General features: G+C 39.0%; 1 protein-coding gene across 1 annotated transcript; it reads left to right on the top strand.

Moving 5' to 3' along the window:
• Positions 1-1,736: 1,736 nt before the first annotated feature.
• Positions 1,737-34,188, top strand: LOC128652087 (uncharacterized). Its single transcript, XM_053705034.1, has 4 exons — positions 1,737-1,836; positions 6,070-6,511; positions 18,910-19,140; positions 33,505-34,188. Exons 1-4 carry the CDS (start codon positions 1,828-1,830, stop codon positions 34,110-34,112), a joined length of 1,290 nt encoding a protein of 429 aa, XP_053561009.1. The 5' UTR covers positions 1,737-1,827; the 3' UTR covers positions 34,113-34,188.
• Positions 34,189-72,089: the final 37,901 nt, after the last annotated feature.

Below are 72,089 nucleotides of genomic sequence, written 5' to 3' on the forward strand. Positions count from 1 at the left end.
AGTTTGTGTTGGTCTTTTACACACTGGAATAAGTTAATGGGCTTGATGTTGTAGCGAGGGATAACATTTGGGGGTTTATTGTTTTCAGAGGTCTTAAGGAAAGGGGTTAAACATGAGAATATTGAGCAGTTTGATTAGTGTTTTTAGTGCAGTAGGGGGACAGGGTGCTATAGTGTTAATAAAGCAACTACATTTCCGATGATGCTCAGCCAACATTTTATCTAGCTGAGCATCATGGGAAATGTAGTTCCAAAACCTCTGGAGAGCAAAGTTTGGACACCCCTGGTCTAAGGGATAAGATGATCCCACAAAATATAGTAATAACACTGATTCCTTCAAACCATAAGCACCAGTGCTTATTGTGGTAGGACTGAGTTTATTTTTAACAGCTAATTATTACCACTAGATGCAAAGAGATGTCTTGCTGTCACATAAAAAACTGCAATTAATACTACTAAAAAAAAAAAAAAAAAAAGGAAAAAAAAAAAATATTCTGGCTATATGTTTGCAGGTTTACTAAGTTTATCTCTAATGTTTCTGTTTATACATTACTAAACCGTATTCCAATCTCATCAAACGCAGCATATGTAATTGTATTACATTTTAGGTACTTTTTTTTTTTTAATGTTACAATATATTTAAAGGCAAAATTAAAGTTTTGTGTTTTAGACTGAGCAAGCAATTAAAAAAAAAAAAACAGTTTAATATTTTTTTTAAATCAAATTTTCTTTGCTCTTTTGAAGAGTAAGCCTAGATGCATCCGTAGGAGCTCATGAGTGTGCAAACGTTAACATTCTAAGACAACGGTGTTTGCAACAACGTTGAAAGCACTATTATACATGGTTGCAAATGGTGCATGATCCTGAGCCTACCTGGTTTTACTTTCCAACAAAGGATATAAATAATAATAATAAAGTAAATTTAATTGCCAGTTAATAGAGGCTCACCCCTTATAACTGTAAACACGTTTCTCTGGACAACTATCATACCTTTCTTTATTATACCAAAAAGCAGGATTTGGTGATTCACAAGTTCCGATCATTGTCATACACTTTTTTGGTTCACATACTAATAGTAATAAATACACTAGCAACACTTGCAAAATGTGTCTGCTATTGTACACCAGACCAGTTTATAAACAAATCCTGTGCATAGATAGGACCATGTGAATATACTGGTTCCTTCCAGGCCTATTGTGTATGTAGATCCACACAACACAATGTTTCATAAAAGTCAGTCTGTCATTTTTGTAGTAATTCGTGTACCTGTAATACCTATAAAAGTATAGTTTGTTATTTGAACTATTTCTGCATGCCAATTCAAACCATACGTTTTTTTTAGCAGTACTGTAAAAGTTATATGGATGATATAATACCAAAACCAGTGGGGGAAAAAATAGCTATCTTGCCCGTAATATTCGGTAACAAAAACAAAAAAAAGTCCCGTATTCACAATAGAAACCTTCTGGCATATAAGGAGTTAGTAGTTACGTCACCTCGCTTGGGCTCTTTGGGATTCAGGCTCAGAACCAACAGATTTTCTTGGCCTGTTTGACGCCATTCAGGAATCTGTCCTATACCTGGCTGAATAACAATCTATACTCAGTAAAATCAACTACCTCGGAACCAAACAAACTTTCAAGTAAAACAAAGATCCCGCCGAATGAGAACAAGATCCGTCCCACAGGGAGGTGGCCATGTTCTGATTGGCGCTGTCTCCCTCCATTGAATGGGAAAGGACGCCATGTTTTGATTGGCGCTGTGTAGTTTGTCATGGAGTTACACAGTTCGGCTACATTGTATATTGGTTATCGACAGCTGCTTTGAAATGCACAAAGTGAGTAATTCTATCCTGCGTTGGTTGGCGTTCGATAATTCGCTATGAGATTGTATGTTATTACGCCATATTGTGGATGGAGACAAATTCCTTGATGGAACGGCGATGCCGAAATGATGTGTGGGAGATTTATCTGATGTCTAGTAGTGTGGCACTCTTGTTTTGCGTGAATTTATAGCAGCTGTATTGTTTCTTTCATTGATACAGTCATTGTATTTGATTAATTAGTGCAACTGCAAAAATCGAGATCCCATCAGTCCTGAATTAGAATATGCGCCTTTACAGATGTGTGCGGTTGCAGATTTGTTTACATTTATGTTTGGGACAAGTATATGGTGCCCATTAATAATCTTAAAAATAAAAGTATTTGTGTATTAATAGCAGGACCCGTGTACATTAGAAAATAATGAAATTATAAAATTATTACAGCCATAAAATTTGATAAACAATAAGCAAATGCAAATATTTTTGTTGCGTGCAAAATTATTAATCTAAACTTTGTAAATGTTAGTGAGACACAGGAAAGCTTTAGGGAGAACTAGTTGCATTGTTCATAATGCAGACTGACAAGGTGATATTATCAGTTGGGCTCTAAAACTTCACTTTGCCTATGTAAGTATTGTAATGAGACATATAATAGATATTTATTTTAGTACTAACTGGACCTCAAGTATTTGGTGTTGAAATAATTTGGGTGATTAATTGGCCAGTAGATGTTTAGAATTTGAATTCCTTCAAGGTCAAATTAGTTTTTATGCTTATGGGCTTGACAAATACTGGGCACCATTGCAACTATAATAAATTCTGACCTGTCACTCAGTAAATTGCAGCCCGACTTCACATTTGAATCCACTTGACTGCACAAGCACCCCCTCTCCTGAAATAAGCACACCAGCTGCCATCTGTGCAGAATTTGGGACTAGCACTTTCTTCCACTGAGTACCATTCTACCCCACATCCAATTCTGTAATCAGACTGCCATTTGGGACCAGTACTACTCTCCTTGCTGTACTTCATTTCATTGTTTGTTATTTTAACCATTGCTCTTACACCATAACTCCTGACATCAGCCTGGCTGTCATTTTGTGTGTCAATGGGACCAGCATCCTCCACCCCTTAGCTGCTGTCGTCAAACCCCTCCTCACCACTACAGCTCTAATGTTTATGAATCAGATTTTCATTATGAATTGTAAATGATTTTATCTTTAATTTAATTTGATTTTATCTTGATTGTTTTTGAGATGAATGTTGCTAGAGCAGTTCATTTTGATCATTGCACTCTCTTTGTTCAGCTATTTCTATACAGTAAATAAAGGGGAAAATGCATCCAGAACCTGCTGCAACCATTGATTGTCTGATCTGCAAGTGTCATTTTGAGGGTGAAACAAGGAGTTCAACCAGTGTCCTGCTTTATTTTAACAGAAGCTGCTGAGGAAATGCACAAAGAATGGATTGTCAAAAAATAAACCTCTTTAGCGATACAGAGCAGATCATTTCTGACTTTCCTTTTAAATACAGGACACACAATACATCCTACTGATTAAGAAATATAGTAAATTAAAATTTAACTTAAAGGGACATTCCCGTCAAAATTTAAATGCACATAGTTAAATTACATATTTGCATAGAAACATATTTGAAATATATATGTATAGGCAAAAATGCTTCTAGTAAAAGTTATCCCTGTTTTAGTGTAAACATTTTTCTCTGCACATGCATGTGAAGCATACCTAGATATTCTCAGTTAGCCAGCATTAAAAATACTGCAGCTGCTGAGAGCACCAGTGGGGCTTATATCATGTCAGCTATTATCAAATTGAGTCATTGCCAGATGGTACAAGCACCTTAGGCTCTATGAGTAAGTGCTGTGTTTAAAATGCTGGTGCACGGGCCATACTTAAATACACTTTTGAAATAGCTATAGCTTTTATTAAAAGCATTTTTGCTAATATATGTATATTACAAAAATGCTTCTATTCAAAACTGAAATGTATCCATGTGGATTCCAATTTTGACGGTAATGTCCCTTTAATCTGTCTACACTTTCTCAAAGGACCACTAAATAAAGCAGAATTGCATAATTAACAAGTGCATAATACAAATACAAGGCAATAACACCTACTTTCAAATTCAAATAAGTAGTTGATTTTTTTCCTGGCAATTTTTTTTCTCCCATTTTCTGGCCCCTTCTATCATGTGACAGACATCAACCAATCAAAGACTATTATACATATACCCTGTGAGCATGCGCACATGCTCAGTAGGAACTTGTTCGGCAGGAAATTGTTATATAAAAGACTGTGCAAAATTTGATAATGGAAGTAATTTGAGAAGTACATGCTCTTTCTGAATCATAACAGTTCATTTTGACTTTAGTGTTCATTTAAAGGGACAGTATACACTCATTTTCATATAACTGCATGTAATAGACACTCCTAGAAAGAATAAGATGCACAGATACTAATATAAAAATCCAGTATAAACTGTTTAAAAACTTACTTATAAGCTCTCAATTTAGCTTTGTTGAAAAGGTAGCTGGAAAGCCCACTGCAAGTGGGAAATAAGACACTCCCCCCCTCCCCCTTCTTTTGCATATGAAAATACCCTTTACACAAACAGGAGCAAGCTGGAGAAGGTAGCTGACAGTATTCACATACAACTTTGGGGCTTGGTTAGGAGTCTGAAAATCAGAGCAATGTTATTAAAAAATAAGCAAAACTACACATTTTAAAAAAAAACAAACTTTATGGGCTAAATAAATAGATCATCTACAAAACATTTATGCAAAGAAAAAATTAGTGTATAATATCCCTTTAAGTATCTAAACATAGCTGTGGTCAATAACTTCCATATCCAAGTGTCAATCTTTGCAGTCATTTACTGCAATATAGCTAGGGTTGCCAGGTCTTCGTTTTTTTTCCAGACAGTCCAGTATTTTAACTGGCTTTCAAATAAAATGAATGGAAAAAATTTGACACTTAAAGGGACACTGAACCCAATTTTTTTCTTTCATGATTCAGATAGAGCATGCAATTTTAAGCAACTTTCTAATTTACTCCTATTATCAATTTTCTTCATTCTCTTGCTATCTCTTTTTGTAAAGCAAGAATGTAAGTTTAAAAGCCGGCCCATTTTTGGTTCACAACTTGGGTTGTACTTGCTGATTGGTGGCTAAATGCACACACCAATAAACAAGTGCTGTCCAGGCCAGGGTGCTAAACCAAAAATTGTCTGGCTCTTTAGCTTAGATGCCTTCTTTTTCAAATAAAGATATCAAGAGAATGAAGAAAAATTGATAGTAGGAGTAAATTAGAATGTTGATTAAAATTGCATGCTCTATCTGAATCATGAAAGAAAAAATTGGGTTTAGTATCCATTTAAAGGGACATGAAGCCCCAAAAAATGTCATCATTCAAGTAGAGCATGCAATTTTACACAGCTTTCCAATTTACCTCTATTATCTAGTTTGCTTCCTTCTTTTTGTATCCTTTTGTTAAAAATCATATCTAGGTTCAGGAGCAGCAATGCACTACTGGGAGCTAGCAGTTAATTGGTGGCTGCTCTTATATGACTTGTGATTGGCTCATCTGTCTGTTCAACTAGCTCCTAATAGTGCATTCCTACTCCCTCAACCAAGGATACAGAGATAAGAGAATTAAGCAAATTTGCTAAGTATGAATTAAGTAAATTGGAAAGTTATTTAAAATTGTATGCCATATCTGAATCATAAAATAAAATAGTTTTGGGTTTTATATCTTTTTTTATTGATTAGGTCTGATCACAGGTTACATGTAAGTATATGAATGACAAGGGTTGCAAGGCCATGGTCTGATTTGAAGTTTGTTGTGGGAATACAGCTAACAGGGTCTGCAGGGCCATATGTATATATACAATACATATATCAATAATGAGCATGTAAGGGAAAGAGGCTGCTTGTAATGGGGCCTGATGTAGGCATGGTTGGAGATGCAAGACCCGTCTACCTTGTTTCCTGATTACTGGCTAGACATTTGTGCATAACAGATAATGATTCTAAATATCACAAACATTTTGAATAGAGGTGGCTATGTGAAATAACCTTCCAGCTAATTTGTTAATAGAAAATACAGTCAGTATTTGATGTGTATATTCAAGGCAATCTTGTTGCTTAATTAGGCATCAGCTGGTTTAGTTAGGAGGATTGGACATACTAGAGCGTTTGGTTAAATGTTTACTTTTTATTATAATTATTAGGCTGACCACGGAGAAGGCCCTTCCTGTGAACCTGAAGAGCAAAAATCAGGGGGGGAGAGGCAGTGTGATCCACCCTTTTCACCAGAAGAAAATGATGTTCTCATTGACAAGATCAGGCCCGTCTATGATAAGCTTTTTGGAAAACTGGCAACCAGGACATCTTACTCAGAAAAAAATAACATCTGGAGGAGAATAGCAAAGGCAGTAAATGCAGTGTCAGACCACCCTCGCTCTATTCCGAAATGCAAAAAGCGCTTTAATGATATAAAACGCAAAGTTAAAGAAAAACTGGTGAAAATTGACAATCATAACAGACGCACTGGGGGTCACCCACCACTGCGTTTGCCATTCTGCCAGTATGAACGTATCACACGAGATCTCATCCATCCAGCCATGATAACTGGCATACATTGTGTGATTGATACATTACAGAATGTTGCAGGTAAGAATTATTTCTTCGTTTTACTTATTCAGAAAGAATATCAAAGATGTGTGCCCAGAGCAAAGCAGCAGATACCCCAGCCTGTGTAGAAATCTATAGTCTGAATTAAATCATTATTGGGAATCTTATTATGTAAGAGCATATTGTATTCAATACATATTCCATGTTACTAAGATTGTGAGAGATAACTTTAATATTTAAGTCCGTATAGTCTACCTTACTTAAAATTGACTCATCTGCATCTGAATTTTCTATTCATTTTTTGATGTGCCTCAGCCTGGATAGTGGAAATCTGAAAATAATTGACTTGTTCTTAAAAAGTTGGCTTAGTTTTGTCCTGTTCAACATTAAATTATCTTCTGTGCGAATAATCCGTTTTAAGGTTTATGCTTCTATTTCATGCTTGTTTGGAAAAACAATTGTCCTATGGATTATGATGACACTTCAAAATCAAATGGCTATAAACATTTAAAGGTGACTTGCCTGCTGTATATGTCCTTGCTTGTGCTTCTTTTTAGGCATTGAGTCTCAGGCTCTGCTGGAAACAGCTACAAACACTAGGCTAGATTACAAGTGGCGTGCAAACTGTTGCGCACAAGCTATTAGGAGTTTATCAAGGTTCTTTGCACAGGTTAAATGTAGCACGTGTATTACATGTTGAAAGAAAACACATTCACTTGAGCAGAATTGAATTTAATGCCTGTGAGGTTTCAGGAAGGCAATGGGGCTTTAACATAGAGCTACATGCATATACATGCATATACATGTCTAAATATGTGTATGTATGTATATATATGTGTGTGTACATACATATTTATGTATTTATATGTGTATATATGTATTTACAGATATATATATACAAATATAAACATAAATACATATGTATACATATTTAAATAGACATATAATATAAATATATATATACACATATATGCATTGGAGCCCTTTGCAGTCGGGTAGCTGATAACATGTATAGTCATATTTATGTAATAATTATTTTTAATAAAGTGTTTAACTATGTAAATATTATATATATATATATATATATATATATATATATATATATATATATATGTAGCAGTGTGGAAGTGGCACTCACCATCCGTAACAACCACCTGGTACACTGCTGAAAAAATGAATATTCACAGTTGTAGTAAACCCACACCTGGCCTAGGTGAATAGGGACTACCAATAAAGCAGGTAACACAGGATTCAAATGAAAAAGCCTTTATCAGCAAAAGCAGCAAACAAACAGGGCCTTAACCCATAACGTTTCGGTTCGCACAGGAACCTTTGTCAAATGGAGGCCATGACAGACAGGAAGTGATGCCTCCTCCACATGGTACCATCCCAGTTTCTCTCCTGTGTTACTCTAAGCCGCCACATGCAAGAGTCTGTGTAAAGTTAGGATTAGTTTTTGTAGATAGAAGCTCCTTTGCAGTAGTAATTGAGGTCTCAATAGGCACAGAAGCCAACTTCTTGGCCTTACCCCCCCCCCCCTAGGCATAATAAAAGTTTACTTCTGAGCACTAGGGTCAGCGATGCCAGCAAGGTACAAGCCCAGAGTTGGAAAGTAGCTCAGTGACACAGATAAGATACAGTTCCAAATCAGGGACACAAAGCCAAACATGCCAACAGGGTACAGGAACTGGATACAAATGCAATTCAGAGGTGTAGGCAAGGTACAGGCCAGATTCAAGATTACTATGGTAAACAGTATGGGGGATTAGCAAGCAACAGTCAGAAATGCGCAAAGGATCAATCTAAAGGAGCAACAATAATCCAAAGAACTGGTGAAGGTGAAGTCCAGAAATAAAGTTGAAGTCCAAAAGTCAGGAGGTTACAGATAAAACAGCAAAGAGCTCTCACAGGAGATACATCAGAGCACAGATAACTGGGTGTGGCTGCCTTATATAGCAATCTAATGATGATCAGATGCACCTGGTAAAAATAAATTTGTGCAGACAATTAGGTGCTCTACTAAAGAGACTCCAAAATGAGCTGTTCCTTATCCAGGTTCTGAATAGCTCAGTAAGTAGCACACTGAACCAAAGGCCAGTAGACACAGGTTCATGTCCAACCCATAAACTCTGAACAGCAATCACACCAGGCAAACATAGAAAAAAATAACCCTACTTAATGCACATCCTCTGGATGACCACTGGATAAGTTAATTGCTAGTCCATGAAAAGCATGTTTTAGTTTTTATATAAATAGCCAAATCTTCTTTATGGACTGTAGTACCATCTGAAGCAAAAGGCAAACTCAGAAGGCTTGAAGTAGATGGCAAGAGTTACAGGGGGGTAATTATGCCACGATCCATGGGTAGGATACTGTAGTCTTTATATACTACCTGAGATTATACTACAGGTGCAAGAGTGGTTCTTCCAGAAACTGTAGCACAATACTTACAAAACTGTGCAGAACAGGAGAAGTCAGTGACTGGTGTTTTATTAGAAACCACATGAGTGGATCTGGAGATTTCACTGGGCAATAGGTTATAAAATGTCCAGAATACCCACAATAAAAAGTCCCTGAATTCTTCTCCTTTTCATTTCAGAGGGAGAGAGTAAAGGTCTAGGTAAATTACAACTCCTGGTGGCACAGCCTTTTACAGCATTGATCTTGCAGCACAGTTCCGGAGCAGAAACAGATCTTTGAACTCTGATGGAAGCTTGAGAAAAGGGTTCACTTCTTTGGAGCTAAATCACTGGATACCACAGGCGTCTGGGGACTTGACAACAAAGGTTGAAGTAAAAAATAAATCTGAAAGATGCTGTATTGCCTGGGAAAGTTGCTGGACTCGTTGCATCAATACTGGAAAATCCTGCACTTGTACTTAAAAGCAAGATCTGCTTTGCCTTTACATCCATGTGTCAAATCAGAGTGGACATAGCATTGATTACCACTGTGAGTTCCTTACGTTGGCTCTGACATTCTATAAGGTTAGGATTAGTTTTTGTAGATAGGAGCTCCTTTGCAGCAGTAATTGAAATCTTAAGAGGCACAGAAACCTCCTTCTCGGCCTTAACCCACTTAGGCATAATAAAAGTTTACTTACTTTATGGCACTAGGGTAAGCATTGCCAGCAAGGTACAAGCCCAGAGTTGGAAAGCAGTTCAGTGAGGCAGATAAGATACAGTTCCAAATCAGGGACACCAAAGCCAAAGGTGCTAGCAGGGTACATATACTGAATAAAAATACAGTTCAGAGGTGCAGGCAAAGTACAGGCCTAAGTCAAAATTACTGTGGTAAACAGTGCAGGTGAAGTACAAACCAGCTCAGGAACACTATGGTAAAAGCCAGGAGACAAGCAAGCCACAAAGTCAGAAACGTGCAGAAGATCAAACTTAAAGAGATTTTAAACAGTCTGTTTCATTGTTGTAATAAAAAAGCACTAAGCAGTTGCTTGTACTTAATAGAAATATGTGCAATATGTATTATTCAACTATTTAAATGGATTTTACCTTCTTTTTTTTCTAACATCACATTTTTGCTTTTTGTCACAGCCCTAAAAGGAGGAGGGGGCCTTTGCAGGAAGGTTTACCTTAGCCTTATGTCATAAAACTTCTAGGCTAGGGAATAGACTAGATAACAGGGAGTCAGATTTGCGCATGCCCTGAACTGACAGAAGAAAACTTAAATTATGAAAATTCTCTGCTTTTATAACAATGGGGGCAGGGCTACACTGATAATTTTTAAGTGCTAATTTTGCAAGAAAACACTTAAGTTATTTGCTGGGATTTCTTTTTTACACAATATGTTTCTTTTTATATTCACTTTGATTTAGCATATTTGTTTTTACCAAATTAGCACTGTTTAATATCCCTTAAAGAGCAGCAATAATCAACAGAACTGGTAAAGGTGAAGTCCAGAAACAAAGCTGAAGTCCAAAAGCCAGGAGGTTACATATAAAATGGCTCTTGTACTCTTGCAGGAAACACATCCGATGTCAGAGCACAGATAACTGGGTATTGCTGCCTTATATAGCATCCTAATGATAATGAGATGCACCTGGTAAAAACAAGTATGTGCAGACAATAATCAGGTGCTTTACTAGCGGATTCCCAAATGAGCTGTTCCACAGTCAAGCTCTAAAAAGCTCATTAAGTAGCGCACTGAGCCAAAGACCAGGAGACACAGGTTCAAGTACAACCCAGAAACTCTGCACTGCAACCACACCAGGCAAATATTTACAAGAAGACAAAAAAACTTGCGTGGTTATTACAGTCTGGCAGCATCATGATATAAATAGATGTTTGAGAAAGCAAATCCTTGAAATATGCGCGTTGAAAGATACTATTTTGCTATTCTAGGTTTCATATTCTGACAAACATTTGGTGTATTTGACACAATGGGGCATATTTATCAAGCTCCGTATGGAGCTTGATGCCCCGTGTTTCAACAGTTATGAAGCAGCGGTCACAAAGACCGCTGCTCCATAACCTGTCCGCCTGCTCTGAGCAGGCAGACAGACATCGCCGGAAATCAACCCGATCGAGTACAACCCGATCGTGACACCCCCCTGCTGGCGTCCTATTGGCCGCTAGTCTGCAGGGGGCGGCGTTGCAATGCTGAATACGGCGAGCGTATTGCTCGCCGTATTCAGCGAGGTCTGTCGGACCTGATCCGCACTGTCGGATCAGGTCCGACAGACCTTGATAAATATGGGCCATTATCTCTTTTGGTACTGTTAAAGGGATACATCTGAACTGGTTTTAAGGAAGAATCAACATTTTCAATTGGGCTATCTCTGATCTCTTTCAATCATTTATTATAGTTTACTATCAATACTTTATATGGGTCTGCACTTATCAGAACACCTAGGTGATTAAGGGACTCCGTTGACCATGAGAACTGGTATTATAATATTTACTAGGATAAAATGGCATAAGATGCCGTTTCTTTAAATCACCTTAAGCAAGACAGCATAATGGATTCCACAGCTGAGCAGTAACTGCTATTTAACCCTCCCACTATTTTTTTAACTATGCTTAGCTCTTTGGAAAAGGTGGTGGTTATAGCGCTTATCCACTGAAACTCATTTCAGTTATTTAATTTAACCTATTGTCGCTTATCCTCTGTGCTCTAGCACCTTTATTCTGTCTACTTATTCAAAGATTTATTCAGAAATTGCATTGTTCTTTCATCAGATATAATTGTAGCAAGTAGCATTCAACGAACACAGCCGCCTCTTCCGCTTTCAGACGCCTATCATTGCAACCTCAACAGGTTACTCTGTGTCAGCTGGATTGAGCAGCGCAGCTGAGTTCAAGTCGTTAACTACTCCACTGCTACCAAGACTATCATCTCAAGTCTTCAACGGAATTGGTCTTCAATTGATGATGCCACTGAAAATTTGAAGCCTATCGAGAAAAGTTTTACAAAAATTCTTGGGATTCTCACATTTCTACAAGAAGTTTACTAAAAACTTCTAATCAACCGTAAAGTCACTCACTATACTCACTGCTATAAACACCAAATTCCATTGGATAAAAGATGCACAAGCTTTTGACACACTTAATACCAAATTCACCACAGCTCCCATTCTGAGATTCCCTAATGCCATACTCCAAAATATACTAGAGGTAGACCTATGGTATAGGAGCCAAACTTTCACAAAAAGAGTCACCTACGTCCCGATTCATCCCGTGGCTTTTTATTCCAGGGTTTTAACTACTTCAGAACAGAATTATTCAGGGGTGGTAAAGAAATTTCATCAAAGCAGCTTTCAAACATTGGAGACCTCTTCTCAAAGGAACTTCATCACCCATACTCATCTATTCTGATCATAAAATCTTACATTTTTAAGGAAAAATAAAACATTTTTATCTCAACAAATTAGTTGGAGTTTGTTCTTTGATAGGTTTAACTTCATAATAACTTATCGCCCAGGTTCCAAGAATGCAAAAGCTGACTCTCTATCCCGCAAAGAAGAAGTCAACAGCAACCATTGAAATACCTATCATTTCTCCTCACAAAATTCTTGTTCTCTCTATCCAGTTTGAAGACGAAATAAGAAAAGCACTCTCTACAGATAAAGAAAAAACATTATAGCAATTATGTAGAGAAAATAATGGCTTATTCAACATAGATGGAAAACGTTATATACCACCAAAACTATGCACTACTGTTCTACAACAAATACATGCCATCCCTTTAGCAGGTCACCCTGGGGTTTCAAAGACATTGGAACTACTTAATAGAAAATACTGGTGGCCATGAAAATACAAAACTGGTGGCCATGAAAATACAAAACTGTCTATCAATAAGTTGCCACTTGCAATACTTATGTAAAACCGATAAACCAAAAACCTTTACGTCTCCTCAGATCACTTCCCACACCCTAAAGAACTTGGCAATCAATATCCATGGACTTCATTGCGGATTAACCCAGATCCCAAAATCAAAATACCATCTTAGTAATTGTGTTTTTTTTTAACCAAGATGACTTATTTCATACCACTCAAAGATTTACCTACTGCTTGTAAAACAGATTTAGCCATCATTGCAAATATTGTGAAACTACATGGCATACCATCCAGCATCATTACAGATAGGGAACCCAATTTACCTCTCATTTCTGGAAGGAATTAAAGGGATACTAAACACAATTTTTTTTCTTTGAATGTTTCGGATAGAGCATGCAATTTTAATCAACTTTCTAATTTACTCCTATTATCAACATTTGGCCACCAATCAGCAAGCGCTACCCAGGTGCTGAACCTAAAATGGGCTAGCTCCTAAGCTTTCATTCCTGCTTTTTCAAATAAAAATACCAAGAGAACAAAGAAAAATTGATAATATGAGTAAATTAGAAAGTTGCTTAAAATTGCATGCTCTATCCGAATTGTGAAATACATTTGACCTTTTCCCATAACCAGGATTATAAATCCTAATGCAGTTTGTCTAAAATTACCCGTTTAATACAAGGTCCAGCCAACATTCCATGTTTCTTTGCTTAAGCCCTATATGTCCAACACCTTTCCTGATAGAAGTCCTACTCCACCTCCACCTATCCAAATTGATGGGCATGAAGGATTTGAAATCGATGACATTTTAGATTCAAGATTTCGGAGAGGAAAAAGCCCATTTCAGCTATCTAATTCAACCTATTGCTTATCCTCTGTGTTCCAGCACCTTTATTCTATCTACTTATTCAAAGACTTATTCAGAGATTGCACTGTTCTTTCATCAGATACAATTGTAGCAAGCAGCATTCAACAAACGCAGCCGTCTTTCACGCTCTCAGACGCCTATCATTGAAAACCTCAACAGGTTACTCTGTGTCAACTGGATTGAGCCGCACAGCTGAGTTCAAGTTGTTATCAACTCCGCCACTACTAAGACTATCACCCTAAGTCCTCAACTAAATCAATCTTCAATTGATGATAGGGATGGCATACTGTGAGACGCTACTTACCTTGGCGCTACTGCTGAAAGTTCAGCCAAGACAAAGCACAGACAGACACAGGTAGAAGGGGTTAATACCTTGTCGGGCTCCGGTCCACTACAACTTGGAGAGCTCTCTAGTAATCATCGGACCTGTGTAATTCCTCTACCTTCTACACGCTGCATGTTTGAAGCTAGAACTCCTTTTTTACAGGGCAAATCTTTTTTTTTACTAGCTATTATAATCACAGCTCTTGCTCAAGATAAGCTTCCATAATTTCCTCCCTATTAAAGAGGACATACAATAAGAGACTCAAGGGAATATTTGTTCCTAAAACTATTTTGCAACCAAGGAGTCTTAATTTATTTCATTGTAAGTAAAAATCTAATAGTTCTAAAATGTATTACTAAATTCATGAACTGAAGATTCCTAATATAAACCTGAGAAGTTATCAGGGTTATTTGAGTTTTCTACCTGAGAAGCCATAAGGAACCTTATAATAATTTTGCTGCATTGTAGCTACAACAAGACATTTATTTTTAGTTACTTTGACTTGTGATTATACAATTCAAAAATAAACGTATTCACTACATAGTTACAAGTCTTACAACTGAGCAATTAAGTTCAATTAGTTTAGAGTCAGCTGTCATGTAATGAAAAGAAAAGGAACTAATCCTTGCATCCATGCATTTGTGGTTCATCTGAATAAATACTCCAGAGAGCCTGACAGGTACCTGGACTTTAAATCTTCCAGTATCACAGTTAAAAGGTTAATCGACAGCTCATGATTAGTAAGAAATGAGGTGATAATCAGCAAAGAGTGCTATTTTTTCCATGGTCCAATTCCCTCTATATTGGTCGAAGTTTGCAGTACTTGAGCAAAAGGATCCATTATCATAGCAAATATAAGTGGGGATAGCGACAGCCTTGCCTAGTCCCATTGGTTATACAAATTTCTGGGAAACAAAAGCCCACTTCTTTGACCCTGGCAAGAGGTCCTGAATATAAGGCCCGGCTTGATGTAATAAAAGGACTCTTGCATGTGCCACCTTTGCCTTTAATTTTTTTTGCTAGGAGTGTGTCTGCTTTATTGCTCTTAAAGTACATTAATTGTTTAAATCTCAAGACTTCGTCTTTGACTTTCTCAATTTTTCTCTCCTTTATTTGCAACCTCAAGTTAGCTATCTCAGTGCTAGGATCGGTATAGGGTTATTTTTTTTTAGACTTTCCTTCTGTTTAAGTTCACACACCAGTTGCCCTAAGGACCCACCTCTCTCTTTCCTACTCCTCTGTATGAGAGCAACCTATAAATATCTCACACTCACAAAACAAATGTCCAGAGGCTATCAGGCAGAAATGGAACACTGTGACCAAAGGTTACTTAGTATAAAGCAAGTCATAGTTGATGTGGAATAGTATAATATTTGAGTGTCTCATTGAATTAAGAGCCTTGGGAGTGCATATTGGGTACAGCTGGTATTATCAACCCAGAACCCAGGTATCTACTTCCACGGCCTCAAAGCAGTATGAGCACGGGCCACCAACTACCACCGCCCTTTTTGTTAAAAGCGTGGATTAAAGCAGCCGACAAATAATCCTGTCCGAAAATCCTCAGGCCACCAACTGCTATTGCTCTGTATGTTATAAGCGGGAGTCAAGGTGGTTCCAAGCTTCAGATGTACTCCACGTGGCAAAGGTTTAGGCCCCATCATACTGGCAGTAAACCTCAGCCTTTCAGCACTGAACCAGGTAAAAGATGACAGTTTCCCACCTTCACTCCCGGCCACAACACTTTTGTGACAGTCTTTAGGGGCTAGGTGCAAACCGCTCATAGCAATCTCCAGGTTGCAGACAATCCTCACCATTCACTTTGCCCCTCTACTGATACATCTCTCAGGGATACCAGCCTCTTTTCTGACAGCTACCAGTCCGGTGTGGACCTGTGTGCAATATCACAGCACCGTCACTCTACTTCTTCTCGCCACACTTCTCCATGGACAGAAAATAAGCTAGGGTTTAGAAGTTTATCAGTGGCCGATCGCTAAATGCAGTATTGTAAGTAGTTTTCTGGCTATTACTTCTGGAGATACAGACAACCACATCCAATCACTGCACTTGGAAGCAACACCCCTTTGTAGTTCATATTTGTAATACTTTTTTTAACACTAAGATACTGTATATTAAGAGACACTTGAAAACTAGAGATCTGAGATCCAAGCAAGAGGCTTTGGTAGAGGCAAATCTGCAGACTTCTCAATGTTGGGGTGGGATTATGCCTGCCCAGAACTCTCCAGTGGGAGCCATATGTGTTGTTTTTATACATTTTGACAGTCTGTAATTTACATAGGCCTTGTTTTTATTGAGGTGATAAAGTTTAAAAGTTTAAAGAAACTTGTGATTAAATTGTGATTTTTTTCTGTTACCAGCAGTTTACAAACATTACCACCTTAAAGGAACAGTCAAGTACAAAAAAAAACTTTCATCATTTAAATAGGGCATGCAATTTTAAACAACTTTCTAATTTACTTTTATTACCAATTTTGCTTTGTTCTCTTGGTATTCTTAGTTGAAAGCTAAATCTAAGAGGTTCATATGCTAATTTCTTAGACCTTGAAGGCTGCCTCTAATCTGAAAGCATTTTGACAGTTTTTCACCACTAGAGGGTGTTAGTTCATGTGTTTCATATAGATAACTTTGAGCTCAGGCACGTGAAGCTCCTAGGAGCAAGCACTGATTGGCTAAAAATGCAAGTCTGTCAAAAGAACTGAAATAAGGGGGCAGTTTGCAGAGGCATAGATACAAGGTAATTACAGAGGTAAAAAGTATATTATTATAACTGTGTTGGTTATGCAAAATTGGGGAATGGGTAATAAAGGGATTATCTACCTTTTTAAACAACAAAAATTCTGGTGTTTACTGTCCCTTTAATGAAAACTAGGCCATAGTTGGGTTCTGGATGTGGTCAATGTAATGAGGCATGTTCTGTCAACAGAGTCCTTGTTTCTATTGATGTGGTAAAATGTGGAAACTGGTGATAAAATCATCTCCACTAAAGTCTATGGAGTTTTTTTTTTTGTTATCACCCGTTTAAAAACTTTACCACCTCAATGGAAACTAGGCCAGAGTTTAAGCAAGTTTAGTGGATCCATTGCAAGACAAAGAAATGTGTCTGGTCCTTAATGTTCAAGCCCAGTTACAATAGTCCTTTAAAGTGCACCAGTTTTTTTTTATTGAAATTCTTCTCAAATATTGGAACTAGAGGGATTCTACAGTGTGCAGAAACATACCTTTGGGGTACTACAACAGTTAGTCTGCCTGACCATGGTATTTTCCCAGCATATGACCTGAAACAAGAGTTTCTATGGGAGACTGAAGATACATCTTTCATAATCTGACTCATTGCTGGTAGACTCCATTGATTGAAATAATGGCTTTCAATCCAATGTCCATGTAGAGAAGTTTATTAGTCTACTGCACTTTTTTCCTGGAAAGGAAACGGATGCCTTTAGTATAAAATGGGACTTTCTTATAGCTTTTTTGGTTTCCCATTTTCAGACTCATACTTTAAGGGATAGAAAAGTCAAAAATAAACTGTGCATGGGTGCATTTCAATTTGAAATATAAGCCTTTTTTGCAATACTTCCATTGGCAAAAAGGCTTTTAGTAAACGTTAGTGTTTTTCTGCAGCATGAGCACATATCTTGTGAGGGCTCGTGCACCATGCACCTGTTTCCGCGTGAGCCCGGAAACAGGAGTTAAGAAGCAGCGGTCTTAAGACTGCTGCTCCTTAACTTGCCCGCTGCCTTTGAGGCTGCGGACATCAATCCGCCCGATCTCATATGATTGGGTTGATTGACCCCCCTGCTATCGCCCAACCGGGGTATGATAAATCTACCCCATAATATGTGTGATACAAGCCACTGCTGACTCTCTGAGAAGGTGTGGTGTTTAAACTCCTGGTTCACGAGCTCTCACAATATGTGTGTATGCCACTGAAAAACAGTAATAACTTTTACTTGAAACATTTTTGCTAATGGAAGTACATTGCAAAAATGCTTTTATTTCAAATTAAAGTGCACATGCACAAATTTGATTTTTGACCTTTCCCTTTTGAGCTGTATGGAAAATTCAACTAGACAAAGGAGATGTTGTGGCAGGGAAATGGTTATTGTTATACTGGTTGTGAAGAAACTGTGAACTCTGCATCTGAACCTATTGCTCTATTGACCCAAACTTGATTTTAGAAGTTTTATTAGTGTGCACACATTCATTAAAAAAAGTTGTATATTTTATATATATTACATTTCTGTTTAAAATATTTGAATACATAATGAAATCCTAATGTGTGAGCACCTACCTTATTTTTTCTTGTCACTTAGTAAGATAGTTCTGCACTGCTTTAAGAGGATAAGTTTTTGGAGGGTATTAAGTATAGGTCTGTCTGTTTTCTATATGCACAAAACATCTCAAACTCATTGGCTCATTTTATGAATCTTCAGATGCAGTATCAGAGCCCCAACAGTGCTACTTAAAGGGACAGTGTACACCAATTTATATAACTACATGTAATAGACACTACTATAAAGAAGCATATGCACAGATTCTAATCTAAAAATCCAGTATAAAACCTTTTAAATACATACTTATTACAATTTATTATTATTATTATCATTATCTTTATTTCTAATGCGCCAACAGATTTCACAGTTTTATACAGAGAAAGTAGACTGGGACAAAAGGATTATAGGGCTTAGCTCCCTAGAGAGCTAACAATCTGCGTGGTCCTAAGGGACAGAAGCTTGGATTGAATCTAATCTTCTGGGGCCACTAGCAGGGTGAATTCAAATGTATAGTTGATACAGTATAGTAGCACTTCCAGCTAATTTCAAAGAGGGATTCCATTAATTGAAGACGTTATAGTTGTTTGAATTATTGAAAACTGTTTATGTTAGAATATATAACTGTTGTCATGCATCTGCAAAATAACATCCTATCTTTTCACTAGGACCATCCAATGCTCCTACAAGGATATCCTTTCCATTACAGCCGAGTACTAACAAAGTGAAAGAGGAACCCCCTTTGTCACCGGAAGAAGACTCTTCTCAGGATGCCTATTTGCTGCCAGAGCCTAAAGAAGACTCTCCCTTTGAAGAGGTTTCTGCTGATGTGAGGGTGATCAGGCTCAATCCAGAGGATTCAGGTCTACAGTTTGATACTACTGCTGATCTTGTGCTAAGTGAGCAGAAGGCATTCATAAGAACAGAACATTACACCCCAGGCACTACAGAGCATTCACATCAATACTATGCAGCAAACTTATGCAGTAATACATCAAAATATTATCCTTGACCGGATAGCAAACTCACTTGGAAGCTTAGCGCACCCACACACACAAAAATCTTCCCTGCATTAGTGCAGTCAGCCCGTCTTTTTTTATAGCCTGATGATAAGAGATTCTCCTGCTTGGAGAGAAATTATAGTGCAGACTTCACAGGGGCTGAACTCGATGAATGCTTTAAGAAAAAGGGCAGAACCTCGAAATTCCAGAGAAATGTCTCCCACAAAGCTGAGATGATCTAAAATGATCCACCCTCACTACAATATCTCTCACAAGATTCTAGAGAGGCAATTTTTTCTATACTTCTCTAAGGGATGTTCTTTTGATGATTTTTGAATGTGAAAGATTGACAAGCTCACTGCAATATAGTATTGCATGACATGAGAGCTTTGTTACACTTACACTTATATTTTATATAACTTATATGTTAAATACACTTGCATTTTGTATTACTTTACACTTCAGATTGGGTCCTTTCAGAATTATTACTTTCTCTTTTGTATTTTAATGCATTTATATTTAGATGCAGCAGTGATTTTACAAATTCTAATTATGTTTTGAAAGTTTCTGTGTTACTTTAACAAATAAGGATCATACTTTGTATGTTTCTGTGTATCTTTTCCAAATGACATTGTGCTTTGTATTTGCTTTCTTGTCAAATTAAAACTAACACTTTCAGAAAGTGAAAGGGACAAAGGAGTTCCCCCGGTTTGACCAGGGAATTTCCCAGGGTATGTCTGAAGCTCTCTCACAATTCTCATGAAATGTTATTAAATTTTTTACAAACTTTGGTTTTCTCACTGACATTATTTACATACCACTTGTGCAATGATGACACAAATGGTTGTAAAAGCTTCTCTGGGATCCCCTTTGTTTAGAAATAGCAGACATGCATTGCTTTGCCATTGTCTTTTGGTAATTAGAAGGCTGCTAATTGCAGCTGTGCACATCTGAAATTTCTGGCAGTGAATGGGGTTAATCTAGTAGTTTGTAAGGTTAATTTTAGCTTTACTGTAGAGATTACTTACTGTAGAGATTACCCTCCCACCAGACACTTCTCACCACCTGACTCCTACCTGATCTCTCCCAAACAGCTCTCTTCCCTTTTTTAACCCCCACTGATTTCCATCATCAGGTACTGGCAGACTGTCTGCCAATATGAAGATTTAAGGCAATTTTATTACTATTTTCTGCAGTGTAGGATCCCCCTTACCCTCCAACGTCCCTCATATCTCCCAAACAGCTCTTTAATCCTCCCCCTCTAACTAGTGTGCACCATCTTAGTTACTGGCAGCTCTCTGCCAGTACCTATAAAACACTATCGCCTACATTACAAGTTTTGCGTCAACAGGGGTGTGGTAATAACGAGAAGTTAATGCTCAATGCTCACTTGCAGACAACACTGGTATTACGGGCTCTTACAAACCCGGCGTTAGCCGCAAAAAACTGAGCGAAGAGCAAAATTTAGCTCCACATCTCACCTCAATACCAGCGCTGCTTACGTTAGCGGTGAGCTGCTAAAACGTGCTCGTGCACGATTTCCCCATAGGAATCAATGGGGGAGAGCCGGCTGAAAAAAAACCTAGCACCTGCAAAAAAGCAGCGTAAAGCTCCTAACGCAGCCCCATTGATTCCTATGGGGAAACACATTTTATGTCTACACCTAACACCCTAACATGAACCCCGAGTTTAAACACCCCTAATCTTACACTTATTAACCCCTAATCTTCCGCCCCCGACATCGCCGACACCTACATTATATTATTAACCTCTAATCTGCCACTCCGGACACCGCCGCCACCTACATTATACTTATGAACCCCTAATCTGCTGCCCCCAACATCGCTGACACCTACATTTCTCCAACATTGGTGTGTCCGGTCCACGGCGTCATCCTTACTTGTGGGATATTCTCTTCCCCAACAGGAAATGGCAAAGAGTCCCAGCAAAGCTGGTCACATGATCCCTCCTAGGCTCCGCCCACCCCAGTCATTCTCTTTGCCGTTGCACAGGCAACATCTCCACGGAGATGGTTAAGAGTTTTTTGGTGTTTAAATGTAGTTTTTATTCTTCTATCAAGTGTTTGTTATTTTAAAATAGTGCTGGTATGTACTATTTACTCTGAAACAGAAAAGGATGAAGATTTCTGTTTGTAAGAGGAAGATGATTTTAGCAGACAGTAACTAAAATCGGTTGCTGTTTCCACATAGGACTGTTGAGATGAAGTAACTTCAGTTGGGGGAAACAGTTAGCAGACTTTTCTGCTTAAGGTATGACTAGCCATATTTCTAACAAGACTGTGTAATGCTGGAAGGCTGTCATTTCCCCTCATGGGGACCGGTAAGCCATTTTCTTAGTCAAAAACAAACAGAATAAAGGGCTTATTAGGGGCTAAAAAACTGGTAGACATTTTTATGGGCTAAATCGATTGCTTTATTTGTGCATATTATTCAGATTTAGGCTAATAATTGGCATTTATAATCTTGGGGAACGTTTATAAAACGGCAGGCACTGTATTGGACACCTTTTTCAGTCAGGGGGCCTTTCTAGTCATAGACTGAGCCTCATTTTCGCGCCATTAATGCGCAGTTGTTTTTTGAGAGCAGGGCATGCAGATGCATGTGTGAGGATCTAAGAATCTCTGAAAAAGCTTTTAGAAGGCGTCATTTGGTATCGTATTCCCCTCAGGGCTTGGTTGGGTCTTAGCAAAGACTATATCTGGGACTGTATAGGGGTTAAATTGAAAAACGGCTCCGGTTCCGTTATTTTAAGGGTTAAAGCTCTGAAATTGGTGTGCAATACTTTTAAGGCTTTAAGACACTGTGGTGAAATTTTGGTAATTTTTTAACAATTCCTTCATACTTTTTCACATATTCAGTAATAAAGTGTTTTCTGTTTGAAATTTAAAGTGACAGTAACGGTTTTATTTTAAAACGTTTTTTGTGCTTTGTTGACAAGTTTAAGCCTGTTTAACATGTCTGTACCTTCAGATAAGCTATGTTCTATATGTATGAAAGCCAATGTGTCTCCCCATTTAAATTTATGTGATAATTGTGCCATAGCGTCCAAACAAAGTAAGGACAGTACTGCCACAAATAATGATATTGCCCAAGATGATTCCTCAAATGAGGGGAGTAAACATGATAGTACATCATCTCCTACTGTGTCTACACCAGTTTTGCCCATGCAGGAGGCCCCTAGTACATCTAGTGTGCCAATACTTATTACCATGCAACAATTAACGGCTGTAATGGATAACTCCATAGCAAATTTTTTATCCAAAATGCCTACTTATCAGAGAAAGCGCGATTGCTCTGTTTTAAACACTGAAGAGCAAGAGGACGCTGATGATAATTGTTCTGTCATACCCTCACACCAATCTGAAGGGGCCATGAGGGAGGTTTTGTCTGAGGGAGAAATTTCAGATTCAGGAAAAATTTCTCATCAAGCTGAACCTGATGTTGTGACATTTAAATTTAAATTAGAACATCTCCGCGTACTGCTTAAGGAGGTGTTATCTACTCTGGATGATTGTGACAATTTGGTCATTCCAGAGAAATTATGCAAGATGGACAGGTTCCTAGAGGTTCCGGTGCCCCCCGGCGCTTTTCCTATACCCAAGCGGGTGGCGGACATAGTAAATAAAGAGTGGGAAAAGCCCGGCATACCTTTTGTTCCTCCCCCTATATTTAAGAAATTATTTCCTATGGTCGACCCCAGAAAGGACTTATGGCAGACAGTCCCCAAGGTCGAGGGGGCAGTTTCTACTCTAAACAAACGCACTACTATTCCTATCGAAGATAGTTGTGCTTTCAAAGATCCTATGGATAAAAAATTGGAAGGTTTGCTTAAAAAGATTTTTGTACAGCAAGGCTACCTTCTACAACCAATTTCATGCATTGTTCCTGTCACTACGGCAGCGTGGTTCTGGTTCGAGGAACTAGAAAAGTCGCTCAGTAGAGAAACTCCATATGAGGAGGTTATGGACAGAGTTCACGCACTTAAATTGGCTAACTCTTTTATTTTAGATGCCGCTTTGCAATTAGCAAAATTAGCGGCGAAAAATTCAGGGTTTGCTATCGTGGCGCGCAGAGCGCTTTGGCTAAAGTCTTGGTCAGCGGATGTGTCATCCAAGACAAAATTGCTTAACATTCCTTTCAAAGGTAAAACTTTATTTGGACCTGATTTGAAAGAGATTATTTCAGACATCACTGGGGGAAAGGGCCACGCCCTTCCACAGGATAGGTCTTTTAAGGCTAAAAATAAACCTAATTTTCGTCCCTTTCGCAGAAATGGACCAGCCTCTAATTCTGCATCCTCTAAGCAAGAGGGTAATGCCTCACAACCCAAACCAGCCTGGAAACCAATGCAAGGCTGGAACAAGGGTAAGCAGGCCAAGAAGCCTGCCGCTGCTAACAAAACAGCATGAAGGAGTAGCCCCCGATCCGGGACCGGATCTGGTGGGGGGCAGACTTTCTCTCTTTGCTTAGGCTTGAGATGTTCAGGATCCTTGGGCGCTAGAAATAGTTTCTCAAGTTTATCTCCTGGAATTCAAGTAACTACCCCCAAGGGGAAGGTTCCACAAGTCTCACTTATCCTCAAACCAAATAAAGAGACAGGCATTCTTACATTGTGTAGAAGACCTGTTAAAGATGGGAGTGATACACCCAGTTCCAATAAAGGAACAAGGAATGGGATTTTATTCCAATCTGTTCGTAGTTCCCAAAAAAGAGGGAACGTTCAGACCAATTTTGGATTTGAAGATCCTAAACAAATTTCTCAGGGTACCATCGTTCAAAATGGAAACCATTCGAACGATTCTACCCACCATCCAGGAAAGTCAATTTATGACTACCGTGGATCTAAAGGATGCGTACCTACATATCCCTATCCACAAGGAACATCATCAGTTCCTAAGGTTCGCTTTTCTGGACAAACATTACCAGTTTGTGGCTCTTCCATTCGGATTAGCCACTGCTCCAAGGATTTTCACAAAGGTGCTAGGGTCCCTTCTAGCGGTTCTAAGACCAAGGGGCATTGCAGTAGTATCTTACTTGGACGACATTCTAATACAAGCGTCGTCCCTGTCAAAGGCAAAGGCTCATACGGACATCGTTCTAGCCTTTCTCACATCTCACGGATGGAAGGTGAACAAAGAAAAGAGTTCTCTGTCCCCGTCAACAAGAGTTCCCTTCTTGGGAACAATAATAGATTCCTTAGAAATGAGGATTTTTCTGACAGAGGTCAGAAAATCAAAACTTCTAAGCTCTTGTCAAGTGCTTCATTCTGTTCCTCGTCCTTCCATAGCGCAGTGCATGGAAGTAATAGGATTGATGGTTGCAACAATGGACATAGTTCCCTTTGCACGAATTCATCTAAGACCATTACAACTGTGCATGCTCAAACAGTGGAATGGGGAATATACAGACTTGTCTCCAATGATTCAAGTAGATCAAAAGACCAGAGATTCACTCCGTTGGTGGCTGACCCTGGACCATCTGTCTCAGGGAATGAGCTTCCGCAGGCCAGAGTGGGTCATTGTCACGACCGACGCCAGTTTAGTGGGCTGGGGTGCGGTCTGGGAATCCCTGAAAGCTCAGGGTCTATGGTCTCGGGAGGAGTCTCTTCTCCCGATAAACATTCTGGAACTGAGAGCGATATTCAATGCTCTCAGAGCTTGGCCTCAACTAGCAAAGGCCAAATTCATAAGGTTCCAATCAGACAACATGACGACTGTTGCTTATATCAATCATCAAGGGGGAACAAAGAGTTCCCTGGCGATGAAAGAAGTGACCAAAATAATTCAATGGGCGGAGGATCACTCCTGCCACTTGTCTGCGATCCACATCCCAGGAGTGGAAAATTGGGAAGCGGATTTTCTGAGTCGTCAGACATTTCATCCGGGGGAGTGGGAACTCCATCCGGAAATCTTTGCCCAAATAACTCAATTATGGGGCATTCCAGACATGGATCTGATGGCGTCTCGTCAGAACTTCAAGGTTCCTTGCTACGGGTCCAGATCCAGGGATCCCAAGGCGACTCTAGTAGATGCACTAGTAGCACCTTGGACTTTCAACCTAGCTTACGTATTCCCACCGTTTCCTCTCATTCCCAGGCTGATAGCCAGGATCAATCAGGAGAGGGCCTCTGTGATCTTGATAGCTCCTGCGTGGCCACGCAGGACTTGGTATGCAGACCTGGTGAATATGTCATCGGCTCCACCATGGAAGCTACCTTTGAGACAGGACCTTCTTGTTCAAGGTCCATTCGAACACCCAAATCTGGTCTCCCTCCAACTGACGGCTTGGAGATTGAACGCTTGATTCTATCAAAGCGTGGGTTTTCAGATTCGGTGATAGATACTCTGGTTCAGGCCAGAAAACCTGTAACTAGAAAAATTTACCATAAAATATGGAAAAAATATATCTGTTGGTGTGAATCCAAAGGATTCCCATGGAATAAGATAAAAATTCCTAAGATTCTCTCCTTTCTTCAAGAAGGTTTGGAGAAAGGATTATCTGCAAGTTCTCTAAAGGGACAGATCTCTGCTTTATCGGTCTTACTACACAAAAGACTGGCAGCTGTGCCAGATGTTCAAGCTTTTGTTCAGGCTCTGGTTAGGATCAAGCCTGTTTACAGACCTTTGACTCCTCCCTGGAGTCTAAATCTAGTTCTTTCAGTTCTTCAAGGGGTTCCGTTTGAAACCTTACATTCCATAGATATTAAGTTACTATATTGGAAAGTTTTGTTTTTGGTTGCAATTTCTTCTGCTAGAAGAGTTTCAGAGTTATCTGCTCTGCAGTGTTCTCCTCCTTATCTGGTGTTCCATGCAGATAAGGTGGTTTTGCGTACTAAGCCTGGTTTTCTTCCTAAAGTTGTTTCTAACAAAAATATTAACCAGGAGATAGTTGTACCTTCTTTGTGTCCGAATCCAGTTTCAAAGAAGGAACGTTTGTTACACAATTTGTACGTTGTCCGTGCTCTAAAGTTCTATTTAGAGGCTACTAAAGATTTCAGACAAACATCTTCCTTGTTTGTTGTTTATTCTGGGAAAAGGAGAGGTCTAAAAGCGACTTCTACCTCTCTTTCCTTTTGGCTTAAAAGCATTATCCGATTGGCTTATGAGACTGCCGGACGGCAGCCTCCTGAAAGAATCACAGCTCACTCCACTAGGGCTGTGGCTTCCACATGGGCCTTCAAGAACGAGGCTTCTGTTGACCAGATATGTAAGGCAGCGACTTGGTCTTCACTGCACACTTTTGCCAAATTTTACAAATTTGATACTTTTGCTTCTTCGGAGGCTATTTTTGGGAGAAAGGTTTTGCAAGCTGTGGTGCCTTCCGTTTAGGTGACCTGATTTGCTCCCTCCCTTCATCCGTGTCCTAAAGCTTTGGTATTGGTTCCCACAAGTAAGGATGACGCCGTGGACCGGACACACCAATGTTGGAGAAAACAGAATTTATGCTTACCTGATAAATTACTTTCTCCAACGGTGTGTCCGGTCCACGGCCCGCCCTGGTTTTTTAATCAGGTCTGATGAATTATTTTCTCTAACTACAGTCACCACGGTACCATATGGTTTCTCCTATATATATTTCCTCCTGTCCGTCGGTCGAATGACTGGGGTGGGCGGAGCCTAGGAGGGATCATGTGACCAGCTTTGCTGGGACTCTTTGCCATTTCCTGTTGGGGAAGAGAATATCCCACAAGTAAGGATGACGCCGTGGACCGGACACACCGTTGGAGAAAGTAATTTATCAGGTAAGCATAAATTCTGTTTTTATTTATTAACCCCTACTCTGCTGCCCCCAATGTCGCCGCCACCTACCTACATTTATTAACCCCTAATCTGACGCCCCCAATGTCGCCGCCACTATAATAAAGTTATTAACCCCTAAACCTAACACCCCCTAACTTAAATATAATTAAAATAAATCTAAATAAAATTACTACAATTAACTAAATTATTCCTATTTAAAACTAAATACTTACCTATAAAATAAACCCTAAGCTAGCTACAATATAACTAATAGTTACATTGTAGCTATCTAATGGCTAGATTTAGAGTTTTGTCGGTAACAACCCGAAAAGCTAACGCCGGCTTTTTTCTGGCCGCACCATAAAAATAACTCTGGTATTGAGAGTCCACATAAAGGCTGCGTTAGGCTCCAAAAAAGGAGCGTAGAGCATATTTAACGCAGCTTCAACTCTCGATACCAGAGTTGCTTACGGACGCGGCCAGCCTCAAAAACGTGCTCGTGCACGATTCCCCCATAGGAAACAATGGTGCTGTTTGAGCTGAAAAAAAACCTAACACCTGCCAAAAGCCGCGTTCAGCTCCTAACGCAGCCCCATTGTTTGCTATGGGGAAACACTTCCTACGTCTGCACCTAACACTCTAACATGTACCCCGAGTCTAAACACCCCTAACCTTACACTTATTAACCCCTAATCTGCCGCCCCCGCTATCGCTGACCCCTGCATATTATTATTAACCCCTAATCTGCCGCTCCGTAAACCGCCGCTACTTACATTATCCCTATGTACCCCTAATCTGCTGCCCTAACATCGCCGACCCCTATATTATATTTATTAACCCCTAATCTGCCCCCCACAACGTCGCCTCCACCTGCCTACACTTATTAACCCCTAATCTGCCGACCGGACCTGAGCGCTACTATAATAAAGTTATTAACCCCTAATCCGCCTCACTAACCCTATAATAAATAGTATTAACCCCTAATCTGCCCTCCCTAACATCGCCGACACCTAACTTCAATTATTAACCCCTAATCTGCCGACTGGAGCTCACCGCTATTCTAATAAATGTATTAACCCCTAAAGCTAAGTCTAACCCTAACACTAACACCCCCCTAAATTAAATATAATTTTAATCTAACGAAATTAATTAACTCTTATTAAATAAATTATTCCTATTTAAAGCTAAATACTTACCTGTAAAATAAATCCTAATATAGCTACAATATAAATTATAATTATATTATAGCTATTTTAGGATTAATATTTATTTTACAGGTAACTTTGTATTTATTTTAACCAGGTACAATAGCTATTAAATAGTTAAGAACTATTTAATAGCTAAAATAGTTAAAATAATTACAAAATTACCTGTAAAATAAATCCTAACCTAAGTTACAATTAAACCTAACACTACACTATCAATAAATTAATTAAATAAAATACCAACAATGACCTACAATTAAACCTAACACTACACTATCAATAAATAAATTAAATACAATACCTACAAATAACTACAATGAAATAAACTATCTAAAGTACAAAAAATAAAAAAGAACTAAGTTACAAAAAATAAAAAAATATTTACAAACATAAGAAAATATTACAACAATTTTAAACTAATTACACCTACTCTAAGCCCCCTAATAAAATAACAAAGCCCCCCAAAATAAAAAAATGCCCTACCCTATTCTAAATTACTAAAGTTCAAAGCTCTTTTACCTTACCAGCCCTGAAAAGGGCCCTTTGCGGGGCATTCCCCAAGAAGTTCAGCTCTTTTGCCTGTAAAAAAAAACATACATACGCTCCTATATATCCTGTACCATTGTATCAAAATTAGACCTATTAGGGGGTCTTCATTATAGTGAGCAGATATCGGTCCAGAGCGCTGGTTACTTTTTCATACAAAAAAACATACAATAACCCCCCCCCCAACATCCAATCAGCCAATCGGATTGAACTTGATTCTGATTGGCTGATTCCATCAGCCAATCAGAATATTCCTACCTTAATTCCGATTGGCTGATAGAATCCTATCAGCCAATCGGAATTCAAGGGACGCCATCTTGGATGACGTCATTTAAAGGAACCGTCATTCGTCGTTCAGTCGTCGGCCAGGATGGATGTTCCGCGTCGGAGGTCTTCAGGATCCTGCCGCTCCGCTCCGGATGGATAACCATAGAAGATCCCGCTTGGATGAAGACTTCAATCGGATGGAAGACCTCTTCTGCCCCGCTTGGATGAAGACTTCAGCCGGATCATGGACCTCTTCAGCCCCCCGCTTGGGCTTGGATCAGGACATCGGAGGAGCTCTTCTGGATCGATCGGTGAACCTGGTATGGTGAATATAAGGTAGGAAGATCTTCAGGGGCTTAGTGTTAGGTTTATTTAAGGGGGGTTTGGGTTAGATTAGGGGTATGTGGTTGGTGGGTTGTAATGTTGGGGGGGGGTATTGTATTTTTTTTTTACAGGCAAAAGAGCTGAACTTCTTGGGGCATGCCCCGCAATGGGCCCTGTTCAGGGCTGGTAAGGTAAAAGAGCTTTGAACTTTAGTAATTTAGAATAGGGTAGGGCATTTTTTTATTTTGGGGGGCTTTGTTATTTTATTAGGGGGCTTAGAGTAGGTGTAATTAGTTTAAAATTGTTGTAATATTTTTCTTATGTTTGTAAATATTTTTTTATTTTTTGTAACTTAGTTCTTTTTTATTTTTTGTACTTTAGATAGTTTATTTCATTTTAGTTATTTGTAGGTATTGTATTTAATTTATTTATTGATAGTGTAGTGTTAGGTTTAATTGTAGGTCATTGTTGGTATTTTATTTAATTAATTTATTGATAGTGTAGTGTTAGGTTTAATTGTAACTTAGGTTAGGATTTATTTTACAGGTAATTTTGTAATTATTTTAACTATTTTAGCTATTAAATAGTTCTTAACTATTTAATAGCTATTGTACCTGGTTAAAATAAATACAAAGTTACCTGTAAAATAAATATTAATCCTAAAATAGCTATAATATAATTATAATTTATATTGTAGCTATATTAGGATTTATTTTACAGGTAAGTATTTAGCTTTAAATAGGAATAATTTATTTAATAAGAGTTAATTAATTTAGTTAGATTAAAATTATATTTAATTTAGGGGGGTGTTAGTGTTAGGGTTAGACTTAGCTTTAGGGGTTAATACATTTATTAGAATAGTGGTGAGCTCCAGTCGGCAGATTAGGGGTTAATAATTGAAGTTAGGTGTCGACGATGTTAGGGAGGGCAGATTAGGGGTTAATACTATTTATTATAGGGTTAGTGAGGCGGATTAGGGGTTAATAACTTTATAATAATAGCGGTGCGGTCCGCTCGGCAGATTAGGGGTTAATAAGTGTAGGTAGGTGGAGGCGACGTTGAGGGGGGCAGATTAGGGGTTAATAAATATAATATAGGGGTCGGCGGTGTTAGGGGCAGCAGATTAGGGGTACATAAGTATAACGTAGGTGGCGGCGCTTTGCGGTCGGCAGATTAGGGGTTAATTATTGTAGGTAGCTGGCTGCGACGTTGTGGGGGGCAGGTTAGGGGTAAATAAATATAATATAGGGGTCGGCGGTGTTAGGGGCAGCAGATTAGGGGTACATAAGGATAACGTAGGTGGCGGTCGGCAGATTAGGGGTTAAAAAAATTTAATCGAGTGGCGGCGATGTGGGGGGACCTCGGTTTAGGGGTACATAGGTAGTTTATGGGTGTTAGTGTACTTTAGAGTACAGTAGTTAAGAGCTTTATGAACCGGCGTTAGCCCAGAAAGCTCTTAACTACTGACTTTTTTCCTGCGGCTGGAGTTTTGTCGTTAGATTTCTAACGCTCACTTCAGACTCGACTCGAAATACCGGAGTAAGAAAAATCCCATTGAAAAGATAGGATACGCAATTTACGTAAGGGGATCTGCGGTATGGAAAAGTCGTGGCTGAAAAGTGAGCGTTAGACCCTTTTTTTAATGACTCCAAATACCGGAGGTAGCCTAAAACCAGCGTTAGGAGCCTCTAACGCTGGTTTTCACGGCTACCGCCCAACTCTAAATCTAGGCCTTAGGGTTTATTTTTATTTTACAGGCAACTTTGTATTTATTTTAACTAGGTACAATATTTATTAAATAGTTCAATCCTATTGGCTTATCCAATCAGCCAATAGGATTGAGCTCGCATTCTATTGGCTGATTGCATCAGCCAATAGGATTTTTTCTACCTTAATTCTGATTGGCTGATAGAATTCTATCAGCCAATCGGAATTGAAGGGACGCCATCTTGGATGACGTCATTTAAAGGAACCTTCATTCAGTCGTCGGCCATCGGATGAAGAGGATGCTCCGCGTCGTATGGATGAAGACAGAAGATGCCGTCTGGATGAAGACTTCTGCCCGTCTGGAGGTCCACTTCTGCCCGGTTGGGTGAAGACGTCTCCCGGTAGGGTGATCTTCAAGGGGTTAGTGTTAGGTTTTTTTAAGGGGGGATTGGGTGGGTTTTAGAGTAGGGTTGGTTGTGTGGGTGGTGGGTTTTAATGTTGGGGGGGATGAATTTAAATTTTTTTTTACATGTAAAAGAGCTGATTACTTTGGGGCAATGCCCCGCAAAAGGCCCTTTTAAAGGCTATTTGTAATTTAGTGTGGGTAGGGCTTTTTTATTTTGGGGGGCTTTTTTATTTTGTTAGGGGGATTAGAGTAGGTGTAATTAGTTTAAAAATCTTGTAATTTCTTTATTATTTTCTGTAATTTAGTGGGGTTTTTTTCGTACTTTAGATAATTTTATTTAATTGCAATTAATTGTATTTAAATTAGGTTAATTAATTTAATTGTAGTGTAGTGTTAACTGTAATTGTAACTTAGGTTAGGTTTTATTTTACAGGTAAATTTGTCTTTATTTTAACTAGGTAGTTATTAAATAGTTAATAGCTATTTAATTACTATTGTACCTAGTTAAAATAAATACAAAGTTAGCTGTAAAATAAAAATAAACCCTAAGCTAGCTACAATGTAACTATTAGTTATATTGTAGCTAGCTTATGGTTTATTTTATAGGTAAGTATTTAGTTTTAAATAGGAATAATTTAGTTAATTGTATTAATTTTCTTTAGATTTATTGTAATAATATTTAAGTTAGGGGGTGTTAGGGTTAGGCTTAGGTTTAGGGGTTAATATATTTAATATAGTGGCGGCGACATTGGGGGCGGCAGATTAGGGGTTAATAAATGTAGGTAGGTGGCGGCGATGTTAGGGCCGGCAGATTAGGGGTTAATAATATTTAACTAATGTTTGCGATGCGGGAGTGAGGCGGTTTAGGGGTTAATATGTTTATTATAGTGGCGGCGATGTCCGGTTTGGCAGATTAGGGGTTAAAATATTTATTTTAGTGTTTGCGATGTGGCAGGGCCTCGGTTTAGGGGTTAATAGGTAGTTTATGGGTGTTAGTGTACTTTTTTTTTTTTTTACTCATAAAAAGATCCATGTTAGTGTACTTTTTAGCACTTTAGTTAAGAGAATTATGCTACGGCGTTGTAGTGTAAAACTCTTAACTACTGACTTTCAAATGCGGTACCAGGCTTGACAGTAGAGGGTCTACCGCTCACTTTTGGTCAGACTCGTAATGCTGGCGCTATGCAAGTCCCATTGAAAATATAGGATACGCAATTGATGCAAGTGGATTTGCGATATTTCCGAGTCTAGCCAAAAAAGTGAGCGGTACACCTGTACCTGCAAGACTCGTAATACCAGCGGGCGTTAAAAAGCAGGGTTAGGACCTCTTAACGCTGCTTTTTAACCCTAACGCACAACTCGTAATCTAGGCTTATTTTTCTATATTTTTTCATTTTTCTTATTTTTTTGTTAAAATTTACTGTAGTGTAGTGCCCCCCCTCCTCTGGCAGTTGTCAGTTAGGGACCCCAAACCCCCCTTTTTTCTTTAGTGTAACTCCCTATCCCTCCCTCTCCCTTTATATATTTTTTCTGAGGTAGGGCCCACCCACTCCCTCCCACCTGCACCTGCAAATGATCAATACAGACAATGAAACCCAAAGTTTCACCGTCTGTAACAATCTAGCATCATATATTATATGCCTTTTAATTTAAAAAGAAATGGTTAAGAATATATCATCAGTGGGTTTGATATCAAATGTAGCCTACCTATGATCAAACAGGGACAGCTTTTTAATATACCAAGCTATATATTTATATGAGACATGGGAGTCACAATTAAAAAAACAAACAAAAAAACACTTTTCTCCTTTCTATGAGAGCATAGTGAAGTAGGTTCAAGAACTGTACGTCATGAAATATGTATAAAAGTGTTAAAATCATTATTGCAAATACTGCTGCCATATAGTGAGCAAGACAAATGCATGCAAGTATCTAACAAATTGATTTTAATTTTTTATGTCCTTTATGTCCTTTGACTCTGCTAAACACCTGAGGTTTATGAAGCAAAACAACTAGACTGCACAAATAACATCTTGTATTTTCACTAGGACCTTCTCCTGCTGCAGCAAGAATATCCTTTCCTCTACAACCAACTATTGAAAAAGTAAAGGAGGAACCTTCTTTGTCACTGGAACAAGGAGAATCTTCTCAGGATGCCTATTTGCTTCGGGAACCTATAGACAACTGTCCTTATGGCAAGGCTGCTGCTGATGTAAGAGTAATACAGCTAAATCAAGAGGGTCCAGGCCTACAGCCTGAAGGAAATAGTGCTGATCTCATGCTGATTGAGCAGAGAGCACTCAGACGGAGCCTGAACAGAAAACTTAACCTCTTGAATCAGACACTACAGAGTATCCACACCACCAGTCTACAGCAAACCCATGCAATTGTACATCAAAGTACAATCCTTGACCGCATAGCAAACTCCCTTGAAATCTTGGCACAAGCACACACTGTTACAAAACACACACCAACAGAAAATCCCCAATTCTCACCTCCTTATGCTGGTGCACCTCCTTCCCGGGTGGGTAGCTTATCATGTGTGTTTCCTCGAGGGCCTGGCTCTAGGAGAGGACAACGTGGCAGGCCAGCAATCAAACACTTACTCAGAGATCATACTGAGGCTCCTCTCTACAAAAAGCCTTCCTTTAAATAGATTTTATTTTTTTTACATAGAAATGCCTTTTCTACTTGGACTTTGTAAATAAATTCATAACTTTTTAATAATGAAATTGCATGTTTGTAAATGTTACTTTTTTTCTTCCTTTTTTAATTTTATTTAAACTGTCAGGCATGATAATCTAAAGCTAATTGTAGCTGTATTTCCCCCACAGTAGTATACACCTAGGCAGGCTTGTTTGCAGGAACAGGAATATGAAGCTAAAGCTTTCATGAGGTCAAAGGAATCAATAAATTATTAGCAATCTTATAAACATTTTTTTAATTTATTAAGAACATTGGTAATTTGTGCGAAAAACCTACTAAGTTAATTAGGACACTCTTATGATATGAGAGAATAGAGCATGCTTTTTTAAAAAAAAATAATAGAAATTTCAGCCAAACATAAGCAATTTTTATGTCTGCCCTTTTCTACCTGTCCACCTTATTTGACTATCATTAGGATTAGGAAGGGATGGAGTACTCAGGAAACCCTTATAGGGTTGAAGAGGGGAGTGGTCAGTGCACGCTTCTCCAGGGTGGGGATACCAGCTGGTAAGTATTATCCAGGAATATGAACCAAGTTATGGAAATTGTTTAAAATTTACATATTTTCCTTTTGTAGCAGTGTCTTACTATTTCTCCACCCACTGACACCCTACTGCTTTTTAGTAGTCTTACCTGGAAAGTATACCAAGGGCCAAGATAAAGAAATTGTTTATATTTTGTTGATAATTTCTAGTTATCTTGGCCTTCTCTGGTATAATACTTGCTAAGCGAGATGACTAAACATTGTAAGGCGTCAATGGGTTGCAAAAATGGTAAGACACCGCCAGAAAAGAAAAAGTGGTAAAAGACATAGACATGGAAATGTCTCACCCAAGGGTACCACTCAAACAATTTTTAATAAAATGAAGGACCAAGGACTTCCGGTAGGAGGGCGGAGAGAGTAGAAGCAGAGGAAAAGAGCTCCGCTGCTTCCAACTACTGAATGGGGAAAAAAACTACATATCGCCCCAGAAAAAACTGACATCCTTGGCAGGGACACCTTTCACTGCCCGGACACAAGTCAGCAGGGATTTTGCCAGCTGAATCCCCTACCGGAGAAGCAAAAACTTGACCGGAGTGATCGTGAGTGGCGGCTGCAGCCGCGAGGTCATCAGCCAGACAGGGGTAACAAAAGAGGCTCCAGACAGCACAAGGAGCGAGGTAATAAGACCCCATAACGCGGGTACGAACCCGGACATTTGTCCGCGCAGTGTGGGACACAGAAGCAGTCATTTCACTAACGGCGGGAACGCCGCCATACTGCCCCACTGTTGCGCACATAAACAAGCAAACGGCAGGAGCGGGGGACACTTACTCACTGCACACTAATGTAATTTAAGCCTGGAAATAATAGAGGATAACACCATACCTTAAGAGTGTTGACTAGCTTGCCGCGCATAGCCCTCAGAGAACTAGAGGATATTTGAACACTAATAAACACACTGTATATCCTTGGCTGGTATAAGGCCAATAGCAATCATTGGCGCCGAAAATAAAAGCAATCCTAATCATCCATAAACACACCACTCCCCAACCCCAGGAAAACGCTGTCTGTTAAAAGTGAAATAACATAGTGTGTAAAGCTGCATGGGAGACAGGAGGGCTATAAACCTTGAGACATTGAAACTTACATATCTTTAAGAGCCATCACAGACTACCACATCATGAGAGGCTAGAAGGCTCAGACCTGCCCCCACCCTACCCACCCAGCGCTTAACAAGCATCACAGTGAATTTACATTCAACCTATTTTGAGGTCTGACAAATTACAGAGGAAAACTGGTAAATAGTGATATCTCAGACACAGAGGAATCACAGCACTGGCGAAGTCAATTGACAAAATATCACAGCTGCATGCAAAAGTATTATAACTCCTACACAAAAACAACAGGGACAATGACAGGCAGACTTAAAAACGCAGAAAAAAAAGAGCCATATAGAGACACCACAGACCTCAATGGAGACGGAAGCCTTGACAATATCTAATGCCATGGACACCCATCCCATTGTCACACAGATATCTGCGCTGTTCCTACCAAAAATTGAGCAGTTACAAACAGGGATGGACTCTCTTACAACTGAGGTTAAATCATTTAACGGCAGATTAACGCAGGTAGAACAGAGAGTGGCAGAAGGAGAAACCCGTCAAAGAGAAACAGAAACCAGCATCCGAGCTCTGCAACAACAAAATGAACGGTTGTGGATAAAGATTGATGACTTGGAGAACAGGTCGAGAAGAAACAACCTAAGAATGGTAGGAGTCCCGGAATCCATCCCGGGTTCAGAGTTAATAGAATTCGCAGAAAACATCCTTCCAAAGTTACTCCATATGCCTCAATCCTGCCTCCCATGCGTAGTAGAGAGAGCACATAGAGTGGGGGATCCAAGAAAACAAGGAGAAAATAATCAACAACCACGCCAGGTAATGGTGAAATACCTAAACTTCAGAGCAAAAGTGGCGATCTTACAGGCCTATAGAAGGGCTCCATCATTGGAATACGAGGGCAGAAGAATATATCTATTTCAAGATTACTCAGCAACAGTTGCAGCCAGAAGAAAAGAATTTACACCCTACTGCAAGCAACTTATGGAGCAAGGCAGAATGGCAGCCCTCTTATATCCGGCGAGGCTGAGACTCCAAACAGCCAACGGTCCCCTATTCTTTGAGTCACCAAGTCAACTTAAACTACATCTACAGAGAGAAAATAGGCGGCATCAATCACAAGATCAAGAAGACCAGCCTGCTGACACTTAAAAAAAAACAAAAGAGGAGAAAAGAGACAGTTATCAAGACCTCAGAAAGGACAGAGTAAAGCTCTTTGAATTAAAAGACATGCAAAACTATATCCTTTGCAAGTGGGGGGGGGGAAGGGGATGTGAGAAATTGTTTGTTACGCATTATACTGTTGTGATTTGTTGTTTGAACTTGTTTCCTTTACACAGGTTTAGAAAACAGGAAAAAGTTCTTAGTTACTAGCCAGATTGCTTATTATCTATTATCTATTTCAGTGATCAATTGATAACATCAACTCTCGGGGCGCTTCCTCAGGGAAAACAGACAAATTCTCGACACTGCACAGAACAGTAAGTACAGTCTATCACCCAATACTCCACTAATCACATAAAACATGCCATATTTCACAACTTTGACAAATTGAGATACCCATATAACACAAAATACTCTCTTCAGGGAAAATGAAAATCACCACATGGAATGTAGGGGGGATAACATCCCCCATTAAAAGAAAGGCGATACTGAGACAGTTAAACACCAAAAAAACTGACATCGCCATACTAGAAGAAACACATCTCTCGCAAATAGAGCACCAAAAGCTTAAACAGGGCTGGGTGGGAGAAGTGTTTTACACATCATACGAAAAGAAAAGAGCGAGAGGGATTGCAATGCTGTTCCGCAAGGGACTGACCTATGACATCTCACAGGTAATCACTGACATGGAGGGTAGATACCTGATTATCAAACTAAAGATAGATTCACTATCCCTAATACTCTGCGGGATTTATGGCCCGCAGACACAGAAAAGACAATTTTTAACTCATCTCCAAAGCAAGCTTATCCAGTTTTCAGACCTACCTATTATAGTGGGTGGAGACTACAATATAGCACCACAGACACCAGCGGATAGATTCCGCAACCCCAATAGCGACACAAAGCCAGACCAATCATGGTCTGGATCTAAGAGAGAAACTTTAATTCTTAAAAACTTTAGAAATAGCTTAGACCTTTTAGATGTCTGGAGAGAAAGGAATCCAGAGGCTCGAGATTACACATGCGCACACCCATCTAAAACCACACTCTCTCGTATAGACTATTTCCTAATCTCAAGTCAGATATGTGCTAGAGTAGGGGACATTAGAATAGATCCCATAACCATTTCAGATCATTCTCCGGTGACACTAAATCTCACCACTGACGCCCCCCAGAGAACGAGGTGCGGATGGAAATTCCCTACACACCTATACCACGACCTCAACTTACGTAAACACTTGGTGGGAGAGTGGTTAGTCTATAAAGACCTTAATGTACAACACTTAAATGACATCTCACTGTTCTGGGAGACGGCAAAAGCGGTATTAAGGGGAGGGATCACAACATACACAATCAGAACAACCAAAATCAGTAGAAGGAGGGGAGATCTACTTCTGCGCCAACTCCTAAACGCACGAAACAAGTATTTAAGACACCCGACAGAACAGAATAAAATACAGAGACATCAAGACCCTCAGGGACGCCCACCTTATTCAGACAGCAGTCAGAGCCCAAAATCGGATGCAAGCTAAATTCTACCGATATGGGAACCGCACAGGTAAATTATTAGCAAAGATCACCAAGCTAGCTAGGAAACCTAACACTATCACAGCCATACAGAGACAAGGAACAATACTAACGAAAAGAGAAGATATACATAGAGCATTTATAGATTACTACTCTAAATTGTATAGCTCCCAAGAGGTGGAGGAGGAAGTGAAACAAAATTTTTGGAGAGATATAGCCCTCCCACAAATAACGGAGGCTCAGCTACAAAACTTAAATAACCCAATAAGCTCTCTGGAAATTATTAAAGCCATTGACGCTTTGCCCTTGGAGAAAACCCCAGGACCGGATGGTCTGCCGGGGGAGTTCTATAAAATGGTCAAGGGAGAGGTGGTGGAGACACTCACTCTAATGTTCAATACTATTATGAAAGGGAAGACAGATATGTCAAATAGATTCACGGAAGCGAATGTGACTGTTATACCCAAACCGGACAGAGACCCACTACTGACATCTTCATACAGACCAATTTCACTACTCAATTCGGACTACAAACTGTTTACAAAAATTTTGGCCAACAGACTGACGGAAATATTACCAGACCTGTTACATGTAGACCAAACGGGGTTTGTTAAGGGTAGATCTTCAGTTAAGAACATGAGGAAACTGCAACTAGTGCTATCACACTACTGGGGGGGAAATAATCAGGAGGAAGACCGGAGGGAAGGAGACGCTTGTATATTACTGGTAGACGCCGAAAAAGCGTTCGACAAGATACTGTGGGACCACCTATTCACAACTCTAGGGAAATTTGGGATACAGGGTGACTTCATGACAGCCACTCATGCCATTTACAGGGAACCCAGAGCAGCAATCCTAGTTAATGGTGAACCATCGAAACCATTCCTGCTAATGAGGGGTACGAGGCAGGGATGTCCACTCTCCCCTCTCCTTTTCGACCTCGCGCTTGAACCATTAGCAACAAAAATCAGAACAAACACAGAAGGATTAACTATAGGTAAAGAAACTCTACATATATCCCTTTTCGCAGACGACATGATTCTATACACAAGAGACCCCAGACAGAACATACCCATTTTAATGCGCATTATAGTTGAATTTGGCCAAATCTCAGGATATTGTATTAATAAAGACAAATCAGAGTTGCTATGGCTGCGGAATAAAACGCCGGCAGAACCATTGCAAGACAACTTCAAGATCATAAGTAATTCATTTAAGTACCTAGGCATCATTTTGTCCAGAGACCCTAAACAGTGGTATGGAAATAACTATAGACCACTATTCAAAGAGTTAAGAAATACACTACTAAACTGGACACCGTTACCACTAACACTGTCGGGAAGGGTGGGACTAATTAAAATGATTCTGTTTCCAAAACTGCTATACACAATACAAATGTTACCAGAACTCATACACAAACAAGACCTCCAGACACTAAACAGAGAAATACTGCACTTTTTATGGAAAGGGAAACGACATAGAATAGGATATTGCAAAATGACATGCACACCAGAAATGGGGGGATTTGGACTCCCAAATATTGAACACTACAACTGGGCAGCATTGGCTAAGTATGTAATGGATTGGTTCTTGGACAGAAATGTTTTCACTAATAGTGGATTAGAGACGGAGCTTATTGCTCCGTGGTCCTTAAAAATGCTCCCACATATGACTCGCACACAATTAGACGGAATAGTGAGACACAATACTATCTTCACCCAACCTATAAGAGCGTGGTGGAAAATTTGCAAAGCCTTTGGAATATCACACAAACATACTACATATCTACCCTTGCGAGGAAACCCAAACTTTCAGGCGGGTTTCACCACCTTACCTTTTAGACAGTGGGAAACGAGGGGACTGACTACTATCAAACAGATCCTGACACCAGACCAGAAATCAATCAGAACATTTGCTGATTTGCAAATAGATTTTAACTTACCCAATAAACATCACTTTGCATTCCTGCAGATAAGACATTACGCACAGAGCCTTCTGGGAACGGGTGACTTGCCGGACATTAATTGCGAAATCTACAAACTACTGACTCTGACAAGGGGAGGACTGACCTCAATCTCGCATACATATAAAGCACTGCAAACTGTGACTAACACGACCACCAGAGACCAACTCCAGAATATATGGAGTGCACGGATTGAACAGCCAGTTACAGATCAAATCATTGAAAATAGTGTCTTAAAGGTGAGAAAAGCATCCCTGTCAAATGACATCCGAGAGTCGCACACTAAACTACTACATAACGCATACATAACACCGAAGATGTTTAGTAGGTGGAGTCCCGAAGCTTCGGGATTATGCCCAAAATGTTCACACCCAAACCCTAACATACTTCATATGATATGGCAATGTCCAAAACTTACGAAATTCTGGAACATGACACAAAGATGGGCAATGAAAGTTACTGGAGGGAACATAGAGCTGGCCATACCCACAGTCATATTCCTCCACACACAGTCAGATATAAAAAAACATACAGCGTTTATTCATAATGTCATACTGTTCGCTAGAAAATTAATCCTCAAGAAGTGGATTGTACCCGACCCACCAACTCTAACGCAACTTAAAATAGAACTACAACAGCAAATGACCCGTGAACAAGTAGACACACAGGGAGACATCACAATAAGGACTAAACACTTCCTAAACAAATGGGAACCTTTAATTTCCAGCTTAGATTTAGCACATCAGAGACAAATCCTGTACCCACTCAAAGACTCGGAATTTGTGCTGGAAGCCCAACTGCGTGGTAGATGGAACATCTTTTAATTTACCAATCAACAACATAACAAATCAGTGACCAAAGTGAGACGGGAGGGAGAGACAGGACCCTGGGGAAGCGCCTTGTAATAAGTTAGGAGAAAGTAGGAATCAGACCTGAATGGGGAGGAAGGGGAAAATCAATTGGATGATAAATGAAACCTACTGTTGAATGAGAGACTCATTTATAATAGAGATATAAAGACTTAATCTATGGAAAAGAATACAAAACGCCAGAGACTCCTGAAGGAATTTTTTCTTTTTTTTTTGTCTATGTTATTAGTTTGTGCAAACACTATCATTATCTGATAAATAAGAATATGTGAGGCAACTTGCCAAAATTAGGATAGATGAGGAGAGAGAGAAGTAGGAATTGTCTGGAGTAGCTCAGTTAAGGTATTATAGAATAATATAAAATACAGTACTGTTCAGAGTGGCAATTTATGTTTTTGTATTTTGCGGAATTTTGTTGTATATATCATTTGTTGCTTTGTTCAGTGCTGGATATAAATAAAGAATTTAAAAAAAAAAAATGAAGGACCAAAGTATATATATATATATATATATATATATATATGTATGTATATATATATTTGCATACAGAGGGAGAAGCGCTCTAACAGGAACGAACAACAGCTCATCATCTAGTTCTCTGGCGATCTACCACCTGGAGTAGCCTCTTTTTGACCAGTGTGCCTTTCACATTGGAAAACTATCCTGAAGCATATCAGTCTGATCCCGCCAGTTAAGGTCAGTCCAGCCCCGAAATACCAGGCAATTCTCCTTTGAACAAGGAACATGACAACCCCAGACAATCGTTTCGGCCTATTATGGGCCTCATCGGTGAGGTGCAGCCACATTCCTCTAAGCAAGCACTGGCCAAGGAGTCCATATCTGGTTGCCCCTACCACCCATAGGGAGACTTCCCAAGGGTCATAATTAATTTGCATACAGAGGGAGAAGCGCTCTAACAGAAACGAACAACAGCTCATCAGCTAGTTCTCTGGCGATCTACCACCTGGAGCAGCCTCTTTTTGACCAGTGTGCCTTTAACATTGGAAAACTATCCTGAAGCATATCAGTCTGATCCCGCCAGTTAAGGTCAGTCCAGCCCCGAAATACCAGGCAATTCTCCTTTGAACAAGGAACATGACAACCCCAGACGATCGTTTCGGCCTATTATGGGCCTTATCGGTGAGGTGCAGCCACATTCCTCAAAGCAAGCACTGGCCAAGGAGTCCATATCTGGTTGCCCCTACCACCCATATTGAGACTTCCCAAGGGTCATAATTAATTTGCATACAGAGGGAGAAGCGCTCTAACAGGAACGAACAACAGCTCATCAGCTAGTTCTCTGGTGATCTACAACCTGGAGCAGCCTCTTTTTGACCAGTGTGCCTTTCACATTGGAAAACTATCATGAAGCATATCAGTCTGATCCCGCCAGTTAAGGTCAGTCCAGCCCCGAAATACCAGGCAATTCTCCTTTGAACAAGGAACATGACAACCCCAGACGATCGTTTCGGCCTATTATGGGCCTCATCGGTGAGGTGCAGCCACATTCCTCTAAGCAAGCACTGGCCAAGGAGTCCATATCTGGTTGCCCCTACCACCCATAGGGAGACTTCCCAAGGGTCATAATTAATTTGCATACAGAGGGAGAAGCGCTCTAACAGGAACGAACAACAGCTCATCAGCTAGTTCTCTGGCGATCTACCACCTGGAGCAGCCTCTTTTTGACCAGTGTGCCTTTCACATTGGAAAACTATCCTGAAGCATATCAGTCTGATCCCGCCAGTTAAGGTCAGTCCAGCCCCGAAATACCAGGCAATTCTCCTTTGAACAAGGAACATGACAACCCCAGACGATCGTTTCAGGTGATAGGGGCAACCAGATATGGACTCCTTGGCCAGTGCTTGCTTAGAGGAATGTGGCTGCACCTCACTGATGAGGCCCATAATAGGCCGAAACGATCGTCTGGGGTTGTCATGTTCCTTGTTCAAAGGAGAATTGCCTGGTATTTCGGGACTGGACCAACCTTAACTGGCGGGATCAGACTGATATGCTTCAGGATAGTTTTCCAATGTGAAAAGCACACTGGTCTAAAAGAGGCTGCTCCAGGTGGTAAATCGCCAGAGAACTAGCTGATGAGCTGTTGTTCGTTCCTGTTAGAGCGCTTCTCTCTCCTGTATGCAAATGTGTGTATATATATATATATATATATATATATATATATATATATATATATATATATATATATATATATATATATATATATATATATATATACAGGGAGTGCAGAATTATTAGGCAAATGAGTATTTTGACCACATCATCCTCTTTATGCATGTTGTCTTACTCCAAGCTGTATAGGCTCGAAAGCCTACTACCAATTAAGCATATTAGGTGATGTGCATCTCTGTAATGAGAAGGGGTGTGGTCTAATGACATCAACACCCTATATCAGGTGTGCATAATTATTAGGCAACTTCCTTTCCTTTGGCAAAATGGGTCAAAAGAAGGACTTGACAGGCTCAGAAAAGTCAAAAATAGTGAGATATCTTGCAGAGGGATGCAGCACTCTTAAAATTGCAAAGCTTCTGAAGCGTGATCATCGAACAATCAAGCGTTTCATTCAAAATAGTCAACAGGGTCGCAAGAAGCGTGTGGAAAAACCAAGGCGCAAAATAACTGCCCATGAACTGAGAAAAGTCAAGCGTGCAGCTGCCAAGATGCCACTTGCCACCAGTTTGGCCATATTTCCGAGCTGCAACATCACTGGAGTGCCCAAAAGCAAAAGGTGTGCAATACTCAGAGACATGGCCAAGGTAAGAAAGGCTGAAAGACGACCACCACTGAACAAGACACACAAGCTGAAACGTCAAGACTGGGCCAAGAAATATCTCAAGACTGATTTTTCTAAGGTTTTATGGACTGATGAAATGAGAGTGAGTCTTGATGGGCCAGATGGATGGGCCCGTGGCTGGATTGGTAAAGGGCAGAGAGCTCCAGTCCGACTCAGACGCCAGCAAGGTGGAGGTGGAGTACTGGTTTGGGCTGGTATCATCAAAGATGAGCTTGTGGGGCCTTTTCGGGTTGAGGATGGAGTCAAGCTCAACTCCCAGTCCTACTGCCAGTTTCTGGAAGACACCTTCTTCAAGCAGTGGTACAGGAAGAAGTCTGCATCCTTCAAGAAAAACATGATTTTCATGCAGGACAATGCTCCATCACACGCGTCCAAGTACTCCCCAGCGTGGCTGGCAAGAAAGGGTATAAAAGAAGAAAATCTAATGACATGGCCTCCTTGTTCACCTGATCTGAACCCCATTGAGAACCTGTGGTCCATCATCAAATGTGAGATTTACAAGGAGGGAAAACAGTACACCTCTCTGAACAGTGTCTGGGAGGCTGTGGTTGCTGCTGCACGCAATGTTGATGGTGAACAGATCAAAACACTGACAGAATCCATGGATGGCAGGCTTTTGAGTGTCCTTGCAAAGAAAGGTGGCTATATTGGTCACTGATTTGTTTTTTTTTGTTTTTGAATGTCAGAAATGTATATTTGTGAATGTTGAGATGTTATATTGGTTTCACTGGTAAAAATAAATAATTGAAATGGGTATATATTTGTTTTTTGTTAAGTTGCCTAATAATTATGCACAGTAATAGTCACCTGCACACACAGATATCCCCCTAAAATAGCTATAACTAAAAACAAACTAAAAACTACTTCCAAAACTATTCAGCTTTGATATAATGAGTTTTTTGGGTTCATTGAGAACATGGTTGTTGTTCAATAATAAAATTAATCCTCAAAAATACAACTTGCCTAATAATTCTGCACTCCCTGTATATATAGTCTCCACATAAGTGCACTCTCACTGGCCAACCCAAACACAGACCAGGGTGCTTAACAAAATATTCAATCTTTGCAAAGATAAGCACTAACTGGATTTCAACATAACAAATTATTTATTTGGCAGTGACGTTTCGGAGCATTCACCCCTTCCTCAGACAACCCAAAATGTGATACAAACAATGCTAAATAATAAATCAAACCCCTCCCCCATCAAATTACAGCCAATCATCATACATCAAATTAAATCAATAGGAGATGTATGTTAACAAACAATTCTTCACCTGTATCATATCAGCAAAATATACAGTATTAGTAAACAGCAATAGTGTAATATCTATTGTGAGATCTGTGGATAAGTGACAATAAATATATTATAAAGTGGATATAGAGCATGGTAAAAATAATAAGCATGTAATTATATCTGCCCTTTGCAGCACACAATGTTATCACCATAATAGGCAGCCGTATTAACATAATAGAATAGGGAGATTCAACTTACTTATTTTACAAAAGGAAATCTTTGCAAATCATCACGCAGATTAAAGCATCCGCCATTCACTACCACGCTAAACACAGCGTGGTCTGAGGGGGCGTGGTTACATCCGGGGTATCATCAAAATTACTGAGCGTGATGTCCCAGTCAGAGTTATACGTTGCCATGGCAACATGCCATGGCGCAACGGCAACCACCAAAACGAGGTTATCATGTGTAGACGAGCACCATGTCACCATGGCAACCCTATAAGCATTCTCACGGAGTACTATACAGAAATCAAATCGGACAGCTTAGCGGGGGATATAATCTGACTAAAGCTCTGATGATAGCTAAGCATATTGCGTATATTCTGAGTAAATAACTATTTACAGGCTAGCACACTTGCCAGTAGCCAAGTGGCGGTGAATATATACAGTAAAACTGAGTGGTTAAATATAGCACACAGGAAACCTCAAGGACCATAATAAATACATGAAATAGAATCTGTTGGGGATCTGTATAAAAACATGCATAATGTTAGCTGCATGTAATCACATCACGGTCTAACAAGAATTCATATTATAATAAGGTGTCAATTCCTGGTATCCCACACATTAAGATTATCTAATTACTAAGTCAAATACAGTGTACTACTGACATCAATAGATAATTCCCTAGTAATTCTCAACTATCAGTGGGACACTACAAAATACTATGGAGATGATTGTGGCTAAATACTAGCTAAGAGGAATCTCAACAAGTACATTAAATGAGATGTCAGGATTAAGGCAATACTAGCCAACTTTGTCATATATATAAGATCCCATCACTGATGAACTACGGCTCTAAGACCCTACCAATTATTGGTTACTCAATTAAAGAGTTAGGCTTTTTGTCACCTAAAATATGGTTTAACATGATAGATGGAATGTACATGGACTCTCATTATGTCATTAGGGATATCATAAAATGTACATGGACTCTCATAAATGATGCGTATATTTGAAGCCATCATAGTAAATCTATCCTAGGAGAGGGTACTATAAGAAACAATGCCAGTCCACATTTGCATTCAGTCCACCAGGTTGCATCGTTCCCAATCTGTGGATCCACTTGGCTTCAATTTGTAGGAGTTTCTTCTTTCTGTTACCTCCTCGTGTCAGTATTGGCACATGATCAATGAGTATGAAACGTAAGTCCTTGACAGTGTGATTCATCTGTAAAACGTGGCGTGCCACCGGTTGTTCCGATGTACCGTCCTTGAGTGCAGTCCTAATGGCACTCCGATGGTTAGCCATCCTCTTTTTGATGTCGTCATCCGTCTTACCGACATAATATTTCCCACATGTGCAGTTCAGCAGGTAGACCACAAATGGAGTGGAGCAAGTCAGATGGTGTTGGATCTTAAAACTTTTGGTGGTATGTGGGTGGTGGAAAGTTTTGCTCTGTATCATTGAATTGCACGTTGTGCATCCAAGGCACTTAAAGCATCCCTGTTTCTTAGATTTTAACCATGTGTCCTTAATGTAGGCATGTTTTGGGTCAGTGATCATCAACATGTCTTGGAGGTTGCATCCTCTCTTATATCCCATCCTTGGTGGGGAAAGTTCTTTAAATGGTAATTGTTGGTCTGTGGTCAGTAGATCCCAGTGGTCCCTCACCGATCTTGCTATAATACCAAAATTGGGTGAATATGTCATTGTGCAAGTCATCCGTTTTTCAACAGGTTTCTCCCCTCTTGTATTGAGTAAGGTACATCTTTCGGTAGCCTTAGCTATCCTGTGGGCTTTTTGGATAGTTGCATAGGAATAACCCCTCTGTAGAAATTTGGTGGACATCTCTTCTAGTTGTATCTCGGTGTTTTTTCGTATAGAGTTATTTCTCACTACTCTGTAGAGTTGTGCCATTGGAATGGCTCTAATGAGAGATCTCGGATGACTACTGCTTGCCAACAGAAGTGAGTTCCTGTCTGTGGGTTTTTGATACATGGTGGTTTCTAATTGTCCATTCTCCTTCAGTATTCTCAAATCCAGAAAGTCAATGGATTCTTTACTGGCAACCATCTTAAATTTCACCGGATGTGGTAGATCATTTAGGTCTTGTATCCACTTACGAAGATGTTCTTCTGTACCCCTCCATACCAACAGAACATCATCAATGTATCTCATGCACTTGATGATTTCAGGGACCTCATAGACCTTCATTATGTTTGATTCGTACTCCTCCATAAATAAGTTCGCATAGGATGGGGCCATATTTGACCCCATGGCGGTCCCCGTGATTTGCTGATAGTATTTCAGTTTAAATCGGAAAAAATTGAGTGTCAAACATAATTCAAGGATCTTAACGATGTAGGTACTGCTAGGCCCGACATAAGGGTATCTGGAGAGAGCATGTGTAACTGCCAATATCCCATCCTGGTGTGGGAAGATGTTAAATGGACCAATGTAAAGATAGGGAATCAAGCACTCTTTTAAATATTTATAATGCAGTATTTAATTTTCTCTAAAATTAGAGTAGAAGTCCTTGGTACACATCCAACATGTAGACATACTTAATATTGACATTACATATGGTACAAAAATTAACAAATAAATGTACATTGTGTTCTCCTTAAAACTGAAGTCACGTGACTTAAATTACACCCTGCAGGTAGAGCTGAACTATATGAATCAATTCAGAAGCATATTGTGCAGCTAATGACACTTTCACCTCACACTATAGATCGCTAAAGCTACACCCAGCTGCTCACAGAACCCTTGTAAATCAAAGGGCTAATTCTACGTTATAAGTACGTTATAAGGGATCTAAGCTTACCGATAAAGTGTAGAGGTATATTCGTCAATACAAATGCTTTATACATAACACAGTGTGTATATCATGATTTCGCCTCTCACTGCCTATCGCTTCAGCTACACCCAGCTGCTCTCAGAACCCAAATAATTAAAGGGCCATTTCTGGGCAGACAAAATTAAAGGGATCCAAGCTTGGAGATAGAATAGTAATGGAAATTTACATTGACAACCAGGAATGTAAATTTACATCGACAACCAGGAATGTAAATAAGCAATATTATATGCCATACAAGAAAATGTTACAAATGTGCATATGACAAGATATTTAGTATCACAGTACCAGATAGTAACAAAATTACAAATGATGGCAAACAAGTCTATTCCCTAAGACTCTCCACATTGCGGTATTGCCAGTTCATATGAGAAATAACTTTTGTAAGTCACTTATCTGGATAGAATTGAAAGCGCTGTGATTCCTTAAAGATGTCCTGATACATATTCCGAGTTGTAGCAGTGCAGTGAGAAAGTTCCAGCCGTATTTCGGCATGCAAACGCCAAAGCATATGGCGAGGCAAAAACAAACAAACCAACTTTCATGAGCAAGTAAGTCACATGTAGCTTCAGACCAATGCCGACGATCGTTTCACCCCAAACGTCATGTGTAAGACGGGGCTTCCTCAGGGCGGATGAATTGGCACCTTACTATTGGAGCTTATATTATGAACAAACTCCACCTACTTAGAGCACCTGCCTATACAAATCTAAACAGCCTCAGCACAATGTATATTATTTAAAAGAAAGGGGGGTTTATATACATATATATTTAGTTTAGTAGATGCAACTGGGAGATCATATACCTATAAGCCCTTTTATATATAGAAAATTCATATATTGTCGGAAAAATTAAAACAAATTCATTTACTGATGCCTGATGAATACACCTTCATAAGAGCAAGAATGGAGAATTGACAGAACACCATACCTACAAGAATCGTATCTTATTATAGCAACATAGTGTTAGGTGAACATTTGAAGGGATATTACCTATCAATTTGTTACCCAAAATTATACTATCAAATATAGCTGTCCATGTCTAGTTTTTCATTCATGCCCACAGGTGAGAGGGTGTTAAGAGTATAGATCCATCTGCACTCCTTTTGAAGGAGGCATTTATCATTATCACCTCCTCTACCATGTAATAGACCTTTGTCAATTCCAGTAAATCTAAGACAACTGGGATTCCTATTGTGCTGTGTTTGGTAGTGTCTAGCTATACTACTTGTTTGTACCTCTCCTTTAATGTCGTCCCTGTGCTCCTTGATGCGATCTTTAAAAATTCTCTTAGTTTTACCCATGTAAAACCTGGGGCACGAACATTCAAGTAAATACACTACTCCTTCTGAATTACAGTTGAAAAAGTGGTTGATTCGAAACTCAGTATCACAATTTCCAGAAAAGACCTTTGTTCTTTTCATAAATTCACAAGCCACACACTTACCACAAGGGAAATTCCCATTTGGTATATGTGTGTGTAGCCATTTTCCTTTGGATGGAGTTGGTACAAAAAGACTGTTGACCAAACTGTCCTTGATGTTCTTTGCTCTTCTTGCTGTCAAATTTGGAATATTCCCTACTTCTGTTGCAATTTTGTCATCACTGGTCTGCACAGACCAGTGCTTTTGCAATATAATTTTAATGGATCGCCAATGACAGTTATAATTCGTTATTAGACGAATTACAGAATCTTTGTTTTTATTCTTACTATAAAGTAATTCATCTCTGTTTTGCTTCCTTGCAATGGTTTTAGCAGTCCTGATGTTCCTTTTCGAGTAACCTCGCTCAGTAAATCTATCTTGCATGCTTTGAGCATGTATATCATATTTCTCTTTAGAGAAGCAATTGCGCCTCAGACGCAAGAACTGTCCTTTGGGAATGCCTTTAATTAAATGAGGGGGGTGGTGGCTGCTAGCCAAAAGTAAACTATTCGTGGCAGTTTTCTTCCTAAAATTCTCTGTGACCAATGTGCCATTTTCGTTCTTGATTTTTAAGTCCAGAAAGTCAATATCTGACTCACTGTACTGCATAGTTAGCTGAACATTTAAATCATTACCATTGAGTACATTTACAAAGGTATGCAGATAATATTTTAATTTTTCAGACAATATATGAATTTTCTATATATAAAAGGGCTTATAGGTATATGATCTCCCAGTTGCATCTACTAAACTAAATATATATGTATATAACCCCCCCCCCCTTTCTTTTAAATAATATACATTGTGCTGAGGCTGTTTAGATTTGTATAGGCAGGTGTTCTAAGTAGGTGGAGTTTGTTCATAATATAAGCTCCAATAGTAAGGTGCCAATTCATCTTACACATGACATTTGGGGTGAAACGATCGTCGGCATTGGTCTGAAGGAACATGTGACTTACCTGCTCGTGAAAGTTGGTTTGTTTGTTTTTGCCTCGCCATACGCTTTGGCGTTTGCATGCTGAAATACGGCTGGAACTTTCTCACTGCACTGCTACAACTCGGAATATGTATCAGGACATCTTTAAGGAATCACAGCGCTTTCAATTCTATCCAGATAAGTGACTTACAAAAGTTATTTCTCATATGAACTGGCAATACCGCAATGTGGAGAGTCTTAGGGAATAGACTTGTTTGCCATCATTTGTAATTTTGTTGCTCACTGGTACTGTGATACTAAATATCTTGTCAAATGCACATTTGTAACATTTTCTTGTGTGGCATATAATATTGCTTATTTACATTCCTGGTTGTCGATGTAAATTTCCATTACTATTCTATCGCCAAGCTTGGATCCCTTTAATTTTGTCTGCCCAGAAATGGCCCTTTAATTATTTGGGTTCTGAGAGCAGCTGGGTGTAGCTGAAGCGATAGGCAGTGAGAGGCGAAATCATGATATACACACTGTGTTATGTATAAAGCATTTGTATTGACGAATATACCTCTACACTTTATCGGTAAGCTTAGATCCCTTATAACGTACCTGCCCAGAATTAGCCCTTTGATTTACAAGGGTTCTGTGAGCAGCTGGGTGTAGCTTTAGAGATCTATAGTGTGAGGTGAAAGTGTCATTAGCTGCACAATATGCTTCTGAATTTATTCATATTGTTCAGCTCTACCTGCAGGGTGTAGTTTAAGTCACATGACTTCAGTTTTAAGGAGAACACAATGTACATTTATTTGTTGGAATTTTTGTACCATATGTAATGTCAATATTAAGTATGTCTACATGTTGGATGTGTACCAACGACTCCTACTCTAATTTTAGAGGAAATTAAATACTGCATTATAAATATTTAAAAGAGTGCTTGATTCCCTATCTTTACATTGGTCCATTTAATATGATGTTCCAAAATCTTCTTATAGTTATTTTGTTATATAACCTTTAATAGGGTCTGCACCATAGTAAGATAGTTTTGCTAGTTGTGTGAGCAGTACTGTCTATTTTTATTGGCCGTTTGTCTTTAAATCTCTATACATTTAATATTATATATATATATATATATATATATATATATATATATATATATATATTTTTTATATGAATCTACCAACCATTTTATTGTAAACAATTAAACATCTTGAAACCACCAGCTGAAATTATAGAATGCCTTATAATTTTACATAGGTATATATACAGTACCCATGGACCTATAATTATCCCATCATGACACCATGATCATTATTTTGATACCAAACATGACATGTCTTTCATATTTGGTCACCCAGTAACCTAAAACTGATTAAAATATATCCTGAGATATCCTAGAGTGTTAACTTTAATTGATCTCAGTTTTGTGTCTTGATAGATTTTCCCATAAAGATCAATGTAGTGAGAAGACTAAATTGTCCCTTGTATTGGGTTGAACCAGATACATGTAGTAAAAATCAGCATTCCCACATGTTTGACTTTTACACAGGGTTCGGGTCTATGTTAAAAAACTTTAAATAGCAAACATGGAAATACAGGAAACACAGAGAAAATAATTAACCCATTACACCCAAAAATCATGAGGCTTCATTTAAAGAAGTTGTTTCCAGGGCAGGTTACCTCACATAGAAACCAAAGGTAAGTTCATAAACGCCTTTGGAAGACTGAAGCTATATGGAGGCATGTTTTAAACCCAAAATAGCAGTTGCAGGTTACTCCAGCTGAAAAGCCAAAGGTAAGTTCCAGCAGTCAGATCCAATATCCTGATGAAGGTAAGTTTAACAAAGAGGGTCCCTATTGTATGAACATAACTAAGAGTAGAAAGGGGTGGAGTACTTATTATAGGTTTGAAGAGGTGAATGGTCAGTTCTATCCATGACTCTCCAGGGGGGATTTTACCTGGTAACTATTATACCAGGGAGTACCAAGATATATTAATATAAATTCACAGCTTATATTTTACAAGTCAAGATTTTACTGAGTTTTAAAATAATATGTTGTATCCTATTTGTATGAAAAAAATACTAGTACAACGTGTTTCTAATGCTAGCAGCATTCCCAGTTCCCTTCCAGTCAAATTAGGCACTGAACATGTCATTCACTTCTTGTTTCAATGTACAGACCTACACTAGACATGCCCCAAAGATTTTACCTGCACACTATTCAGCCAGCGGTAAGAAGCAGAAGACAGTGTTACCGGAGCCCTGGAGTGTGCTTTTTGCTGTTTGGCACTGAATCATGAGGAGTTTAGCGATGGGGATACTGCGTATGCTGGAAAGAAATGTGCTAAGTTTAGCATCATACATCCCCATGTGGACACCAATATTAGCTCTGTCTGTGTGACCTATTCACCTTACACGACAGCCAAGACAGTATGGATCTAGCAGAGAAGGCAAGCATAATCAGCACTCTCTCCCAGAATTTACCACCTTAACTCACTCTCTGTAAGAGTTGCAGGCCTCTCAGTTAAGCTTGTTACAAAGGGTGGAAGAACTTCTGGCTCAGACACAGAATTATACAGGAGGTACCTCATCTGTATCAGTTACATCAGCTGCTGTGAGACCTAGTCAGTCTATTGTCTCTGTTGTACAACAATCAGAACTTGCATGAGCCAAATATACCCTTACCAGAAAAATTTGGTGGTAATAGGCAAAAGTTCTGTACTTTTATCACGGTTTGTCAAATTTTGTTCTCAGTCAAACCTGGAAATTATGCCACAGGCTTTATTAAGGTCCATAGTGCTGTTGACAGGTGAACATCAGACTTGGGCACATAACTTGATTTAGAGGCAGTGAGATACTCAATACCTGAGACTACTACAATTATTTTATATGATGACCCTCATCATAGACTGTCTGTGCAGGACTATGTGTAACAAATAACAAATCGTTTTTCTGACCGGGCCTGAGTCTTCACTAGCATCAGGTGGAGAACTGTTGTTTCAGAATAAAACAAGCTGGAATCAGTTGCTCACTACAAACCCTTACTGGAACACTGTGAGAAAACAAAGGCTAGGGGCAAGAATGCAATGATACTAAACTTAGTAGCTGAACTCTTTTGAATACTCAAATCAGCACCTAAAAAAAAAAAACAAAAAAAAAACAAATGAGTAATATAAAGAACTGTAAATTTATAAATCAATATATCAAAGGAAAACATACCTTGTAAAAGTTTAGTCTCGCTATCCAGATGAAGACAAAGTTGCATAGGCAACTTAGCGATAGAATCCAAGGTAAAAGGAAATGAAAAGTCAGACAGTCAGTTTCAAAGCCTCACAGGGAAAAACAGTACAGAATTATTAAACAAGCTAAAGTCAAATACCAAGTCAGTCCAAACCAAGGGGTTAATACCAAAGCAAAGTCAGTGAAAGCAAAAGTCAAACCAGAATATCGAAATAGAAAACTGCCAAGAGACTTTGCAATTTGATATTGTGGATTCCCCCTTTTTCACCTTAATTTTGGGTTGAACATGACTGAGATCCTATAATAAGCACTATCAGTATTCTATTTTCTTCTTTGTTCTGTCAAAGCTCTTGTCTATGTGATTCTACTGTGACATGTTTGGAAAGAAAGGAGAGTACCAACTTTCTCCAAAGCACAGCTAAAAGTGTCCTATTGATCTAGTTCCTGGAGCATCTATTTTTTTTGGTCACATTGTTTTCCATTAACTTGTCCTGAATTACAACATCTAAATTACTATATTAAAGATAATTTGACCGAGGGATTTATTTGGTCATCTACTTCGCCAGCTGTGGCAGGTATTTTCTTTGTGGAGAAAAAAGATGGTGGTTTAAAACTTTGTGTAGACTTTGTGTGCACTTAATAGTATAACTATTCAAAATAGATATCCCTTGCCCCTGATTGCAGAAATGTTAGACATGATTAAAAGGGCTCACATTTTTTCCAAGATTGGAGAGGATTTGTAAGGGTGATGAGTGGAAAACACTTTTCGCACACATTATGGATATTTTGAATACCTGATCATGCTGTTTGGGTTGTGTAATGCTCCTGTCACTTTCCAGCACTTTTTTAATTATATCTTCAGAGATCTATTGGACACTTTCGGCTAGATTACGAGTTTTGCGTTATGAGCGGCTCGGTACTAACTTGCAAGTTATTTCCACCGCTCACCTCCCTATAGCGCTGCTATTACAGGTTTGAAAAAACCCGGCGTTAGCAGGCAATATGGTAGCGTTGAACTCCATTGAGCTCCATACCGCACCCAAATACCAGCGCTGCTTTGAGCTGGTTTTACGTTCTTGTGCACAATTTCCCCATAGACATCAATGGGGAGAGCCGGCTAAAAAAAAGCCTAAAACCTGCAATAAAGGAGCATAAAGCTCTGTAACGCAGCCGCATTGATTCCTATGGGGAAAGAAAGGTTATGTTTACACCTAACACCCTAACATAAACCCCGAGTTTAAACACACCTAATCTGCTGCCCCTGACATCGCCGACACCTATATTATACTTATTAACCCCTAATCTGCTGCCCCTGACATCGCCGACACTTATATTATACTTATTAACCCCTAATCTGCTGCCCCGACATCGCCGCCACCTACCTACACTTATTAACCCCTAATCTGCTGCCCCTGACATCGCCGCCACCTACCTACACTTATTAACCCCTAATCTGCTGCCCCCGACATTGCCACCACCTACCTACACTTATTAACCCCTAATCTGCCACCCCCAATGTCACCACAACCTACCTACACTTTTTAACCCCTAATATGCCGCCCCCAATGTCGCTGCCACCTAGCTTCACTTATTAACCCCTAATCTGCCGCCCCCAGTGTCGTCGCTACCTACCTAGACTTATTAATCCCTAATCTGCCGCCCCCAACGTCGCCGCCACTATACTAAAGTTATTAACCCCTAAACCTAACCCTAAGTCTAACCCTAACACCCCCTAACTTTAATATAATTAAAATAAATCTAAATAAAAATTACTATCATTAACTAAATAATTCCTATTTAAACCTAAATACTTACCTGTAAAATAAACCATAAGCTAGCTACAATATAACATATAGCATTGTAGCTATTTTAGGATTTATTTTTATTTCACAGCTAAGTTTGTATTTATTTTAACTAGGTAGACTAGTTAGTAAATAATTATTAACTATTTACTAGCTACCTAGTTAAAATAAATACAAATTTACCTGTAAAATTAAACCTAACCTGAGTTACACTAACACCTAACATTACACTACAATTAAATAAATTACATTAAATACAATTAACTAAATTACAAAAAAACAAACACTAAATTACACAAAATAAAAAAGAAATGATCAAATATTTAAACTAATTACACTTAATCTAATAGCCCTATCAAAATAAAAAAGCCCCCACCAAATAACCCCCCCCCAGCCTAAACAGAACTGCCAAACTAAACTGCCAATAGCCCTTAAAAGAAATCAGCTCTTTTACCTGTAAAAAAAAATACAAACAACCCCCAACAGTAAAACCCACCACCCACACAACCAAACCCCCCAAATAAAATCCTATCTAAAAAACCTAAGCTCTCCATTGCCCTGAAAAGGGCATTTGGATGGGCATTGCCCTTAAAATGGCATTTAGCTCTTTTTCAGCCCAAACCCCAAGCTAAAAATAAAACCCACCCAATAAACCCTTAAAAAAACCTAACACTAACCCCCGAAGATCCACTTACAGTTTTTGAAGACCGGACATCCATCCTCAACGAAGCCAGGAGAAGTCTTCATCCAAGCGGCAAGAAGTCCTCAACGAAGCCGGGAGAAGTCTTCATCCAAGCAGCAAGAAGTGGTCCTCCAGACGGTCAGAAGTCTTCATCCAGACGGCATCTTCTATCTTCATCCTTCCAACGCGGAGCGGCTCCATCTTCAAGACATCCGGCGCGGAGCATCCTCTTCTTTCGACGGCTAGTGAAGAATGAAGGTTCCTTTAAGGGATGTCAGCCAAGGTGGCGTCCCTTGAATTCCGATTGGCTGATAGAATTCTATCAGCCAATCGGAATTAAAGGTGAAAAAATCCTATTGGCTGATGCAATCAGCCAATAGGATTGAGCTTCAATCCATTTGGCTGATCCAATCAGCCAATAGGATTGAGCTTGCATTCTATTGGCTGTTCCAATAAAGTTAGGGGTGTTAGGTTTAGGGGTTAATAACTTTAGTATAGTGGCAGCGATTTTGGGGGCAGCAGATTAGGGGTTAATAACAATAATGTAGGTTGCAGCAATGTTAGGGACAGCAGATTAGGGGTTAATATTTAACTAGTGTTTGTGATGCGGGAGTGCAGGGGTTTAGGGGTTAATATGTTTATTATAGTGGTGGCGATGTCCGGAGCGGCAGATTAGGGGTTAAAGGGACATTCTAGCCAAAAACTTTCTTTCATGCTTTAGAAAGAGCATGCTATTTTAAACAGTTTTCCAATTTACTTATGTTATCTAATTTGCTTCATTCTCGTGATATTGTTGGTTGAAAAGCATATCTAGATATGCTCAGTATCTGCTGATTGGTTGCTGCACATAGATGCCTCTTTTTATTGGCTCACCCATATGCATTGCTATTTCTTCAACAAGGGATATCTAAAGAATGAAGCAAATTATTTAATAGAAGTAAATTGGAATGTTGTTTTAAATTGTATTCTCTATCTGAATCATGAAATAAATATTTTTGGTTTCATGTCCCTTTAATAATTTTATTTTAGTGTTTGCGATGCTGGAGTGCCTCGGTTTAGGGGTTAATAGGTAGTTTATGGGTGTTAGTGTACTTTGTAACACTTTAGTTATGAGTTTTATGTTACAGCTTTGTAGCGCAAAACCCATAGCTACTGACTTTCAGTTTACGGTATGGATCTTGTAGTTATAGGCTGCACCGCTCACTTTTTGGCTGGACAGGCAAACTCATAATACTGGCGCTATGGAAGTCCCATTGAAAAAGGACTTTTTGAAAGCTGCGGTAATTACGTTGCGTTACGGCCAAAAAAGTGTGTGGTACAGATATACCTGCAAAACTCGTAATACCAGCGCTAGTGAAAAAGCAGTGCTATGAAGCTTTTTAACTCATAACGCAAAACTCGTAATCTAGCCGTTTGATTGTAATCTACTTACTTATCTTTATATTCTCTTCCTTACAGGACTCTCATATGACCCATATTAAGTCTGGATTGGCCAGACTAAGAGCTCGATGATATATTCTTCGCCAGCTCAAACCTTCTTTTTCTCGCTGACACTCGCAGGGCTGCCCCGGTGCAATGATTGTAAAAAAGGGGCAGTCCCTGCGAGTTGCGAGATGGCTCCTATTAAAAGTAATGAAGCTCGCTGGATAGGGAAATGTCACTCCTTAGTGCGAAGTTAGCAGGGAGCAGGGGGAGCACTTAACAAAATTAAAATCCTGCAGCCAATATAACTCATAATACGCTGCTTTCTGCTTATAGCAACTTACATTCGTCTATATTTTAGTATGCATTTGTTTTTCTATTGGGGTTATAAGTGTTCGTATTGTTTTGACAAAAGCTTGCCACCTTTTAGTTGGCGAGAAGAAACTGTGAGATATACGCCCATGGAACACCCATGTTCAGCCCATTTTTACGAAAAAACAACAATTACTCTTTGCATTTTGTATTTATAAATTCAAATTTCTGTGTGATTTTTGCACATCCAGTGTATTACAATTACGATTTACGCTGTGAATATTTAATTTGATTTATTCCTGTGTAAATGACATACTAATTTTACGTTTTTGTTAACTTACGATTTTTGGTGAAGAATTTTGCTACGATTTTTGATGCACCTTAAAAATACAATTTTTCCCTGCTTATTTTTGTGTGAATGGTTCAAATATTTGTTTTGTATAATGTTTAAAATACGAATTTTGTTTTCAGGGTAAAAAATGGCTTTAGATCATTCCACCAGGGAAATAGAAGGACTGGCGAGCATTCATTGATAATATCGCCAGCCCAGAGAGCTTTCAATCATCGAGCCCTAAATGCTAACCATGTATTCACTAAATTTCAGGTGCCAGTTTTCTGTTTCTTCAGTGGAACTTTTAGATTATGGCTTGTCCCCGGCCATGTCACGATGGATCCTAAAAAGGTATCTGCAAAGCTAGAATTGTCAGTTACTACTAATAAGAAGATACAGAAATGTATTGACTTTGTTCATTTTTACAATTTTTTTTATCAGAAATGTATTGGCACTTGTGCTCCTATTACTCACCTTACCCATTGTCAGCATTTATTGTCTTGGACACCTAAAGAAAGGGGCCTTTGATAAATTGAAATAATTATTTACTTCTGTTCCAATTCCTTCCCACCCAGACATCCTGAGACCATTCTTTTTGGAGATAGATGTTTCAAATACTGCTATTTGAGCTATTTTATTTCAGTGTACAGAGCTTGATGATGGAATACATCAAATTCTTAAGATCTCTATCTTCTGCTGAGGAGAACTAGGGGATCAGGATCAGGATCCTATCTCAATATTCGCTAACCATCTTAATTTGGAGTATTTGCTCTCTGCTAAAAGACTTCAGCTCAAGCAGGCTAGTTGGGCCTTATTCTTCACAAGATTTAATTTCATAACATATTGAGGCCTAGTTATCAACGTGTCTACTTACCTGCCTTCGCCGGCCCAATACGCCCGCCTAAGCTCGCCTACCATCGCCGCCGCGGACCTGAATAATCTCGCCAAAGTTATCAAAAAAGCTGTCAAAAATCCACGCACCAAGTACGGGGCGATGAGCAGCGGACTGTGATAGTTATCACTTATCCGATCTCGCTGCTCTTCGGCTTTTCTACAGCTTTATTGATAAGCTGTCACTAAGCACCCACACTAAACTACACTGTTCTACCCCCTATACCGGCGCCCCCGGAGCCCCCCGCAACTAAATAAATTTATTAACCCCTAAACCGCCACTCCTAGACCCCGCCGCAACTATAATAAATGTATTAAACCCTAAACCGCCACTCCCGGAGCCCACCGCCACCTACATTATACCTAATAACCCCTAATCTGCCCCCCCTACACAGTCGCCACCTACAATACATTTATTAACCCCTATGCTGCCGATCCCGGACCCCGCCGCAACTAAATAAATTGTTTAACCCCTAAACCTCCGCTCCCGGACCCCGCCGCCACCTATATTAAATTTATTAACCCCTAATCTGCCCCCCCTACACCGTCGCCACCTATAATAAATTTATTAACCCCTATCCTGCCCCCCCTACACCGCCGCCACTAAAATAAAATTATTAACCCCTAAACCTAAGTCTAACCCTAACCCTAACACCCCCTTAACTTAAATATTAATTAAATACATATAAATATTATAACTCTTATTAACTAAATTAATCCTATTTAAAACTAAATACTTACCTTTAAAATAAACCCTAATATAGCTACAATATTACTAATAATTATATTGTAGCTATTTTAGGATTTATTTTTATTTTACAGGCAAATTTCAATTTATTTTAACTAGGTACAATAGCTATTAAATAGTTATTAACTATTTAATAGCTACCTAGTTAAAATAAAGACAAATTTACCTGTAAAATAAATCCTAACCTAAGTTACAATTACACCTAACACTACACTATCATTACATAAATTATTCCTATTTAAAACTAAATACTTACCTGTAAAATAAACCCTAAGATAGCTACAATGTAATTAATAATTACATTGTAGCTATTTTAGGATTTATATTTATTTTACAGGTAACTATCGGCTAGATTTAGAGTTTGGCGTTAGCCGTCAAAACCAGCGTTAGAGGCTCCTAACGCTGGTTTTGGGCTACCGCTGGTATTTAGAGTCAGTCAGGAAAGGGTCTAACACTCACTTTGTAGCCACGACTTTTCCATACCGCAGATCCAATTACGTCAATTGCGTATCCTATCTTTTCAATGGGATCTTTCTAACGCCGGTATTTAGAGTCGTGGCTGAAGTGAGCGTTAGAAATCTAACGACAAAACTCCAGCCGCAGAAAAAAACAGGAGTTAAGAGCTTTCTGGGCTAACGCCGGTTCATAAAGCTCTTAACTACTGTGCTCTAAAGTACACTAACACCCATAAACTACCTATGTACCCCTAAACCGAGGCCCCCCCACATCGCCGCCACTCTATTAATTTTTTTTAACCCCGATGGGGGCGGAGCCAACTGCCGGAGCAGAGAGACGCATCTTTCTAGAGCTCTTAATATTTGTTTAAATATTTTGTTATTTTGAGCACATCAAGGAGCCTTATATTAGGCTTGAATCTTCATTGAGCCCTGATGAGTAGGACGAAAGTTTAAATAGCTCTGAAATCTTAGTGTTAGATATAATTTCGGCACAAGAATCTTTCTGGCCTGTTACGCTGGCGAAGTGAGGTACAGCGCCATTTTAAAAAAGTCAATCACGCTCTGTTATTTGTCTTGAAGACCCAGCTACATGATACGCTATGGAGGGGCAAGCTATTTTGATGCTGCGTAAATTAATCTCCAATCTGGATGCCCATCACGGGGACCTAACAGCGGTGCTTAGAGTAACTGTGAGTGGCAAACAGGATGCTCTGATAACTAACGTGGCTACGGATGCTACTAGAGGACTTATCCCAAATACACCGCATATGAGCTGCGATGCACCTCAATACCCAGTGGATATGCACAATACAGTCAAGAGATCTGCTCGGCCCCATATGGCGGAAACTACAGGGCTGAGCACACATTCAAGCCGCATACAGCCTATTTCCACGGACACGGTGGATACCCCTCAACAGCGAGAAGCTGGGCCTCCACTAGCCCTAATAGCAGCTCCAACTAGCGGTAACCTAACAGCCTTACCGGCTCCATTGTGGTCGGATCATGTGAGAGCTTGGTCACTGGAGCTTGATCTCTTCGCAGACAGCCCTCGGGTTGAAACGGGACTGTTCACAGAAGCTCAGAGTTTCAGTCACTTCGGATGTTCTGCCCTAACTCCCTCTGACCTATCAAAGCCCGTTCTCACGCCATATGGGGATCAGTCAGTCCCGGTGTGGGGGTATGCTATTCTGATCGCTCTAAATACCCCACGGATCATGAGATTGCAGGCAGACACAAGAAGATGGGAACAGCTGCTTGTCTTGGGGGTGAGATCTCTCGGAACCTTTCCGACCATACTCCACTACAAAAGTGGCATTGGCTAATTTTCTTAGTTTATTATGAGGTTCTAAGCCGCTGAAACCTATTAATAGTTAGATCCTCAGATTCATCAGTATAGACACTCTTGCTTTTATCTCAGAGTATGGTTCATTATTACTTTAGACTGTTGCTAGTTTGTTTTGGACGGGGAATATTGTTGCAGGAGTACTTCGGTCCGATGGTCCAATAAAATTCCAGGACAGTGTTTGGCTGCGGGGTAAGCTACTGCTCTTACAGACATTTAAGGAAACACAGAGATCCGCGCTAAATTTACTATATTATTTAGCACTCCTGCCGACCATTGCTCTTTTTACAGTCTGCTTCAGAAGGGACATAAGCTGGATTACCTCATGTCCTATATAAAGCCTGATCTTTGCGAGGTTTTACTTTGCTATATTTTCCTGGACCTACAGTTGTATGATCTCTGGGACAATATATATCTCTTCATACAGATCTCTGCATTAGGACCATTAACTTTCTGGTCAGCATGTTAATGACGACAGTTTGTCCGATAGAGCCTTTTTTTTTTTTTTTTTTATATATGTATGAGTTTGATGAAGTTAATCACAATTGTACTATACTTAAGCTCATAATAATGACCACTATGTTATTAGCAATTCGCAGTTTACTCACTGTCTAATGGTTTGCTGTTATACTGTTTAATGATGTTAAAGAGCTCACATTAAAGTTAGATTTTAGGGGTATTGTTATCATACTATATGTTAGCTAAAGTGTATATGAACGTGGCTGTCTAGTCTAATGTGCACCTCTATACAAGGTCCAGTTATTACCTATATAGGTTTGTTCAGCTAAGAAGTTTCTAGGTTTGTTTGCTAAACTTCCTCATGTACAGGGTGTATATATAAGTCTCTGTTTTATTTTTTGATTTGACACCCCCTAACCTACTTGTCACTTTAGACCTTTATTTAGGTTTCTCTACCTGTATTAGAGTCAGTACTGAGACATTAGCACTAATAGTATTAAGGTACCATCATCTACTTTTACCCCTGCTCCTATGTTATCTTATGGCTCGGTGGTAATTGCCTGTATTGCTTAATAGATCTCTATTTTACCCCTAGGTATACTGATCTTAATATCCACGTGGTACTCTTCAGCTGTGAGTTGTACCCATAACAAGCAATAAAATTCAGCCATTAGCAGCGAAACATTTAGACTACATGACAGAACAGGTCATTAATTGTAACTGCTTGTTAAGTCGCCCCATACAACATATCACCTTTGCAGTTAACATACAGATTTTCGTGTCACATATTGCCTGGCTCTATTGGGGTTAGATTAGGTTTAAGCCTCCATACAATAACAGTTAAGCTCCGAATACAGCCCTGCAGGCTTCTGCAGCTAGCCCAGACTCACTCCAGCACTTAGACTCCCTGTCTAATTCACGATTATATTGCAGTGGGTGCTTCACTTGTAAAGCCCCACTATCAACATACACTTAATGTTTCCAAACCACTCTATTTGAATTATATGTCAGGTTGTTCCAGTGTATATAGATAGTGTATGGTTATTTAGAGGGGTTCTGTCTGCTAATCTAAGCTAGTTCTACTGGTTGCGGCCGGGCCAGTGGAATGGGCATTATACATATAAAACACAGAAGGGACTCCTCTCCTCCCTTTCCCGCCGGTACTTGTTGCCTGCGGGTCATACCCCTACTCCATTTCCCCTTGTCGCCGGTAGATGGCATCTCCCTAGGTGAGGAGTACCTCTAGAAGCCCTCTATATCTCGATTTATACCATGTATTATATTACTTATTTTATATCTTATATTACATACATCCCGATGCTCTGATGTGAGAATAATCGTTCTAGAATGTAATCTGATCCATATTATGCATAAAAGCCCAGGGTCTCCGAGCATATTTCTATTTAAGCATATGTATAGAGTTCAGCTATAATGATGACAGCCCGGAAAGTTTGTAAACTTCAATAGAATCTATGGCTCCGTCCCCCGCCCTCATAGCTATTGTTCACCCTTATTTTAGGTGGACACATAAGCGGTATTAACCCGCCACAGATATCACCTTGTCATAAGTAGCTCTTAGTCTTCTGTCTATCAAGTAATCGAGGCACTTTGCCCCCTGTTCATGTGTATCTACTAGGAGCAACTTGTTATGTCTCCCTATAATCTGTCAATCTTCACACAATAAATACACCTATTTTATAATTAATATATCTCTCTATAGGAAGTATAATTTTCTCGGGATGTTTGAATTCTATCATTTTATTATGTATCTACATAGGAAACAAAAGGAAAAAAGAGCTAATGCTTGATTGTATGTATTTGATTTCGTATATGCATACGATATTTTATATATTTGTTTCTATGTCCAATTGGTGAGATACATATATAATACTTGAATTGAGATCTCTCTATTCTCTTATATGTAAAGATTTTAATATCCAATAGATAAACAATGTTTTGTATGCAAAAATCACCAAAGTAATACAAAATGTACATCATGTTCATGTTTTTTTCTTATTTCTTGTATTGCCTCAATAAAAATTTTTGATTAAAAAAAAAATAAAAAATTTTAACCCCTAATCTGCCGACCGCACACCGCCGCCACCTACGTTATACCTATGTACCCCTAATCTGCTGCCCCTAATACCGCCGACACCTACATAATATTTATTAACCCCTAATCTGCCACCCCCAACGTCGCCTCCACCTACCTACAATTATTAACCCCTAATCTGCCGACCGGACCACACCGCTACTATAATAAATATATTAACCCCTAAAGCTAAGTCTAACCCTAACACTAACACCCCCTAACTTAAATATTATTTAAATCTAACGAAATAAATTAACTCTTATTAAATAAATTATTCATATTTAAAGCTAAATACTTACCTGTAAAATAAACCCTAATATAGCTACAATATAAATTATAATTATATTGTAGCTATTTTAGGATTAATATTTATTTTACAGGCAACTTTATATTTATTTTAACCAGGTACAATAGCTATTAAATAGTTAATAACTATTTAATAGCTGCCTAGTTAAAATAATTACAAAATTACCTGTAAAATAAATCCTAACCTAAGTTACAATTAAACCTAACACTACACTATCAATAAATAAATTAAATAAACTACCTACAATTATCTACAATTAAACCTAACACTACACTATCAATAAATTAATTAAATACAATACCTACAAATAAATACAATGAAATAAACTAACTAAAGTACAAAAAATAAAAAAGAACTAAGTTACAAAAAATAAAAAAATATTTACAAACATTAGAAAAATATTACAATTTTAAACTAATTACACCTACTCTAAGCCCCCTAATAAAATAACAAAGACCCCCAAAATAAAAAAATGCCCTACCCTATTCTAAAATTAAAATAGAAAAGCTCTTTTACCTTACCAGCGCTGAAAAGGGCCCTTTGCGGGGCATGCCCCAAAGAATTCAGCTCTTTTGCCTGTAAAAAAAAAACATACAATACCCCCCCCTAACATTACAACCAACCACCCACATACCCCTAATATAACCCAAACCCCCCTTAAATAAACCTAACACTAAGCCCCTGAAGATCTCCCTACCTTGTCTTCACCACGCCGGGTTCACCGATCGATCCAGAAGAGCCTCCAATGTCTTGATCCAAGCCCAAGCGGGGGGCTGAAGATGTCCATGATCCGGCTGAAGTCTTCATCCAAGCGGGAGCTGAAGAGGTCCATGATCCGACTGAAGTCTTCTATCAAGCGGCATCTTCAATCTTCTTTCTTCCGGATCCATGTAGTTCATCCCACCGACGCGGAACATCCATCTTCACCGGCGACTTCCCGACGAATGACGGTTCCTTTAAGGGACGTCATCCAAGATGGCGTCCCTCGAATTCCGATTGGCTGATAGGATTCTATCAGCCAATCGGAATTAAGGTAGGAAAATTCTGATTGGCTGATGGAATCAGCCAATCAGATTCAAGTTCAATCCGATTGGCTGATCCGATCAGCCAATCAGATTGAGCTCGCATTCTATTGGCTGTTCCGATCAGCCAATAGAATGCGAGCTCAATCTGATTGGCTGATCCGATCATCCAATCGGATTGAACTTGAATCTGATTGGCTGATTCCATCAGCAAATCAGAATTTTCCTACCTTAATTCCGATTGGCTGATAGAATCCTATCAGCCAATCGGAATTCGAGGGACGCCATCTTGGATGACGTCCCTTAAAGGAACCGTCATTCGTCGGAAAGTCGAAATTAAATTACTACAATTAAATAAATTAATCCTATTTAAAACTAAATACCTATAAAATAAACCCTAAGATAGCTACAATATAACTAATAATTACATTGTAGCCATCTTAGGGTTTATTTTTATTTTACAGGCAACTTTGTATTTATTTTAACTAGGTACAATAGTTATTAAATAGTTATTAACTATTTAATAACTACCTAGCTAAAATAAATACAAAAAGACCTGTAAAATAAATCCTAACCTAAATTACAATTACACCTAACACTACACTATCATTAAATTAATTACCTAAACTACCTACAATTAATTACAATTAATTTAAATAAACTAAATTACGAAAAAAAACACTAAATTACAGAAAATTAAAAAAGAATTACAATTTTTTTAAGATAATTACACCTAATCTAATCCCCCTAATAAAATAAAAAAGGCCCCCAAAATAATAAAATTCCCTACCCTATACTAAATTACAAATAAAAAAAAATGATTTCACCTGAGGAAGCGGTCGAGATAGACCGGGAAACGCGTTGTGATTTTACATGTTTTAAATAAACATTTGTTTTTAAACTGTATCTTTATCACGGCCAGAGTGATATTTTATGCCAGAAAATATATATACTTTTATACCGCACTGTGTCCCGCTGCTGGCCCACCTGGTTGGGTATTTCTCCTGAGGGCAGTCACTACGAGAGTTAGTAGTACTGCAAGATAAAAAAGCTGCAGGGACCTTGCACATCTTAAACGAGCAGAGGAGAGCCACTGTATCAAGGGTTTCACCTGTATTACGAGTGAGCAGCTACCTGGACAGCTGTTAATGTTCCAGAAAGCCGTTGTAGCACTTCTCAAGTGCCTTACTTCTTGTAAGTACTATTAATAAATGCATGGGGAGTGAACATCTTTCAATACTGATTCACACTATGTTGGCGCCTTCTTCTTTTTTGTGTTTTATATAAATTACAAATAGCCCTTAAAAGGGCCTTTGCGGGGCATTGCCCCAAAGTAATCAACTCTTTTACCTGTAAAATAAAAGACAATACCCCCCCAACATTAAAACCCACCACCCACACACCCAACACTACTCTAAAACCCACCCAATGTTAGCTAAAGTGTATATGAACGTGGCTGTCTAGTCTAATGTGCACCTCTATACAAGGTCCAGTTATTACCTATATAGGTTTGTTCAGCTAAGAAGTTTCTAGGTTTGTTTGCTAAACTTCCTCATGTACAGGGTGTATATATAAGTCTCTGTTTTATTTTTTGATTTGACACCCCCTAACCTACTTGTCACTTTAGACCTTTATTTAGGTTTCTCTACCTGTATTAGAGTCAGTACTGAGACATTAGCACTAATAGTATTAAGGTACCATCATCTACTTTTACCCCTGCTCCTATGTTATCTTATGGCTCGGTGGTAATTGCCTGTATTGCTTAATAGATCTCTATTTTACCCCTAGGTATACTGATCTTAATATCCACGTGGTACTCTTCAGCTGTGAGTTGTACCCATAACAAGCAATAAAATTCAGCCATTAGCAGCGAAACATTTAGACTACATGACAGAACAGGTCATTAATTGTAACTGCTTGTTAAGTCGCCCCATACAACATATCACCTTTGCAGTTAACATACAGATTTTCGTGTCACATATTGCCTGGCTCTATTGGGGTTAGATTAGGTTTAAGCCTCCATACAATAACAGTTAAGCTCCGAATACAGCCCTGCAGGCTTCTGCAGCTAGCCCAGACTCACTCCAGCACTTAGACTCCCTGTCTAATTCACGATTATATTGCAGTGGGTGCTTCACTTGTAAAGCCCCACTATCAACATACACTTAATGTTTCCAAACCACTCTATTTGAATTATATGTCAGGTTGTTCCAGTGTATATAGATAGTGTATGGTTATTTAGAGGGGTTCTGTCTGCTAATCTAAGCTAGTTCTACTGGTTGCGGCCGAGCCAGTGGAATGGGCATTATACATATAAAACACAGAAGGGACTCCTCTCCTCCCTTTCCCGCCGGTACTTGTTGCCTGCGGGTCATACCCCTACTCCCTTTCCCCTTGTCGCCGGTAGATGGCATCTCCCTAGGTGAGGAGTACCTCTAGAAGCCCTCTATATCTCGATTTATACCATGTATTATATTACTTATTTTATATCTTATATTACATACATCCCGATGCTCTGATGTGAGAATAATCGTTCTAGAATGTAATCTGATCCATATTATGCATAAAAGCCCAGGGTCTCCGAGCAGATTTCTATTTAAGCATATGTATAGAGTTCAGCTATAATGATGACAGCCCGGAAAGTTTGTAAACTTCAATAGAATCTATGGCTCCGTCCCCCGCCCTCATAGCTATTGTTCACCCTTATTTTAGGTGGACACATAAGCGGTATTAACCCGCCACAGATATCACCTTGTCATAAGTAGCTCTTAGTCTTCTGTCTATCAAGTAATCGAGGCACTTTGCCCCCTGTTCATGTGTTTCTACTAGGAGCAACTTGTTATGTCTCCCTATAATCTGTCAATCTTCACACAATAAATACACCTATTTTATAATTAATATATCTCTCTATAGGAAGTATAATTTTCTCGGGATGTTTGAATTCTATCATTTTATTATGTATCTACATAGGAAACAAAAGGAAAAAAGAGCTAATGCTTGATTGTATGTATTTGATTTCGTATATGCATACGATATTTTATATATTTGTTTCTATGTCCAATTGGTGAGATACATATATAATACTTGAATTGAGATCTCTCTATTCTCTTATATGTAAAGATTTTAATATCCAATAGATAAACAATGTTTTGTATGCAAAAATCACCAAAGTAATACAAAATGTACATCATGTTCATGTTTTTTTCTTATTTCTTGTATTGCCTCAATAAAAATTTTTGATTAAAAAAAAAATAAAAAATTTTAACCCCTAATCTGCCGACCGCACACCGCCGCCACCTACGTTATCCCTATGTACCCCTAATCTGCTGCCCCTAATACCGCTGACACCTACATAATATTTATTAACCCCTAATCTGCCACCCCCAACGTCGCCTCCACCTACCTACAATTATTAACCCCTAATCTGCCGACCGGACCACACCGCTACTATAATAAATATATTAACCCCTAAAGCTAAGTCTAACCCTAACACTAACACCCCCTAACTTAAATATTATTTAAATCTAACGAAATAAATTAACTCTTATTAAATAAATTATTCATATTTAAAGCTAAATACTTACCTGTAAAATAAACCCTAATATAGCTACAATATAAATTATAATTATATTGTAGCTATTTTAGGATTAATATTTATTTTACAGGCAACTTTATATTTATTTTAACCAGGTACAATAGCTATTAAATAGTTAATAACTATTTAATAGCTACCTAGTTAAAATAATTACAAAATTACCTGTAAAATAAATCCTAACCTAAGTTACAATTAAACCTAACACTACACTATCAATAAATAAATTAAATAAACTACCTACAATTATCTACAATTAAACCTAACACTACACTATCAATAAATTAATTAAATACAATACCTACAAATAAATACAATGAAATAAACTAACTAAAGTACAAAAAATAAAAAAGAACTAAGTTACAAAAAATAAAAAAATATTTACAAACATTAGAAAAATATTACAATTTTAAACTAATTACACCTACTCTAAGCCCCCTAATAAAATAACAAAGACCCCCAAAATAAAAAAATGCCCTACCCTATTCTAAAATTAAAATAGAAAAGCTCTTTTACCTTACCAGCGCTGAAAAGGGCCCTTTGCGGGGCATGCCCCAAAGAATTCAGCTCTTTTGCCTGTAAAAAAAAAACATACAATACCCCCCCCCAACATTACAACCAACCACCCACATACCCCTAATATAACCCAAACCCCCCTTAAATAAACCTAACACTAAGCCCCTGAAGATCTCCCTACCTTGTCTTCACCACGCCGGGTTCACCGATCGATCCAGAAGAGCCTCCAATGTCTTGATCCAAGCCCAAGCGGGGGGCTGAAGATGTCCATGATCCGGCTGAAGTCTTCATCCAAGCGGGAGCTGAAGAGGTCCATGATCCGACTGAAGTCTTCTATCAAGCGGCATCTTCAATCATCTTTCTTCCGGATCCATGTAGTTCATCCCACCGACGCGGAACATCCATCTTCACCGACGACTTCCCGACGAATGACGGTTCCTTTAAGGGACGTCATCCAAGATGGCGTCCCTCGAATTCCAATTGGCTGATAGGATTCTATCAGCCAATCGGAATTAAGGTAGGAAAATTCTGATTGGCTGATGGAATCAGCCAATCAGATTCAAGTTCAATCCGATTGGCTGATCCGATCAGCCAATCAGATTGAGCTCGCATTCTATTGGCTGTTCCGATCAGCCAATAGAATGCGAGCTCAATCTGATTGGCTGATCCGATCAGCCAATCGGATTGAACTTGAATCTGATTGGCTGATTCCATCAGCAAATCAGAATTTTCCTACCTTAATTCCGATTGGCTGATAGAATCCTATCAGCCAATCGGAATTCGAGGGACGCCATCTTGGATGACGTCCCTTAAAGGAACCGTCATTCGTCGGGAAGTCGTCGGTGAAGATGGATGTACCGCATCGGCGGGATGAACTACATGGATCCGGAAGAAAGAAGATTGAAGATGCCGCTTGATAGAAGACTTCAGTCGGATCATGGACCTCTTCAGCTCCCGCTTGGATGAAGACTTTAGCCGGATCATGGACATCTTCAGCCCCCCGCTTGGGCTTGGATCAAGACATCGGAGGCTCTTCTGGATTGATCGGTGAACCCGGCGTGGTGAAGACAAGGTAGGGAGATCTTCAGGGGCTTAGTGTTAGGTTTATTTAAGGGGGGTTTGGGTTAGATTAGGGGTATGTGGGTGGTGGGTTGTAATGTTGGGGGGGTTTGTATGGTTTTTTTTTACAGGCAAAAGAGCTGAATTCTTTGGGGCATGCCCCGCAAAGGGCCCTTTTCAGGGCTGGTAAGGTAAAAGAGCTTTTCTATTTTAATTTTAGAATAGGGTAGAGCCTTTTTTTTTTTGGGGGGCCTTTGTTATTTTATTAGGGGGCTTAGAGTAGGTGTAATTAGTTTAAAATTGTTGTAATATTTTTCTAATGCTTGTAAATATTTTTTTATTTTTTGTAACTTAGTTCTTTTTTATTTTTTGTCCTTTAGTTAGTTTATTTCATTGTATTTATTTGTAGGTATTGTATTTAATTAATTTATTGATAGTGTAGTGTTAGGTTTAATTGTAGATAATTGTAGGTAGTTTATTAAATTTATTTATTGATAGTATAGTGTTAGGTTTATTTGTCACTTAGGTTAGGATTTATTTTACAGGTAATTTTGTAATTATTTTAACTAGGTAGCTATTAAATAGTTATTAACTATTTAATAGCTATTGTACCTGGTTAAAATAAATACAAAGTTGCCTGTAAAATAAATATTAATCCTAAAATAGCTACAATATAATTATAATTCATATTGTAGCTATATTAGGATTTATTTTACAGGTAAGTATTTAGCTTTAAATAGGAATAATTTATTTAATAAGAGTTAATTTATTTCGTTAGATTAAAATTATATTTAACTTAGGGGGGTGTTAGTGTTAGGGTTAGACTTAGCTTTAGGGGTTAATACATTTATTAGAGTAGCGGTGCGGTCTGGTCGGCAGATTAGGGGTTAATTATTGTAGGTAGGTGGCGACGTTGGGGGCGGCAGATTAGGGGTTAATAAATATAATATAGGGTCGGCGGTGTTAGGGGCAGCAGATTAGGGGTACATAGGGATAACGTAGGTTGCGGCGGTGTACGGAGCGGCAGATTAGGGGTTAATAATAATA

Source organism: Bombina bombina, chromosome 3 (genome assembly GCF_027579735.1).
Source record: "Bombina bombina isolate aBomBom1 chromosome 3, aBomBom1.pri, whole genome shotgun sequence".
NCBI classification, from domain to species: domain Eukaryota; kingdom Metazoa; phylum Chordata; class Amphibia; order Anura; family Bombinatoridae; genus Bombina; species Bombina bombina.

Coding starts and splice junctions, on each gene's coding strand:
- LOC128652087 (XM_053705034.1), top strand. Junction 6,512..18,909: donor TACATTACAGAATGTTGCAG/GTAAGAATTATT, acceptor TCTTTTCACTAG/GACCATCCAATGCTCCTACA. Junction 19,141..33,504: donor TACTGCTGATCTTGTGCTAA/GTGAGCAGAAGG, acceptor TATTTTCACTAG/GACCTTCTCCTGCTGCAGCA.